This window comes from Capsicum annuum, chromosome 9 (assembly GCF_002878395.1).
Source record: "Capsicum annuum cultivar UCD-10X-F1 chromosome 9, UCD10Xv1.1, whole genome shotgun sequence".
Classification (NCBI taxonomy): Eukaryota; Viridiplantae; Streptophyta; class Magnoliopsida; order Solanales; family Solanaceae; genus Capsicum; species Capsicum annuum.
In genome coordinates this window covers 100,084,941-100,157,029 of record NC_061119.1, presented here as the reverse complement: position 1 = coordinate 100,157,029, position 72,089 = coordinate 100,084,941, and positions in this window count along the sequence as shown.

Below are 72,089 nucleotides of genomic sequence, written 5' to 3'. Positions count from 1 at the left end.
GAATAATCTGAAGAACTTTGAGAGAATCCTGCAGTTTGAATCGTGGATCAAAATTTTTCAAATGAAGCTTTGGGAGCCTATTTTAAGACATAAAGAGATTTTCGATGACGATAAACTACATTTGGTCTTAGTAGAACACACCCAGGTGGTGGTTTCATAAATACAACTTCTTCCAAGTCACCATGAAGAAAAGTATTTTTCACATCCAAGTGATGTAAAGTCCAGCCCTTAATTGAAGCCAAGGCCAATAATGTCTGTAACATTGTCATCTGAGCAACACATGCAAAAGTGTCCTCATAATCCACGCCATACTCCTATTTGTACCCTTGACAACCAATCAAGTTTTATAGTGATCAATTGTACTATATACCTTCATTTTAATGGAATACACCCACTTACTTCCAATGAGAACTCCATCCATTAGTTTATCAACAAGTCCTAAGTTGAATTTTCATTCAGTGCACAAAGCTCGTCCGACTTTGCATTTTTCCAGCAGGTTTGTGTAGAATCCTGGGATTAGGATATAGGAATTTCAATAGAATGTATTGTGGTATGCAAGGCATAGGACTTACAAAATTTCCCTAGAGAGTAGCCAAGTCATTCGGGAGCATGGCGATTTGTTCTACTAGACTGACGTGGAGGAGTAACTGCATGAGAGGATCCCTCTTCCGAAGATGAGAATGACAATATAGAGTTAATACCAAAAAGTGATAAAGGTTGGAGAGATTCTTTACGATTATTCATGGGTTGTTCAGGAGATTTAAGCGGAGGATCAGTACTTAAAGGAGATAAAGGCTGGGGATCACCATTATCATAGTCCACGGGTTATCCAAAGACTCAAACTGAGGGTCAGTAGCTACCACATCATCATCAAACTTGTACAGAAAAGAGAGAGATTCTGAAGCATATTTAGCATTGTGTTTGTAAAAAAACTGATTCCCAGAGAAAATAATATGTCTAGATATTCAAAGCTGACGACGAAATGCATCATAACAGAGATACCCCTTTTGTATGTCATTGTATCCCATAAAAATACATTGTGCTGCCTTTGTCAAAATCTTATGTCGTTCATGTGCTGGAAGATGTACAAAACAAACACAACCAAAAACCCGTAAGTGAGAATAATCAGGCTTACTATGAAATAATTTGAAATATGGTGTCTCATTTCCAATGACTAGGGAAGTTTGTCCATTGATCAAATATACAGAAGTATGTACTGCTATGGGACAAAAATTTTTTGGCATATTCGACGAACTCAATAAAGACAATGTAGTTTCTAAAACATGTCGATTCTTTTTTTCTACGACTCCATTTTGTTCCGAAGTATGAGGACAAGTGCATTGGGCACTAATTCCTTTGTTTTGTAAAAAAGCAACGAGATTAGTCTTAGTGTACTCTCCACCTAAATCAGAATGAAATACGTTTATAGTTTTATGAAATTATGCACGAACATACTCAACAAAATTCATAATAAGAGTCGGAACCTCATATTTATGTATAGTTTTATGAAATTATGCACGAACATACTCAACAAAATTTGTCTAATAAGCTTTGTGAGCAGTTCATGAATGATTTGGGCGACGATGACAATTTGAAATATGGTGGCTAGAAATTTTGTAATAAGCATAAATATTTTTCTTCTTAGGAGAATTGGTTTCGATGTGACAAAAGTCTTGGCATTTATACATTGGACACTTCTCTTAGTATTTCCTGTTGAAGCAATGGTTGTTGATTTTCCTGAAAGTAATGCAACAGAAGGTAATGGTGTAGACTCCATAGCAGAATGAGTTCCAAGTCTTGTCTCTACACAAAAGACGACTGCCAACACAATGTCAAGAGAAGGTGTGACTTCCCGGTTCAATAAACTTCCATGAATCGACTTGAATTCAGGATGGAGTTTCATTAATAATTGCACCACCCTTGTCTTCTTTCGTTCTTCCAACACCTCCTTGATCCCTGGATTAGAAATATTTTTCCCAAGAATTCGATCTTTTTCCGATCAGAGCAACTGCAAGCCAGCATAAAAGGAGCAAACAATCTTGTCCCCCTATGTGCATTCTGCAATATTGCGTTCCAATTCAAACTCTTTTACAAGGTTGATTTGTTAGTAGATTGTACAAAGGTGGGTCCAAATCTCATAATCCAAACTAAAAGGTGTAAGCCCCATAGCAATATTAGCATGTACCGAATTCAACATCCAAGCGATTACCTTCGTATTATTCAATTTTCAAAGATCCAACTCTTTTGCATCTGTTGGTGGACGAGTAGATCCATCTAACAACCCAAAAAGGCCCTTGCCTTAAACAAAGATTCCAAAGTGGAATTCCTAAAGAGCAAAATTGGAACCATCTAATTTTATAGAGAGTAAATCATGCGAAGAGGATTGTGAATCCATTGATCGATTGATTACAAAAGAGGGGGAAAATAGAGAGAACAAAAGAAACTTATGAAGGTAGCAAAGTACCTGTGCAAAGAATATAGAAAACACAGAAAAAGAAAAAAAAATTAGATTGTGGCTTTAGATACCATGACAGAGAAACAAGAGAAACCAAGATTTTTAGAATAACAACTTGTCTTATTCCATAATACATAATGAAATACTTATAGCTATACAATTATAGGTTAGAGTTCTATTCTAGGAAAGTATATATATTGTTATACCTACATAATCAGTAATAAAATCCTATTCTAGAGAAGAGAATATTCTGTCTATACAATTATACTATTACCTTACAGTACCCTCCCCCCCCCAGTCCACATGTATTATTCACTTTGGGGGCTACTATGACCTAGAATAGTTGAAACAAGAAAGGATTTTAAAAAGGTTTGGGCTGGCTACTGTTGGGTTGCCACTTCAATAGTTATTTTATCGCTGGAGCATTTAACTTACCCTACAAAGCTAAGCAAAAAGCCGGCCCAAATCCTATTTAATTTTTGGCACTATACCATCCCTTTTTCCCATTGAAATAATTTCCCCCAGTTCTATTAGGAGCATTTTATTCATTGTAAAAATTTTCTGAGACATTTACACACATCCCAATATTTTGGATCGTTACATAACAATTGATGGACAATTCTAAATTTGTACTTTTAACATGATTTGATACTGATGAACAATTCTAAATTTTCTCTAAAAGTGTCACACCATTCAAAGTATTCCTACATCTTGTATGTAACTTTATTTTTATCAACTAATGTGGAACTTTATTTGCACATCTAAAAATATCCTTTTGAATTAAGGTCCATGCATATGCTCAATCACTTGTTACCTCATGAATGTTCTGGAGGTTAACTATCTGTCACATACATTATCCAAGTATTTACAGAAACAAAAGCTAATATGATTTTTTTGGTTAGTATGCATTTCCAAACAACAAGTAAAAATAGTAAATCGATATGCATAAATGCACATACAGTAAGCTGGCCACCACACTACCATTTCACCTATTACATACTTGTATTGCCGAATAATTGAATATGATATCACTTGTCGAGCTAAACCAACCCAAAAATACTCATAACGTGATATGGTACTCTTTCCTATGATCAATTTTCACATCGTTTTCTCAAAAAATACCTCATGCTATTATGAATATCTTACACCTTACATGTACTTTTTTAACGATTAAATATCAACATGATTTATAAGCTCATCCAACTATCCTAAACCAATTTCTTTTCTTTGTTAACTTTGAAGTAACTAAGACAAATATGTAATATAAGTTTTGTCCTCAAATTTTTTTTAGCCAAAATAATAAAATTCAGATGAAAATTTTCCTTCCGGAAACAACTAGCATTTTCCCTAAATGCAAAGATTGTCACCATATCTTCATTAGAAAAATACATGTGTTTGTTATGCATATTTAGCAAAGACAAATTTTAATCATGACAAAATAATGCTAATGGTCCTACATATAATTTTTTGCACATAATATCAGTCTATTACACATAATTTATTTTTGGTATAATTTTTGCATATGAGTCTATAAATATTAAAACGACTTTACAACTAATCTCATAACATGAGTAGATTTAGTTCCCAAAGAGTTATATTAGGACACCAATTCCACATCCTAGTTCCCACAGAGACAACTTAATATACATGCATGCACACTCTTGCCAACTGAAGCATGAACAACATAACATTGGATAATCAAGAATTACAATGAGTATAAATCTGATTTATTGTGACAAATGAGCTGTTTGAATTGAATTCGGGAAGAAATTATAAGCTGAATCAATAAATGAGTTATTGTCTAATCTTTCCCAAATCTTACATAGATTAAATAACTGATCATTTCCTGATGTATTAATTTCACAAGACACCCTATTTTGATAACCTATTTAAGTAATACCCACATTTTATATGTTTTGGCACCAATACCCCTTATTAGATTACATTCAGAAAAAGTATATGCTTCTTTTTACTTCTTCCAGTTCTGCTTTCTCATATATTAACTGAAGTTTTAGTCAATTATAACTTCTATTTTAGTCATATATAACTGGGTGAAGACATACAAAAAAATTAAAACGGTGTTAAGTGAATTTGTTAAATTTTCTTGTTATTTTGAATATTTGATGATTGAGGATTGTTCCTTAGAATACATGTAACTTATATTTTAAACCTATGAAGTGTAGATTTTGGTGTAGAAATTTTAAAAGTAAAATTTTTTTTCTAAAAAAAATGATAGATTTAGATGCCTAAAATTTTAGCTAATTTTAATATTTTTTTCATTCATGTATGACTGAACATAATCATAAATGAGAAAAAATAAAAGCGTACTAAATGGATTTTTACCACAATCCAAAAGTTATGATTATAACGTGACCTCTATTAATCTATTAAAAGGTAAGCCAAACTTATCGAAAACCAAATATTTATCAATATACGGAATAAAGTAAAGAAATAGTTGAAGTAAGGTCTTAAAGTAAAGATTTCATATAATATAAGTAGAAAGACAAAAAATACTGTCTACAACCCTAAAATTAGGTGACATGAACACGATGTTTCTAGGATAATATGATAAGATCTGAAAGTACTCTAATAATTTGAAATATTAGGATATACAACAAATAAATGATAGAGAAATTCGGATGCTATGAACAACCAAGAAGTTACCTCCTGGACTTCAATAATTCTCCAAGCTCAAAGAAAGATCACCTAATGTGTCACGACCCGAGACTATCCCCTTATCCTAACACGGTGCTTAGAACAACAAGTGATCTCAAGTTAACCCATGGTACCGGTATAATGATTAAGCAACTTGTTAAAATATATATAAAAGAAAAATTACTGAGCGGAAGTATAACCATGAGATAACTTGTTTCAATAAACAGCTATTAAAAGTTTACAACACTATAATCTAAAAGAAGGGAAAACTCAAACTACATACAGTAACTAGGACTGACCATCTATGAAGCCTCTACAATACTAACTATAGGTAGTGGGACATGACCCTCAACTATCCAAAATCCATACATAAGAATAAGAAAATAAAATACAAGAACAAACTGACTTGAGTCTTCGAAATATGAGAAATCATTTCCTACTAGCTGAGTGCTATGATATGCTTGGCTATGATCTGGTAGTAAGCACCTAAATCTACATCGCATGAGAAATGTAGGTAAAAGAGGTATGCTATCAGTACTTTGGAATGTGCTGAGTATGTGAGATATTCATTAGTAATGAAAAAACTTAAAACATGATTTATGACTGGGGATGTAAGTCATTTACTAAAATATGCATTTAAAACATGTTTGTACATAAAGTTGTAAAGCATAGTGAAATATCTAAATCATGAACTAAAATATTTTTGTATACTATGAAGCAGCAGAAACATGAATATTTTATTTAATTTCAAGTTAAAGATAAATATGTTGTAAAACTATACTGAGGATCGTATATGAATTTTGGATCTGAAATTATGGGATGTGAACTGATGCAATAATCGAGTATAAACATATACTGTATAAAATTGAATTAATGAATATAAGGTCGTACATATCTGAACTGAAACTAAGATGAACTTAAACTGAGGACTGTGGGAACGAACCATAAATAACACACCCCAATCTGAGCAAATCAGGGTCCAACCTGTAACCACAGTTGGAAGGGTGCTAGTACCTTGCCAAGGGTACCAACATTAGCTAGAGTGGATCCACTAAACCAAAGTATTAAATGACTAGGGTGTCATGCCTCAATTGATGGGTGGCCCCTTATAACCTACGGAGGCAATGGAGTTTTGGAACTTTGTGACTGCCACTAACGGTCTCTGCCTAATTGATGGGGGATATATTACCCCTACATTCAATAGGTCCTAAGTACTACTCCCAACTAAATGTCACTAAAAACTGCACCATCCATTATGATTACATTATGGATATATCAACAATGGAATAATCTGAAGTGCTCAAATTATGTAAATTGATATATGCAAGAATCCCTAGGTATCGAGTGTTTATAAACCACAAGTTCTGACTAATGCAACTTAACATAATAATATTTAAAAGCAAATCATAATGAAAAAAGGAAAAAAATCATAGCACAAGTCCAAAATCCTGAATCTACCAACACACCAAGGGTTCATAATTCTAAGTCTGTGAAAATACTATATTTTAAGGAAAAACATAGTATGTCAATTCATATTGATTGAAATCGACAAAATTATAGTAAATAGTTCTTATTAGTTTTGCAAACTAATAAATCATTCATATAGCTTGATCATATGATTGAAATCATAACTAATATCATGTAAATCATACTTGAATTTGAGAATAGTGTGAATGATACAATATGGGATTAAGAAACCATGAATTATCATTAAAACATGCTTAGGAGTAAAAATTATATCATAAGGAATTGAATTTAAGCTCTGATTAACAATTTGGGTAAAGTTCTAGTTTATGAACATAAAATTTTTGAACAAAAATCATAATTTGGGCATGAGGTTGAAAGGAGATCTTCATTGAATATCAAAATACCTAATTACTTTCGGTTCTTGAATTGAAGTTCTGAGGATTCGATATTGGAGATGAAGAACCCTAATTTCTTTCTTTGAAGGAGTGGAAATAACATGTTTCTTGAGTAATTCTTGTGTTTTATTGTTAATGAGGGATTTGGAGTTGTTTTATCTTAATTTTCAGCCTTAAAATAGATTAAACAATGAAGTTTTTGGGTTAAAAGAGTGGTAAAAGATCAAACAAAACCCTTAGAAACTGCCTAGAAAACTCCTGGAAATAGTCCCCGCGACTTAGGTCACGATTCATGAGATCTAGCCACGATTCCTGACTTGAGTCGTGGTTAAGAACACAAATTCGTCCACTACATCCCTAGTAACGACTCCCTCCTAATGACCCGTTATGTACCATAATGAGTCGTTATCAGGGTCATTATCATTGGGCAGCTATGATAGTGCTTTAGTAATTTAGCAATAATATTTCACCCCGGTATTAGATTAAGGAGAAATTGGTTGAGTTAGAAATCTAATTCAATTATCTATCATTTGGTGGATTTTGAGCCCGAAAATTCCCAATAGTCAAAAAGTTATGTATATTTGAAGTAGACTATAGTTATATTCTTCAGAAGAATTTAACCGCTAAGGGATGTTTCAACTTGTCTATAAGCTAGGAGCAATTTTATGACTTAATCTATGTCTAAATCATTTATCAAACTACCAAAAAATGATTTTTGATTTTCCATGAACTTGAAGCATGATCCTAATATTATCTTTAATTTTTAGGATATTAAAATACCTCCCCTAGTGATGATTCTTCCTCGAATGAAGATTGAATTGTCTGAAAGGATAGGGAAAGAGTTGCAATCCCTAATACAGAATTCTAAGAGCTAAATATGGACATGATGAGCAGATTTTCAACTAAATCTTTGACTAGTTTGAAAATTAAAAAACTCACTAGTACTATCTGTTAGGATTCTATAATTGGATAACAAGCATGATATAGATTTTTAAATCTAGATATCTATTATAATTAGGACACGACCTGAACCAGGTTCTGACTGCATCGGGTATCTAAATTTCACCAGGACCGAAGAACACCCCCAATACCTAACCATTGACCTCTTTACACCTCATGTCGGATGAATTCCGAATATATAAACAAATAAGAGGATATTAATTTAAAGATATTATGATAAGCATATAACTAAAACCAACCATAACCAACCAATACCAATACCGATATCAATACAAATATGGATACCGATACTGCCCATGTCCACAGTAGTCTGATAAAGCCTGTAATCAAAACTAAAAAATATAAGTCAAGACATTCCCTCAACCATATCTAAACCTGAAACAAAAGGATTAGAAAAGATATAAAGAAATCCATAGCACAAAATGGTTCTTTTAAAGTATGGAATCTCACCACTTCAATCTGACTCACAAGGTGTTATCTAATCCTAGTTAATGTGCAGTAGAAATAGAAGTATGGCCAGTTCCTGCATCTCATGGGGATACAACATTTGAAAATGGTTAGTGGGGTAAATGCTAGCATATAACTCAGGGATAAGAATAAAATAAAGCCAACAATTCAAACCAAGTCAACCCAAAGCATATGTACACATCCATGTATATCCATGTATATACATATATATATAATGTTGTAATAGCGAACATGCTTAGCATGAACTTTTAAAACCTTAACATGATTTTGTGTAGCTTTACTGTCATAATTCCACCCATGGGCTATATGGTTCAAATGTTACACTCTGAATGGTTCCAGTGCATGTTAGCCATACGAATCGGAGATATAATAGAAGACCGGGCATTCCCTTGTACCTTTCACCCTTCATTATACATAAATACATATCTGAACTTAGGAGATTTGCTCGTACCCATCAAGTACGTGGTCATCAAGACCAACCCTTATGTCAATAAACATAATTCTCTAGTATAAGTCCTTTGGACTCACACATTCACGGCTAGCTAACACAATATCAATTATTGCCCAATTAAATATTTAACACATAATCCAACCACCAATTTCAGGAGTCAGTTTTTAAGGAATTATTAAGTGGTATCATCATACCAACTATAGTTTACAAGCAATGTTAGTTAGACAACACTTAGGGATTCCCTTATACCCCTCAAAATCCATTATAAAAATCACTTGGGTGATTCTCGTGTACCTCGCAAGATTTCCAAGACCATTATCATCAAATTAACTAATTTAGCCATGAATTAATGTCAAGAAATAAATCAAACTAAGTGATAATGTATATTTTAAAACCAATTATTCAAGTGGGTTGAGGTTGTTATCAATTCCCATACCAAACCAATTAATTTGGGGATTCCTTTGTACCCCCTATTTCTGTGATTTACCAGTATAGTGATTCCAGTGTACTTATGTTCCTCAACTATTCCCATTCACACCAAAGCATTTACCAACCATCTATTAAAGCAAAATAATTTCATAAATATCATAGATACAGAATTTAAACAATTTATATTAAAAACCCTCAACCCATAGTTCAAAACCCAACATCAAAACCATATAAACCTTATCCAAATCATTTCATTAAGAAAATACAAGTATAGGAAAAGGGTAACATGCCTGAAATACCAATAAATTTGGAAGAGATAGCACCCTTAGAACCCTAGATGACCATTTTCTTTGAAACCCTAGCCTTACCTTGAATAGAGAGTTTGAGACAGAATTTTAGGAGTGTTTTATTGGTAATGATGTGATAGTAAAGTCACAAGGAATTCTTTAAGTCATAGGGTCCATGGGGTTAAAGTGGGAAGTGTCCAGAGTTCCCTAAACTCAAATACTGAAAAAGTGTTGCCTTTAACTACGAGTCAACTATTGACTCATTACCACACCTTATGACTCATCACTATAAGTCATAACAAAGATAATAACTAGGACCCTATATACTGTTAACCTTATGACTTGACCAATCCACTCAGAATTAGACTCTATGACTCGTAGGTTACAGTCGTAGTCCACACAGAAAAAAATAGGGGTAAACACTGTACACCCTATGATTACACCTAACGACTGGTAATATAACCTTATTGCTCCTAGTGAGCCACTCATACTCAAAGAAAAGTCAAGCCACCAACTTATTAATTTTGTTATGACTTGTCCCAACGAGTAGTCAAGACACCTTACGACTCTGGGAGTCTAGTCTAACCATGGTAGTGAGCTCATGGCTCAAGAAATTTCCAAGGGCCAAAGATCTAAGGTTTTTCAATTCTTCCCACTTGGATCATTCGTCCTGGAATGATGGGACATGGAAATTGTTATCACGATTTGACTCCGTATTCCTCTATTATTACCTTTAACAATCTCAGAAAATAAGTATGCCTAGGAAATCACTATTTTCTCTAACAAAGTCAGAAAACCAAGATATTAGGAACAACACATACCTTAAGCATGAGTTTTTGGGATAGGGAAAAGGAATCGATACTTGTACTTCATGTCCTCTTCGGTTTCCTAAGTAGCTTCCTCAAATTTTAGGTTCTGCTATAAAACCTTTACTAAATCCACGTCCTTCATCCAAAACTAATGAACTTATCAATCCAGATCCTCATTAGGACCTCCTCATAGAATAGGGAATCCGATACACCAATCCTCTTCAATAGAACAACCTGCGAAGGATCATCTACATATTTCCATAACCTTGACACATGTAATACCATGTAAATTGAACCCATACTAAAGGGAAAATCCTATTCTTATGCAAAATTACCAACCCTCTTCAGTATCTAATATGGCCCAACAAATCGGGTACTGAGTTTCCCCTTATCGGGTAAGTGGTCGACCCAGCTACCACTAATATCAATCACACAGGCTTGGAGCATGTTTTTTAAAGTTTGAATGGTTCTTTCTTCTTTCCCATTCGATTATGGGTGAAAAGCAGTACTAGGGCTCACCTTAGTTCCCAAACCTTTCTTAAATGAATGCCAAAAGTGCGCGAGAACAGATTACCGCAATCCAAAATAATATAAATAGGCACACTACACAATTTCATATTCCCTACGAGGAACAACTTCATACAATCCTCAGTAGAATAATTAGTCTTCATCGGAAAAAAGTGTGCTGACTTGGTCATCCTATCCATAGTGACCCAGATGGAATCAAAATGGTTCTGCAATCATGGAAGACCAGTAATGAAATCCATATTTGTTACGTCCTATTTCTATATCAGCAAGTCAATTTCTTGAAACAACCTACCAAGACTCATATGCTCCACCTTCAATTGATGACACACTATACATTTAGCCACAAAGTTGGCTACATCCCTCTTTATGTTATTCCACCAATATATTTCCATAAGATCATGATATATCTTTATGGAATTGGGATGAACTATATACTATGACTCATGAGCCTCAGCCAAGATCCTACTTCACAAACCACCGTTATCGAGAACACCCAACCTCTCTTGGTACCTTAAGATGCCGTCACCCTGAATCTCAAAAGCCATCACTTTCTTCCTTTCCACGTCATTCTTGATTTGCACCAAGATAGGATCCAACACTTGCTTCTCCATTACTTTTATACCAAAAAGTGAGTGCACCACTTGTTTCACAAACACACCACCATTCTTAGAGTCTAAGAGACGAACTCCAAGGTTAGCTAAAAGTGAAATCTTTCACTAACTCCCGCTTATCCTTATCCATATGGGCTACACTTCCCATGGATAACCTGCTAAGAGCATCCGCAACCATGTTAGAATTACCTAGGTAGTAGTAGAGACTCATGTCGTAGTTCTTTAGCAACTCAAGCCACTTCTTCTACCTGAGATTCAACTCCTTCTATGTGAACTCATATTGTAGGCTCTCATAATCTGAAAAAACATCCACATGAATCCCATATAAATAAGTATGTATGATCATTACTGTAAACACCACAACTAGTGATTCAAAATCATGAGTCGAATAATTCTTCTCATGAGCATTCAATTTCCATGAACCATATTAAACCACCTTACCATGTTGTATTAAAATGCAACCCAGTCCAATTGAGGACGCATCAAATAGACCACGAAACCATCAATGCTTTTTGGCAAAGTAAAGATCGGAGTTAAGGTCAACTTATCCTTCATCGTCACAAAAATACCTTCATTAGCATCAGACCAGAGGAACTTCACCTTCTTCTGAGTCAACTTAGTAAATAGAGCACCAATAGAGGAAAATTTTTTGCACAAACCTTCTGTAATAACCGGCTAAACCCAAGAACCTCTGAATATCAGTTGGATTCATGGGTCTAGGCCACTTCTTAACCACTGTAACCTTTTGTGGATCCACCATAATCCCTTCAATAGATATAACATGATCCTGATAAATCACAACATTGAAGCTAAACTTACACGTAGAGAACTTAGTATACAACTATTGATCCTTTAAGGTCTGCAACACAAGGTGGATATGATCGGCATGATCTGCCTTACTCTTAGAGTACACAATAATATCATCAATGAAAACAATGACAAATAAATCTAGAAACTAACAAAAGACTATATCATGAGATCTATAAATTCCACCGAGGTATTAGTCAAACCAAAGATATCCAAAAAAAAATTCAAAGTGGCTATACCAGGTTGGGAAGATAGTCTTAGGGATATCCGCTTCCCTAATCTTTAATTAATGGTCCCCGAATTAAACATCTATCTTAGAAAAGAACTTAGCACCCTATAATTGATTGAAGAGTTCATTAATCCTTGAAAAGAAATATTTATTCTTCAGGGTTACCTTATTCAATTGTCGATAACCAATACATATTCGAAGGGAACCATCCTTCTTATGAACGTACAAATAGGTGCACCCCTGTCTAGAAGATCCTTTAACTGCTCTTTAAGCTTCTTTAACTCTGTTGGGGCCACTCTATATGGGGAATAGATATTGGGCAAGTATCCAGAACAAGATCAATCCAAAAATCAATCTCCCTATCAGGAGAATACACGGAAAATCATTAGGGAAAACCTTAGGGAATTCATTTACCATGAGAATGAATTTTAAGAAAGGACCTTCGGAGTTAGAATCTTTAACCCAAACCAAATGGTAAACACATCCATTGGAAATAAATTTTTGGGCTCTAAGATATGATATAAACCTTTCGTTAGGTACCACGGAACTCTCCTCCTATTCAATAATACACTTATTAGGGAATTTAAAAATGACCTTATGGGTTCGACAGTCTAAAGAAGCATAGCATGAGTGCAACCAATCCATCCCCTTTATGGCATCAAAATCAACTATTTCTAACTCTATTAGGTCTACCAGAGTTTCTCTACCACCAACGGTCCCTACTAAACCCCTATTGACTCTTTTAGAATCCACAGAGTCACCCACCGAGGTTGAAATAGAGAAGGGGTCCAAAATACACTCAAGACCAAAACAAAAATGCACAACCATAAATATGGTCACAGAAGAAAGAGTGGACCCTAGATCAACTAAATATTAACCATCTCAGTAAAAGAGTTTTAACATATTAGTAATAGTATGTGGAGATGCCTCAGACTTTTGATTGGTAGTGAGAGCAGAGAGACAGTTCCGACCAGTGTCGCAGCCAGAAGGGGAACCCTTTGGTGCAGGAGCTGATGTAAAGGAAATAGGACACTTTTTTACCTCAGAATCAACCTTAACCACGAGAAAGTTCCACACATATTCCCTAGATAACCACATTTAAAATTCCTATCCCTCCCCTCATCACAAAACCCATGATACAACCGACCATAAAGCCTTCAAAGTGGATATGATTAAGTTGACTAAGCCCCACTAGACTGAGATTGGGAAACCTCTGCCCTAGAACTATCGCCACCCGACAAACATCAATCACTAGACTGGCTGGGATAAAGAGCACTAGCTGTCGAATAAGACCCAAAACTCCCTCACTTTTTCTTAGAACACTTTTCACCATGTCTATAACTCTGTTATTTACCTATACCCTAGTCCTAATAGTTTAATTTCTTACTCTACCTCCCCTGAAATTTAACCTACTTTTTTTTCTTCGACTAGCTGCATATAAACCACCAATCGAGAAATATCCATATCCTTATTTAACAAGGCATCCTTACTCTCCAGAATTAAGTCTTGAGACAACCCAAATGCCAACTTTCTCATTCTAGCACTCACGCTAGGCACCAACTTTAAAGCATACCAAGATAACTATTGAAACTATAAGTTATATTCCTTGACTGAAAGCTTGTCCTACTTTATATTAACAAACTCTTCCACTTTCTCCTCCCTCGACTCTTGAGGAAAGAAGTGGTCTAGAAAAGCACTACAAAAATCATACTATAAAGTGGACTCAGTATCATCGCCCTAGACTAATACCATTTCTCATACCATTGCTATGCCACACCTTTCAATTGGTAAGCGGTGAACCTCATGCCCTCTATATCAGTGGCATACTTTAGATAAAAGATCTTTTCCATCTCATCAATAAAGAATTAAAGATCTTTCTCAACTTTAAAACTAGTGAAAGTAGGAGGACTCAACCTCAAAAATTGGCCAACCATTATTGCCTCAGAAAATGGAGTAATAGAAGTTACATTCTCAAACAAAGAACCTTCAAAATGGGCCAACATATGAATGGACTGACAAAATTCTGCATTCAACACATCATCCTGAGGAGCTCGAGGAGGAATAGAAGGGATTGGTGGAACTCTAAAAGAGAAATCAGGAGTTGTACCTCTAGACTGGGTTTGTACCCCATAAGGAAGGCGTGTTCCATCAATATTTTCCTTAAGTAGGACAGAGGAGTTTCTTTGAGCTTCAGATCATCTAGGAGGCATGATCTGAAAAGCAAACAAATGTGAATTAGAGAGACTCAACACGTTAGACACTATAGCTTGAAATAGAACAACCAGAAAGGGAAATATTCCTAAATGTTTCGTAGCCTCTACCTTATAAGTGTGGAACGCTACATATCCACAAAAGAGACTCTACTCGACATGGCCTTGTTAGACACATAATTGACCATAAACCAAGAGCTTTGATACTAATCTGACATGACCCAAACCAGGGCCTGATCATATCAAGTCTAATAAGTACCAAAGACACCCCAAATACCCAACCATTAACCTCCTTACACCCCATGTAGGATGAATTTTTAACATATAATAAGATAAGAGGATATAAATTTAAAGACATTATGATAAGCTTATAATAAAAACCAACCACCAATAGCCAAACAACAAACCAATACCAATATTGATACCGATACTAATACTAATACCAATAGCAATACCATCGATGTCTATAGTATTTTGACAAAAACTTAAAAAATAAAAGAATATATAGTCGGGACATGCCCCCGATCATATCAAAAACTAAAACCAAAAAGAATAGTTAAGACATAATGAAATCCATAGCATAAAATAGGGTCTTCTAAAGTATGGAAGCTCTCCACTTATGTCTGACTCACAAGTTGATCCTGAATCCTAGTCAATATGCAAGAAAAGTAGAAGTATGGAAAGTTTTTGAATCATGTGAGGATACAACATCCAAAAATGATTAGCGTGGTGAACGCCAACATGTAACTCAGGGATAAGGATAAAATAATGCCATCAATACAAACAAGTCAAACCAAAGCATATGTACATGTCTATGGATATCCATGTATATACATATATATAATTATGGGATGGGGAACGAGCTTAGTATGGACTTTTAAAACCATAACCTGAGTTTGTGTAGCTTTACTATTATAATTCCACCCATGAGCTATATGGGTCTAGTGTTACCTCCTGAACAGGCCCCAATACGTGTAAGTTGCATGAACTGTAGATCATAGATGATCGGGGATTCTCTTGTACCCTTCACCATCCATGATACATATATACGTAAATAAACTTGGGTGATTCGCTTGTACCCTACAAGTGTGTGGTCATCAAAAACAACTCTCATGTCGGTAAACATGAGCTTTCACTATTAATCCTTCGAAATCACACCTTCACAACTAGCTAACACAACTCCCATTATTTCCAAATTAAAATATTTAATGCATAATCCAACCACCAATTTTAGGAGTCAGTTATTAAGGCATTATTAAGTGGTATCATCATACCAACTATAGCTTGCAAGCAATGTCACTAAGCTAACAGTTAGGGATTTTAGTGTACCACTCAAACTACTTTATAAAAATCACTTGGGGGATTCCCGTGTACACTGCAAGGTTTTCAAGACCATTATATTCTAATTAATAAATTAAGATATGCATTAATTCCAAGTAAAAAAATGAAACCAAGTGATAATACATATTCTAAAACCAATTATGCAAGTAGGCTGAGGTTGATACCAATTCCCAACCAAACTAATTTATTTGGGGATTCGTTTGTAACCCCGATTTACATGATTTACCCGTTTAGGGATTCCATTATACCCAGCCCCTCCGCCATTCCCATGCACCCAAAGCATTTACCAACCATCAATTTAAGAAAAATAATTTCATAAATATCATAGAAAAACATTTTAATAATGTATTATCAAAACCCTCAACCCATATCTCAAGACACAACATCTAAACCATATAAGCTTATCCAAATCATGTCACTAAGAATATACAAGTAGAGGGGAAGAGTAACATGCTTGAAATACCATTATGTTTTGAAGAGTATCACCCTTAGAACCCTAGATGACCACTTTCTTCGAAACCCTATCCTTAACTTGAACAAAGATATTGACTGAGAATTTTGGGAGTATTTTATTTTGAATGATGTGATAATGAAGTCAAAGGAAGTATTTAAGTCATGGGGACTAAGGGGTTAAAGAGGGAAATGTCCAGAGTGCCCTAAACTTAAATGTTGAAAAATTGTTGACTTTGACTATGAGTCAACCATCGACTCGTTACCACAGCTTATGACTCATCACCATGAGTCATAACCAAGATAGTGAATAGGACCCTATACACTATCGAACATATGACTTGACCAACCCATTCATAATTAGACCTTACAATCATAGGGTCCAGTAATAGTCAACACAGAACCCAAATTGGGGTATACACTGGACATTCTACAATTGCACCTATTGACTCACAATATAACCATACGGATCTTAGTGAGCCACTCATACTCAAAGCAGATTTAAGCCACCAACACACTGATTTGGTTATGACTCATACCAGTGATTCCTCAAGATACCTTACAACTCTGTGTGTTTAGTCATAACCAAGGCAGTGAGCTCAAGGCTCAAGAAATTTCCAAGGGCCAAAAATCTGGGGTGTTTCAAATTAGAACTAATTTTTACTGGGGAAAATGACCTAAATAAGTTTACATATAGAATGAATGAAAATGAAGAACCGTATATAATAGTCATATTCATGAAAATTCAAATAGTAAGACTAGATGAAAAGGTCTAAAATTTAGGAGCCTATCTGTCTGATTGTTAAACTAAATTGTTGGCTATACAAACTCACTCATGCTGAAAGTTTATAACTCATTTGAAGTATCCATGGCATAAATAGATATCTAGAACTGTAAAGTGATATCTAATGACATGAAATTTCTAAGATCCACTAGAAAAAGGTATATTTGTTACCTCCAATACTCCTTGCCTGATGTTTTAATAACATTAAGAAGCAAAGAATTTTGAGCATAATTTGAGTGATATATCAAAATGAGTAATCTCAATATGGATACAACTCTATAACATAGAATATAGCCATACAAAACATACTCTAGGATTGAAGACATACATGAGATACTCTAGGTGTGTAAATCAGACTTGCCTCATTAGGGCATATTATGGCTTAATTAGATGAGGTGGTGGTATGGCGGGAAAATATGATGTTTCCAAAACTATCTCAACTCATATTCGGCATTTAATATTGTGGGACACACTAAAACCATGAATTCTCTTTTTAGGGTCTGCAAATAATCCAAGGTAGAGTTTTATAATTCCATCTCCTAACTTCTCATAGTCCCAACAATTGGGACCATATCATCATCCACAAATAAGTTAAATATCATAGGTGGAGGTGGAGGTAATGACTGCATAAACAATGGAAAAACAAAATGAATGACTAGAACCTGACTTTCTGCTAGTGATAGTACATTAATGCATAATGTACCATCTCCTTACAAAAGCCAGATAAATTTAGAGTCTGGACCTTACGCAACCATGCAGTCATCCGAGCCTCAAGTATATAAATCTGAGTGAAAGGCTCTCTATTATACTCTGCCATATCAAACCTCAACCTTTTTTTAAATTGTGCCTTAGTAAACTCTAATGTAGTCTAGACCCAAGGCCAGATTAATGCAAATAATATCGCTATCTAAGTCTCCATGTGGTAAGGCGGGAAATCTCCTTATCCTAACTCTCAACCAATCATTGTAGAAATTCATATGGCATACTAATAAAACCTATAACTATAGGAAGAGGGGAGAAGTAGATGTCCCAGCTAGCTTAGATGTAGAAGTGGGGGCTTATGAAGATATGGTCGTTATCCCCTTACCTGCAATAGAAGTCTCAAGCTTAAATACTTGCTCGGACCTTTCAATATCACTAAGAACTCTGGCCTCTCAACATGATCTACTAGAATAAAGGGCCCTTTAAGATAGGCCTAAATAATTGTAGAAGGTGGCTATGCTATTTCTACAAGGATCGAGTTTTGACACATACCTTATCAAGCTAATGTTGGATATGAGCGTCACCTAAATATGATGGTCTACCTTAAGAATATGTAGCACTTCGGCTGTATAAAAAATCTACTAAATCAAAAAAGGGAAAAAAAGGGTGATGATCTCATCGAATACTATAATATGGATCTCCAGCTAGATCAACCTTACCAAATCAATGTCATATCCAACAATCATTCTAAAAATCAAGGAGGCTATCTATCTAGACAAATCAAGTATCTTATGTCTATGCTTTACGACCCTTATAGCGCGCCTTTCTTGAACTAGCCTCATCTATTAATCAAACTCAATTATCGATGCTAGTTTCTCATATATAACACTTGACAAATATCTTCCTCAGAAAAATCCATATGTACCCCCTGACCAAATTATGGGTTAGCTGGGGCTGCTCAACTCTTATACTCTTGGTAGGGTAATATAGTAGATCGTCGAGGCATATAAAGTATAGAATTCCCAAACTAGAGTGAGCTATATGAACCTTAGTATTGAGCCATCCACCCTAACCAATAACTATCAAATGAGGCTCATAGGTCTGGTATTCCAACTTGCCTCATCAAATCAATCCTAACCTCTATTGTAATACTTTGATTTGGATGACCCTGATCTGTGATAAAGCTTTATGTCATAAAAATATGCTCCAAAACCTCCATAAACCATCTTATAGAAATCTTTGCAATAGGCCCAACCAAAAACCTTTGTGGAATCAGATATTAGCACAGTAAATATTGGAATAAGGGTCTGAGTGTCCTGTGTAATAGGCTGAGAATGTTGTGAATGCTACATCCTCCTTAGACTAGTGAGCAACATAGACAGACGCTGACTCACTAGCTGAACTGAATGCATATTCTGACCCCTCCTGAGACTGAGAGCCAGGTGCATCCTCTTCATCATCTAAAGTAGAAATTGATCCAAACTCAAACTCCTCTCAGGACCCTAACCCTAACTGTACCTCACTCTCTGAATTACCCTCTCTCTTCTTAAAATAAAAATCTCATAGTGGTGATGTCTGGGATGACTTCATCCTTGGCCTACGAATAGGTCTAAGTGGTGCAGTATAGGCCCCTACCTGTGCTGGTGTGGGTTGAGAGCCCTACTGAATAATAGCTGGTATGGGCTGGGAGCTCGTCTGTATAAAAACTGGGATAGGCAGAGTACCTAATGTGGCAATAATTGATGCATATACAGCCTATCTCTTTGATTGGACTTGAGTCTATCATAGGGAAATTGGTGTTTTCCTTAATCATAAGATACTCTTCAGTAGAGCCACTTCTCTCAGTAGACTCATCTCAGCACCTAGAATGAATTCTCTTCTTTGGTGCAGCTTTTGTTGGAATCATACTTGAAAAGGTAGGTTTTATTATCTGAAATACAAGAATGGAATAAAAGAATTTGAAAAAATTTGAAAATCTAATGCAGGCCTACCTATGACCCCACTAATGGTTATCGTAAGTAGTACTTATAGGGGTGGTTTGTACCCTCATAAGTACTATAAAAATCCCTAAAGTTTTAAGGCTTTTCGTATGACACTTATGAGGCTTCATACATCATTAAATGTACTTTCTACGAGGCCTGTAAGTATCCTTGTAACTGACCTTCATAGAGTTGGTCATTTTTTCACACAAAGTTTCTCCCACACAATGTATATTTCAATTTTTAGGCCATTTACATACGCTATAACATGTATCAATTTATTTTCACAGGTAATGCACATGTATTTGGGTTTTTTTTCTAATTACTCAATGTCTACTTTATTTATTAAACTTATCACTATTTTTCTAAATACAAATCATGAAACAAATACAATGTTACCTATTTTAGGCTCGATATTTTTCAAGGTTCAAAGAGATGTTATCAGTTTCTTGATATATCAGGCATTATTCATAAATTCCATAATTATTATTATGTTTTTACTAAGTTAGATCTAAAAAGTATTTACCTAGTTTCGAACAGTTAGAAGTAGCAGATGAACAAAGTGAAAAGAATCCTACTTTCTAATGATTATGCATACAACTGATAAGACTTTATGAGATTTTTACCTTTTATAGATTAAGAGAGAAGTTGATGAGTTTTAGTCAGAGTAGGAGTTTTAAAATTTGAAGTAGTGGGGCAAATGGATTGGATTTTTGAATTTTAAGAGAAGTGGTAGGGCCAGATTGGGTCAGGTCAATTGGGCCTAACCTAGATTAAAAAAATTTGTGACCCTTATTTTTGGTCAAATTGAGGGTCCACTCACATCCTGTAGGTATAAATTATGGCCACCGTAAATGGCATTGTAAGTGGTTCCTACAGGTTATTCAACTCTAATTTTGATGACCCTCGTAAGTAAGTTCATAAGTTGTACTTACAACCCCAGTAAGTGGGTTTGTAAGTATTACTTTAGAGACCCAAAAATCTCCTAAGACTTTTTGACACCTACGGCACCGTATAATTGTATTAGGTAGGACCTACGACCCCCGTAAGTTGGTCTGTAAGTCCACTTAACTGGACATATCTGAATTTCTCCATATTTTACCATCTTCCAGGCATTTTCCTATCCTTTAAACCTTCAAATATGAAAATAATGTGAATACTAAAATACTGGGTTGCCTCTCAATCCACGCTTAATTTAATATCGCGGCACGACGTCACTATATTTGATACTCATACTTCACCAACTAGACCATGGGCTGCCTCCCACGAAGAACTTGATTTAACATTGCTGCAAAATTTAGTTTCCTTGGCTACTTAGAATTTGCTAAGGCTTACATAAACACAAACCTTCACTTTATCAATATTTCCCATATAATGCTTAACATGTTGCCCGTTCACCTTAAAAGGGGATTTTTTGTCTCACTTTAGCTCAATTGCACCATGCGAGAATATCCTAACCATAGTGAATGGTCCATACCACCTAGACTTCAACTTTCCATGAAACAAGTAAAGTCTAAAATTATACAACAGGACCATATCACTAGGATGGAACACCCTTTACTCAATCTTTTAATCATAATATAGATTCATCCCCTCTTTGTACAAATCTGAGATCTCATATGCTCAAAGGAAAAATTTATCCAACTCATTTAACTTACTAATCCTCAGGTTTGTAACATCACTCCACTCAAAATTTCTCTTTTTCAATGCATAGTGCCTTGTGCTCAAGTTCAATCAGCAAGTTGCATGCCTTGTTGTACACAACATGATATGGAGAGGCACCTATGGGAGTTTTAAAAGTTGTTAGGTAAGATCAAAGTGTATATCTAGTTTACTTGACCAATCATTCCGGTTGGCATTTATAGTCTTTGCAAAGATGGACTTGAGCTCACGATTGGAGACCTCAACCTGCCCCTCCATCTTTGTATGGAAAGGTAAAGCCACCTTATATTTCACACCATATTTTTTTAGTAGTACTTTAAACAAACAATTATAAAATTGGGATCCACATCTCTAATAATAGCACATGGAGTACCAAACCTCGTGAATATGTTCTTTGTTAAAAGTGTTGTGACACTGCAATCCTTATTATTTGAAAGAACAACCACTTCCACCCTCTTTTAAAAATAGTCAACAACCACCTATATGTACTTTATATTATACAAACTCAAAAATGGTCCCATGAAATCAATTCGTCAGACATCAAACAACTCAAACGCAAGAATAGGTAGCATGAGAAGATCATGCATTCGCGAGATATTTCCTTGGTGTTGGCATTAGTAATAGCATGGTAGTAATGTGCATCTTTGTATAAAGTCGGACAACGGTAACACAATGCAAGATCACATAGTTTGTGCGTGCACTGCCATGGTGAACCCTAATTGTGGACGAGTGACAAGCCTCAAGAATATACATCATTTCAACTTTGGGAATACATTTCCTAATCATACCATCCAAACAAACCCAAAATAAGAATGGCTCATCCAAAAAGAACTTGCGTACCTCATGTATAAATTGCTTTCTCTAGCTCATCACCTAGTATGAGCATTGTCTTTTCTTCTAGGTTGTACAAATGGTCTACAACCTAATTCTCTGTATCCTTTTTATGCTTTACCTCAAAATTAAATTCTTGCAGGAATAGTACCCATTGAATCAACCAAGGCTTTGTATCCTTCTTCATTATAATCTACCTTAATATTTTTGTATTCATTGATAAAACTGTATTTGTATTTTAAAGTTCGTGCTTGTATTTGTATTTTGTAGTTCGTATTTATATTTGTATTTTATAGTTCATACTTGTATTTGTATTTGTTAGTTCGCACCATCATTTATATTTTATATAATTCGCACTTGTATTTTAAAGAACTATTTTGTATTTGTATTTTATAATTGATTATATATTATATTGGATTATATTTGTATTATGATTTTATTGTGTTTATATATTTAAATTATATTTATATTTATATCCTATTTTCGTTAATGTCTTTTTATTTTATAGAATCATTTTGTATTTTTAAGTTGATTGCATATTGTATTTAGCCGTGATTATGTACAATTTATCATTTGTATTTGTATGCAAAAAAGTAAATGCATTAATTGTATTTTCTTGATTCTAAAATATATAAAAATGCAACATATCATTTGATACAAATGTACTATTTTGTATTTGTATGTGAAAATTATTATTCGTGTTTGTAAATAAATAAATATCACTTGATACAAATACAATTACAAACAAATGAAACCAATGATTTTAAAAATACAAATACATATTGTATTTGTATATATTGTATTTATATAAAAAATTGAATTGTATTTATTTGTACCAATAAATATAATTTGTATAAATAAATACAAACAAGTATTCATAAAAAGAAAATCAATTGTTCCTTTTCAAAAACTAAAAAATATAAATGATAGTTCACACTTGTATCTATATGTTATAGTTCGCATTTGTATTTGTATTTTATGAAAAAGAAAAAATTAAAACATATTTCACATTTATATTTGTATTTGCTAGTTCGCACAAATGAAAATAAGGAGAAAAATAAAAATAAAAAAAGGAGAAAAAATGTGAGAAAAAAGGAGAAAAAATATAAAAAAAATAAGGAGAGTAATAGAAAATAGAGAAAAAAAAAGAAAGAAAAAAATAAAAAGAAAAAGAAAAAAAAGACAACGAAAAAGAAAAAATTGGGAAAAGAAAGAAGAAAGAGAAAACAAAAAAAAGGAAAAATAAAAAATGATGAAAAAAGAAAAAAAAGAGTAATAGAAAATAGAAAAAAAAAAGAAAAAGAAAAACAGAAAAAGGAAAAAAATACCAACGAAAAAGAAAAAAAAAAGAAAAAAGAAAAGAAAGAGAAAAGGAAAAAACTGAAAAATGAAAAAAAAGGAAAGTAATAGAAAATAGAGAAAAAGAAAAAAATACATGAGAGAGACTATGAATTGTAATTATGAAAAATTAATAGGCAAGAGTAGACTATGAATTGTAATTAATTGAAACTAGGGTAAATAAGATAATTAGGAGTCAATATTGGCTAAGTTATATAATTAACCCAATTTAATATACCAAAAATTTATAATAAGTGTGAATTATTCGGTAGTAATAACAGATAAAAATATAGATAAATCATTAGTATTGTATTTGAAAATATCAGGAATAGAACTAACCCGAGGAAATAAAATATTTATAGGAACATTTTAAAATCTATATGTATTAACAACAAAATATAAAATAACGAAAAAAATAGAATTAATAAAATACAAATATAAATTCATTTTGAACAATTTGTAAAAATAATTGATAACAATGATTATAGTTACAAAGACATAGATATAGAAAAGGATTTAGAAATAATAAATGATAGAATAAGCACAACAAAAAGAATAACTTTCGAAAAACCAGAATCATTAGGATCATCGAAAAGAACAAATTATGAAATAACATCAACAGTTAATTTAACTCAATATTATATAACGGGAACAATAAATGAAAAAGAATATTTAATACTCCTAAATACAGGACAAGAAGAAAATCATATAGCAAAATATCTAGTGAAAAATAAAGAAATAAAATCTAATAGTAATATATGCCTAGATCTACCAAGAAGTTTAATAACTATTAAAGATACAACAGAAAAGGAAATAATAATAGGAGTTAGGAAAATAAGAATAGAATTTGAAATAAAGGAAGATATGCAAAAAAACAGAGATAATATTAGGAATAAAATGGTTAGAACAAGTAAACCCTACAATATAGAACATACATAATATACCATAACCTACAATAAAGAAAGATTGTTGATAAAAAGAACATTAACATGAAAATATATGTACTTATGAAAATAATAGTAGAAAGATATTATAACAGATATTATACACCTATGGTAGATACAAGAGTAGAAGCCAACTTATTTAGATATAATTGTTTACCAGAAGACAAATGGAATAAGATAAAAACACCACTAGTAGTCAAAGGATTTAATAATAAAGGAAACTTAATTACCTATAAAGGTAGAAATATAAAAATACAAGTATGGGATAAAATATTAATAATAGAAGAGATCTATAATTATGAACTAACATCAAAAGATATGCTTTTAGGAATGTCGTTTTTAGATAAACTATACCCACATATAATAACTAAAACACATTGGTGGTTTACAACACCATGTAAACAAAAGGTAAGAGTAAAAAGAGTTATTAATAAAATAAGAAAGAAAACTGATTGGATAAAAGGAAGTGGGAAAATCACACAAAAATTAGAAAATATAAAAAATACTAAAGACACAATAGAAATAGTTATATTTTCAATAAATAAAGAAGAAATAACTATATTTTCTATAGATAAGGTAGAAATAAAAAAAATAAAAATTAAGACAACTATATAGTGAAGATTCATAAAAAGGATGGAAAAAACATAACACTATTGTAAAAATTGAGCTAATAGATAAAAATAGTATAATAACCCAAAAACCACTAACATATAACTTTGATGATTTGAAAGAACTTAAAATGCATATAGATGAATTATTAGAAAAACAATACATACAAAAAAGTAATGGCAAACACACAAGTTCAGCATTTATAGTAAATAAACACAGTGAACAAAAAAGAGGAAAAAGTAGAATGATTATTGATTATAGAAACCTAAATGCAAAAACAATGACATATAATTATCCAATACCAAATAAGATATTAAAAATAAGACAAATACAAGGATATAATTACTTTAGTAAATTTGATTGTAAATCAAGATTTTACCATTTAAAACTAGAAAAAGAATCTAAAAAATTAACTGCATTTACAGTACCACAAGGATTTTACGAATGGAATGTGTTATCATTTCGATATAAAAATGCACCAGGTAGATACCAACACTTTACGGATAGTTATTTTAAATAATTACCTAATTGTATAGTATACATAGATGATATACTACTATATAAAAAAACTAAAGAGGAATATTTAAAATTATTAGAACAATTTGCAGGTATAATAGAAAATTCAGGAATAAGCTTAAGAGAGAAGAAAGTCGAAATTATGAAAAATCAAATAGAGTTTTTAGAAATACAAATAGATAAAAGTAGAGTCAAAATGCAACAACATATAGTACAAAAAAATAGTAAATTCAAAAGAAGAATAAGATACAAAAAAGAAATTACAATCATTTTTAGGATTAGTAAACCAAGTAAGAGAATATATACCAAAATTAGTAGAAAACCTAAAGCCATTACAGAAAAAATTTTAAAAGGATGTGGAGTATAATTACAACGAAGAAGATAAAAAACAAGTTCGAAAAATAAAAATACTTTGTAAAGTGTTTCCGAAATTATAATTTCCACACGAAAATAAAAAATTTACATATATAATAGAAGAAGATGCAAGTGAATATAATTATGGAGGAGTACTTAAATATAGATATGAAGAAGAAAAATTAGAACATCATTGTAGATACTACTCAGGAACGTTTAATGAAACAAAAATAAAATGGAAAATAAATAGAAAAGAATTATGTTCATTATACAAATGTTTATTAGCATTTGAGCCATATATTTTATATAACAAATTTATTGTACGAACAGATAATACACAGGTACGATGGTGGCTAACAAGAAAAATACCAAATTCAGTTACAACGAAGGACATTCGGAGATTAGCATTGAATATATTAAATTTTATGTTTACAATTGAAGTAATAAGTACTAACAAAAATGTTATTGGAGATTACATATCAAGACAAAGCTACACAGACTGATATAATAGAAGATGATGCTTTAGAAAAGATACTCAAAACCCTAACTAAACTTTTACTGAAAGTGGACAGTTTGGGTAATGAAATAGAAAAGCTAAAGACTAATAAAGTTAAACTGAAGTCTGAAGCTATGACTCAGATAACTCAGCAGTGTGCAGAGTTATGTCGATCGAAAGATAACAAAATTCCAGAGATAAAAGGAGACGTTGGGACACTCCATAAAATCCAAAACATTTATCAATCTACAACTACAGGTACAAGCACAGGAGTTAGTGGACAAAGATATCAGAACATGAACATGAACAAGATATTTGAAAAACCATTTATACCAAAAACACAAAAGAACCCCTTGTTCATACCCCCACAAACTACCATATATCGAGAAAGTTTAAACCAAGATAAGAAAAGCCTATAACCATATAACTCGAGTATACATAGAAAATATCCACAAAATACAAACTTACCTAAACCTTAGACCCAGAGCTACAAATATCCAAGAACTAAACACAGGCTATATAACCCAAAAATTACAAAGTTACAACAAGTTAATCGAACTAACAAAAACCAACCTAAACTTAGTCAAAACTTGTTTCAGTTATGAAATATTAAATATCATATATACCCAAGAAGGAGATAAACTAGCAGTTTTACCAGAATTATACAAAACATTCTCCACTTATAACAAAATATCCAAAGGAAATCTATTTTTTATAAATTTTTAAACTGTACCAGCAGAGATATTATATGACAAAATTAAACCAGTCATATAAGTTTTAAAAATAGGATTAACCAGAGATATGATTATACCGAAAGATATTGTTCAATAGCCAGAGATACCTAAAGTTGAGATACCTAATTTTTATGCAAATAAGAGAACTATAGGAATAGCTACAATTATTCAAGAACTAGCAAAAAATTATCTTAATGAAAATCCCATATGGAGCTACTATTCGAGAGATCAATTAATGATCTATTCAAATTCAAGAGAACTACGACAGTTTGATATAGAAGATGTTAAATAATGGATTATGATGTTGCTTAATCCAAAAAAACATCCATCTACAAGGGCAATTAAAAAGGAATTTATTTCAGAAGATTTATTAACCAGATATTTCAAATTAATTGGACACAAATATCCCGACCACCTATGCTCAAAATACAATAGAGAAAATAACGTGATTCTAGAAGTCCAGCTAGAATAAAAGAAAAAATCAACAAAGAAGATAAAGGACGACAGCTAGATGACAAAAATCAATGGAGCAATGAAGAAATAAAGACTAAAGACAAAAGACAAAAGAAGACAAGATAGAAAGAAACATGTGAATAAGTCTTTTTGACATAAGAATACGTAAATTATGTAAGCATTTATTAGCATTTACTAGTCTTTTTTGACTTATCATGTAAGCTATACTGGCCTTTTTGACTTTTTTTTGGGCCAAAAAGCCATTATTAGTGTTCTTTTTTGTAGAGATATTTCTATACCTTTTGTAAGATTAGCACAAGTGTAAAGTTAGGACAATTACTAGTCTTTTACTTTTTGACAGATGTAAAATTAGGAATAGTGTAAATAGTTTACGTGTTTTCATTTTTAGGATTATAAATATGTAAGCCATACGACAATCTAAGGCAAGACTTTCATGTGTTGAGAGCTTGCCTTCATGTGTTAAAAGCAAGCCTTCTTTCTTGTACACAAAAAGTTTTGAATATTTAATAAAAATAGGTATATTTCTAAGGAAAAGCTATGGATGAGCAAAGCACAGATTTATCAAATCTACCAGAACAGGTATTTTCACTTACAACTATGAATAGCTAAATTCATAAATTCTTGACAATCATGATATAATAAAATAAGCTCATATTAGTTATTTTATAGTAGAATTATTCGAAGAATAGCATGTTAAGAAGTTTATTATCAAAGTGGAAAAGGAGAAAATTTTTCAAGAATTATGTCATCCTAAAGGTGAAACCGATAAAGCAAAGAAGCTGTGATAGGGGAGTAACCAGAGTAGAGGCACTGTTTATTGAAAAAGTATCCAGATTACCATGCTAATAGTGATCGAATAACATGTTATTTAAGAATAATCTAGTATATAGTGATCTAAGATGACCATATTTTGTTATGTATATGATTGGAGGAAATATTTTGAAAATAGCATCATACGAAGAATGAATATTTACTTATTTGATGAGATGATAGATAAATTTTAAATACTTGTTTTGTATGCACTTAAGGATATAGAAATAGTAGATATAAGAAAAATTATATACGAAAAGGTATTTCATTTTAATGAAGAGTTATTAAGTTCTATAGAAAACTTACACTTATATAATGATAGCTACTGCTCATATTTAGATAATTAATATTCAGACGGATATTATACAGATTAAAAAATGATAGAATATATTAGAAGAGTTAGAGAAAAACAGTTGGTTATATGAAGAAATTAATTACAGGAATCAGCTTAAAAGTGAAAAAAAGGCAATTAGAAGAAAGATTATTTAGAATAAAATTAACCTTAGAAAAAGCAGATACAAATGATAGTTTATATAATATTATACATAAACAACAAATTATGCAAGAAATAATCACTCCTCTAAAGATGCTCGACACCTATGTAGTTCATCAAGATTTAGATAGAATTAGAGGAATAATCCAAATCATGAATATATTTGACATGTCTTAAGTCACAAAAATGAAGATACACCTTGAGATAACACGCAGTCCCACAATGTTTTCCCTATACCAAACATCATTGAAATCAACACACATAACAAAAATTTACAATTAAGGAATTGACCAAATAAGTCACAATTAGAACCATCCACATAACATATTTTTTCATGTTATTGTCTTGTAGCAAATACTTCAAAAAATATCAAACAAACACAACAAATCAATTTGCTATGCTTCAAAATGACCTCTACTAGTTGGAATGTTAGAAGATACCATCTGCGGACAACTAGTTTAAATTTTGATGATTCAAATATCAAATGGAATTTGCTAGATACAAATTGGACTCAACTCAGGGACATAATATTGAGATGGCATGATAGGAGAGATAAAAATTAAGAAATTTGCTATATGCCTTTTATCCTCCTATAGATTTTATGTGGGCATCAATACACCAATCCACATGACCCTACTAGATATTCTTGTCTCTACCCAAGACACAAATCAAGTATCCACCTACCTAATACTACCTTAGATAGGAGAACCCTTACAGAAGCTAAATCCAATTCTTATTCCAAACTATTTTAATTAAGCTAAGCATAGTAACCATTTTCAATACATTTGATAAGTAAAAATTATGCAAGAAATAATCAAAAGTGAATCCCTAAAATTAGCCTAAATCGGTAGAAGAGCACTAGATAAGAAGTACAAATACATAAAACAATATCCATGCAAGATCGAGAGTGTAGGAGCTATTGGAGAACAATCACTACCACTGCTATAGAAACTTCAACTGATCTATAATATGGCTATATTCCAGGAAGAATATAGTAAGTGTAATATGTGTACTATAGATATCATAGGCGGACTAAGGTTAGAAATAAATAATAATAATAATACCAAATAGAAAAGAAGCCATGGCTTTAAAAAAATCAATTTAATAAAGGTAGTTCATACATGTGTTACTATTAACAGTTAGTCTCTCTATGACCTACATGTCACTTAACATTTTCATGTATCTTTGTCCTTGAAAAATCTATTCTACCTATTTTGTTACTCAATTTTATGTAACCCTATTTCGAATCTAGTTTGGACAACCTAACAGGGTTCATTATATCAATACTTGAGACTACAGGATCTAGTCGGGTTCCTTATTTATTCACTTCTTAAATAGCATAGCAACTTTAATCATGTAGTTTCAGGTAACTATACTCATGACATATTACCTTGAGACTAACTAGCACTACCCAGTCATCATACATAATTATTGGTTTTCATAAATCAGACAATCACAATGTATAAATATGAATGTACATCCAATGCATATGAGGAATTAATATATGCAACATGCACAACTTCTTTTACCCTTCTCAAATTATCACCATCACGATATACCATCATACCTAATAATACAAACTCATCATCATTAATATCATTAACGTTATGAATATCATGAGCGTAGTATTATCATCAGCATCATCTTATCATCATTAGTATCAACATCAATTTCATCACCTTCTTAAACATCATAAACTCAATATCATCAACATCAACAATATCATGAATGGATATAAATGTAGTCACAATCCCAAGTAGTTTCCAAAAGCAATTACTTGGCATTCGATAATAAATAAATGTATAAATTAGAGAGACTACCTAACCTCATAGCATGTATTAATCCCATGGTATCATGTTGCTCTTACACTTTTTGTCGATAGACTATGAATTCATTTATAATATGGATGTGTATACCATTTATGCTTATATTAACAAGTAACCCCTGTCCCCCAGTCCATATGTATTTTTAACTTTGGGGTCTATTGTCCCCCATTAAATACTAATGCCAAATCTTACTCTTAATTCTTTCTCACCCTATTTGATAATATTTCTCTCAACCTCTTTGGTAATATTTACAACTCGAACACTATCACTTGACTTACCCAATCGACACAGCTTCTACATTAAGTATACACCTCATTAATGTTCTTATGGCAACAATGGATTATTAAGATTACAAAAGAATGATCCAAATCAATCTACATTGATTACCTTTCCTTCTCTTTTTATTATTCAACCCCCACTTCACTCATACATACTTACATTTGTTCAACAAATCCTAATACCTACATGAGTCAGCTAAATATCCACATGAATATACCTTAACTGGTTATAACAAAAATTTCCTAAGACATTCAATCTTGCTCAGATTATTATTAGTTCCGTTTATCCAAACACCATGTCTGAAGGCCTAAGATATAGAATCTCTCAACATTATTATTATATATTAAATTCATCTAGACCAAGTCCACTAGAAATTTAACTATAACCTAACTTATAGATGAATAATACTGTTATTGAGAGGAGATAGTTATCGCACACGTGGTAAGCATCTTACCATGTATGGTTCTCGTTTAGTGTACCTCAAAACAATCCTCACTCATGAATATAGAAGTGAGGTTTATTTAGGATGTTTTTAGGGAAATGACCTGGAAGAGTTGAAACAAGAGAGGATTTTTAATAAAGTTTGGGCTGGCTACTGTTGGGTTGCCGCTGCAATGGTTATTTTATCACTGGAACGTTTAAATTACCCTACAACGATAAGCAACAAGCCGACCCAAATCCAATTTAATTTTTGGCCCTATAACATTGCGTCCCTTCTTTCCTTTGAAATAAATTCCCTCAGGTCTATTAGGAGCATTTTATTCATTGTAAATTTTTCTGAGACATTTTCACACATAGAAATATTTTGGATCGTTACATAACAATTGGTGGACAATTCTAAATTTGTACTTTTAACATGATTTGTTATTGATGAACAATTCTAAATTTCCTCTAAAACTGTCACACTATTCAAAGTATTCCTACATATAGTATGTAACATTGTTTTTATCAACCAATGTGGAACTTTATTCGTACATCAAAAAATATCACTTTGAATTAAGGTTGATGGATATGCTCAATCATCTGTTACCTCATAAATTTTTCGGAGGTTAACTATGTGTCACATAAATTATCCAAGTATTTATGACAACCAAAGCTCATATCCTTTTTTTTGTTATTATGCATTTCCAAACAACAAGTAAAGATAGTAAATCGATATACATACATACACATAGAGTAAGCCGGCAACCACACCACCATTTCTCCTATTTCATACTTGTATTGCTGAATAATTGAATATGATATTGCTTGTTGAGCTAAAATAACCCAAAAATACTCATAACCTGATATGGTACTATTTGCTATGATCAATTTTCACACCGTTTACTCAAAAAAGACCTCATACAATTATGAATATCTTACACCTTACATGTAGTTTTTTTCATGATTAAATATCAAGCTGATATATACGCACACCCAACGATCCTAATTTCTTTTCTTTGTTAACTTTCAAGTAACTAAGACAAATATGTAATATAAGATTTGTCCTCAAAGGTTTTTAAGCCCAAAGAATAAAATTAAGGTAAAATTTTTCTTCGAGAAATAACTTGCATTTTTCCTAAATGCAAAGATTGTCACTATATCTTCATTAGAAAAACACATGCATTTGTTATTCATATTTAGCAAAGACAAATTTTAATCGTGAGCAAATAATGCTATTGGTCCTACATATAATTTTTTGCATATAATATCAGTCTATTATAAACAATTTATTTTTTGTATAATTTTTGCATATGAGACTGTAAATTAAAACTTTACAACTTATCTCATAACAAGAATAGATTTAGTTCCCAAATAGTTATATTAGGACACCAATTCCACATCCTAGTTCCTATAGAGGTAACTTAATATACATGCATGCACACTCTTTCCAATTGAAGCATGAACAACATAGCATTGGATAATCAAGAATTATAATGAGTATGAATATGATTTAATGCGACAAATAAGTTGTTTGAATTTAATTCGCGAAGCAATTATAAGTTGAATCAATAAATGAGTTATTGTCTAAGCTTTCCCAAATCTTACATAGCTTAAATAACGGATCATTTTCTGATGGAATAATTTCTCAAGGCACCCTATTCTGATAACCTACCCTATTCTGATAACCTATTTAAGTAATACCCGCTTTATATGTTTTGGCACTAATACTCCTTATTAGATTACATTCAGCAAAAGTATATGTTTCTTTTTTCTTCTTCTGATTCTACATTCTGTTATATATGACTGAAGTTTTAGTCAATTATAACTTCAGTTTTAGTAATGTATAACTGAGTGAAGACATATAAAAAAATTAAAAAGGTGATAAATGAATTTGTTAAATTTTCTTGTTATTTTAAAATTTTCATGATTGAGGATTGTTCCTTATATTACATGAAACTTATATTTTACACTTATTATGTGTAAATTTTGGTGTAGAAATTTTAAAAGTAAAATGGTTTTTTCTAAAAGAAAAAATAGATTTAGATGCCTAAAATTTTAGCTAATTTTAAATTTTTTTTCATTCATGACTGAACATAATCATAAATGGAAAAAAAATAAAAGCTTACTAAATGGATTTTTACCATGATCCAAAAGTTATGGTTATCACGTAACCTCTCTTAATCTATTGACAGGTAAGCCAAACTTATCAAAAACCAAATATTTATCAATATACCGAATAAAGTAAAGAAATAGAAGAAGTAAGGTCTTAAAGTAATGCTTTCAAAGAATGTACGTAGAGACACAAAAAATACTTTCAACAACCCAAAAATTAGGTGACATGAACATGATGTTTCTAGGATAATATGATAAGATCTGAAAGTACTATAATTTTTTGAAATATTAGGATATACAACAAATAAAGGATAGAGAAGTTTGGATGCCATAAAAAACCAAGAAGTTACCTTCATGGACTTCAATAATTCTCCAAGCTCAAAGAAAGATCACCTACTGTGTCACGACCCGAGACTACCCCTAGTTGTAACATGGTGCTTAGAACAACAAGTGCTCTTAAGCTAACCTATGGTACTGGCACAATACTTTAGCAACTTTTTAAATCGCACATTAAAGCAAAACTGACTGAGCATAAGTATAACCATGAGATAAATTATTTCAATACACTATTGTTAAAAGTTTACAACACTATAATCTGAAATAAGGGAAAACTCAAACTACATACAATGACTATGAATGACCATCTATGATGCCTCTACTAATACTAACTATAGGTAGTTGGGATATAATCCTCAACTATCCATAATCAATACATAAGAATAAGAAAATAAAATACAAGAACTGCAACTGACTTGAATCTTTGAAATATGAGAAATTATCCCCTGCTAGCTGAGTGCTATGATCTTCTTGGTTATGATCCTGTAGTAAGCACCTGAATCTACATCGCATGAAAATGTAAGAATAAGAGGTATGTTATCAGTACTTTGGAATGTAATGAGTATGTGAGATATTCATTAGTAATCAAAAAAACATAAAACATGATTTATGACTGAGAACATACGATATTTACTGAACTATGCATTTAAAACATGTCTGTATATAAAGCTGTAAGGCATAGTAAAATTTCTAAATCATGAGCTAAAACATTTCTGTAACTATGAAGCAGTAGAAACATGAATATTATATTTAATCTAAGGTTAAAGTTGGATATGTTGTAAAACTATACTGAGAGTCATGTATGAATTCTGGATCTGAAATTGTGGGATGTGAACTGATGCAATGACCGGGTAAAAATATGTACTGAATATAATTGAATAACTAAATATAAGGTAATACATATCTAAACTGAAACATAAGATGAACATAAGCTGAGAACTGTGAGACTTAACCATAAATGACACACCCCAATCTGAACAAATTAGGGTTTACCTGTAACCGTAGTTGGAAGGGTGCTAGTACCTTGCCAAGGGTACCAACACTAACTGGTGTGGATCCACTAAACCAATGCATTAAAGGACTAAGGTGTCATGAATCAACTGACAGGTGGCTCGTTATAGCCTACGGTGCCAACAGAGTTATGGAACTTTGTGTGTGCTACTAATGGACTCTACCTAACTGATGGAGGAACCGCCATCCCTACGTTCACTAGGTAATAACTACTACCCCCAATATAATGTAACCGAAAGCTGTACTATCCATTATGATTTCATTCTTGAAATATCAGCAATTCAATAATCTGAAGTGCTCAAAATTATGTAAACTGATATATGCATGAATCCCTAGGTATCGGGTGTTTATAACCCACCAGTTCTGACTAATGCAACTTAACATGATAATAATTAAAAGAAGATCATAATGGAAAAAAAGGGAAATTTTATAGCACAAGTCCAAAATCATCAATTTACCAACATATCGAGTTTCATAATTCTAATTCTGTGAAAATACTAAATTTTATGGGAAAACATGGTATGTCAATTGCTATTGATTGAAATCCACAAAATTATAATAAAAAGTTCTTAATAGTCTTGGAAACTAATAAATCATTCACATAACTTGATCCTATGATTGAAATCTTAACTAATATCATGTAAAACATACTTGGATTTGAGAAAAGCATGAACGATACGATATGGGCTTAAGAAACCATGAATTATCATTTAAACATGCTTAGGAGTGAAAATTTTATTATGGAGAATTGAATTTATGCTCTGAGTAATAGTTTGGGTAAAGTTCTAGTTTACTAAGATCATAAAAATTATGAACAAAAATAATAATTTGCGCATGAGGATGAAAGGAGATACTCATTGAATATCCACCTGCCTGATTACTTTCGATTATTGAATTGAAGTTTTTAGATTTGAACTTGGAGATGAAGAACCCTAAGGTCATGAAATATCTAAGAGCTTCTAGAAAAAGAAATATATTTACCTTCAAAACTCCTTGTTTGAAGTTCCAATAACATTAAAGAGCAAAGAATTTTGGGCATGATCTGAGTGATATATCATAATAAGTAATCTCAACATGGCTACAACTCTATAACATAGAATATAGTCATACAAAATATAATCTAGGATAAAATTACTATGCCTTAGGTAGTGCAACTGCTAACTTTCAAGCTTAGCCATATTTCTATAATACTCTCTCAACTATATGTTTCCCCTTAAATACTACACTTCATTTGACACCATTTATAATCTTCACATAGTAATTGATAACTCCTTCTACCAAAGTCTGATTTGAACTAACTTCTCTCACCATGTTCAAGCCTAACACAAAGTCACAAGGTACTACATATAACACCATAATACTAGTTTAAACCACTCATTCAATATCCTATGTGTTTTTAGAGATCTTATCTCAAGAATAATACTCCCCATTTCAGTAATTAACTTCAACCTATTACTAGGAATTCACGCGCACACAATGTATTTATTCACTTATATACCAACATTACATTCAAGCCTAAATTTATAACCACATATAAACTTCAAGACAAACAACCCACCTATGAATCTTCCCATATTCTCGAATACCTCTATTAATAACAATATTCATGTATTATTCCCAAGAAGACCCACCTAGAATTGTCAACTAACTATGACATATACAAAAATCTTTCCCTTAAACTTCCTTCACAATTAGAGACTTAGATAAAATGAGCATACAACAATCTTTCCCTAATAAGGAACATTTACTCTCTTCTATCTAAACCATTGTTCATCAATTTTCATCACCACTATCTATACATAAGGATGGGTCATTGAAATTTTAGAACATAAGGACCTAAAGCATGAAAGAATACTATAAGTAACTTTGACACTTAAATAAGGCCTGAGAAATATAGTATCAAAGGCATGAATTTATTAAAGAGATCTTAATGGAGGACATACCTACCATAATGCAAATTTTTACTAGTCATTAAGGGTGTACCATGAGTTCTGGGAACTAAGCATATTGTAATACATGATTACATGAGTCATGAGCTATATGACTTGAGATTAGAATTCATAACTTCATTGAAAATAAGTCGTAAAACTAAGTCAACTGTCACTCTTTATATTAGGAACTGGAAGTGAACATGATTCTATATAAAGTACACAAACATGGGCTATGATCAGAGTGTTTACTTATAGGGAATGAGTAGAGTATCGTAGTGACAAAAGTACAAATTGCACTAAGATAAGAATGAGTTAGGCATCTTCCTCCCCTAGTGTAGTTCTAAAATCATTGGCATTGCTACCAGAATCTAATAACCTAACTTGATTCTTTGTTCTATAATCTCCCACTTAGATTTAAGCCATCGTTATAAGTCTGTTGACCTCTACATAATCTCTATCTATACTAAAGCATTAACACATTCTAAGTCTCCCTTAACTGGTAAATCTCTTTCAAAGTACTATTATACAATATACACAACACTTTTCTGGCCCAATGGATATATAATCTACTAAATTTAGATAAATGCTATCCCTACTTCACTACTACTATACTTCTAGGATCATTCCCTTTAACTCTAGGTCATGTTATCATAGGATTTCTTAGAAGGAATCTGAGAGCACATCTGACTTTGGCTAAATACATCATTTTCATAAATAAGAATGAACTATTTTAATATTTGGAGCTTAAAGGAACTAATGGGATACTTTCAAGCCTGTGTATAATCTCATAACATTCTGTGTGGATTTTTTTATGAAAACACTATCATTAGCAATTTAAGCTTGACTATTTATATTACCTCAAGAATAAGGTAGAGTTGGCATCAATGGAGAAATGTAAGAATTTGTATTAGTTTCTTAGAAAATATCTCTCTACACAGTCTAAGTTATGGAAGAAGGAAAATATTTCTTAAATACTCCGTGGCCTCTTGAAAAAGTGTACAACCGTCTCCGTACCATTCCACAAGACTTTACTAGACAAGGATTCATAGACACACTAGGGCACTTGAACTTTAAGCTATGAAACTAAGTTTTTCAAGACTCGTGACTTCCCCCTAGTTGTAACACAGTTCTTTGAACCACAAGTGATCCCTAGCTAACATATGGTACCAGCATAATGCTTGAGCAACTGATTAAAATATATATAAAAGAAAAACTAACTGAGAAGAAGCATAATCATGAGATAAATTATTACAATATGCTACTGTTAGAAGTTTACATCACTATAATATGAAAGTAGGCAAAACTCAAACTACATACAATGATACTGACCATCTATAAAGCCTTTACTAATACTGATTATAAGTAGTCGGGACATGAGCCCTAACTATTTCTAATTAATACATAAGAATAAGAATATAAAATACAAGAACTGCAACTGATTTGACTTATCAAAATATGAGAAATAATCCCTTATTAGTTGAATGCTATAATCTTCTTGGCTATGATTCTGTAGTAAGCACCTAAATTTATATCACATCTAAAATATAGGAAGAAGAGGTATGTTATTTGTACTTTGGAATATACTGAGTATGTGAGATATGGATTACTCATAAAAATACTTAAAACATGATTTAAGACTAAGGAGATAAGCCATTTACTAAAATATGCATTTAAAACATGTTTGTACATAAAGCTTTGAGGCATAGTGAAATTTCTATACCATGAGCTAAAATATTTTTGTAAAATTAGAAGAGGTAGAAGCATGAATACTCTATTTAATCTCAAGTTAAAGCTCAATATGCTGTAAAACAATACTAAGGGTCATGTATAAATTCTTGATCTAAAACTGAAGGATATGAACTCAGACAATGACCTAGTATAAACATGAACTCTATAAAACTGAATAACTAAATACACGGTCTCGCATATCTAAACCAAAACATAAGCTTAACATAAAATGAGAACTGTGGGAGCTAACCATATTAAACATACCCCAATCTAAAAAAATCAAGGTCTAATATGTAACCTCAGTTGGAAGGGTGCTAGAACATTGCTAAGTTGCTAACATTGGCTGGCGTTAATCCACTAAACTAATTTCTTGAAGGACGAGGGTGTCATGCCTGAACTGATTGGTGACCCCTTATAACTTATGTTAGTAACTTAGTATTGGATCTTTGGGATTACTATTAACGACCTCTACCTAACTGATGGGGGATTATTCATCCCTACGTTCACTCAGTGCTAAGTACTACACTTAGGCCATGTACCTATTGAACCCTTTTATTATTTACTAACTATGTCAATTAAGCACAATTGATGACATGTCATGGCATGTGTAATACATTCTCAACTAGGAGAGTGAGAAGTCATAATTTATTATAATTTCTTTTTTTCTGCATTAGTTGAGGGTAAAATTCTGAACATTAAAATTAAGTTTTTTGAAAAAATTAAACATCAAAAATTAATGTTGGTTAGTGAAAATTGATGATAGGGTATGTAAAAATAGAGAAAATGATTGTTTTACAGTGAAATTATAATACCCCGCAAAATCCTAAGCTCAACTTAGTCTTTTAAGCATGCTAAGGGGTCCCCAGACTTATAAAGTTCTAGCGAAGTATTCAAACTTAGTAATATTTTGGTCTTCATAAGTTGAAAACTCTATTTCACAACTCTTATGACCTTAAAGTATCGATCTTTAGATTGATTCATGATCAGGAATGTCAATAGGTGTTTTCGGACGAGTTTTAGATTTTTCGAACCTCATTTATACCATGTCCATGTGACCAAAATAGTGAGTAGACACATCGCGTCATCCATTGCATCGACAAATAATTTTTCTCTCATCTCAGTGCAAATTCTAGTAAACCAACGTAGACTCGACACGGTGCATTGGCTATCGCATCAATACCAACGACGCAGTGCGTCGATTTCCACGTCTATAGTTCAGTTTTTAGTCATTAAAAAGTTTCATCCTTATGGTTATTTGGGTCTTTTCCCACGTCCTTCAGCCCTCCAAAACATGAAATTTAGCCTTCAATTTGCAACATGAACTCATTATTTAAGAAATTGCTCCAGAACAAAAATCTTAGGTAATTGAATTTCAAATTCAAAGCTTAAGATTTCACCGTTAATCTTCAAAACTTTAGCAACCAAGGTATGTTAGGTGTTCATCCAAAGGTTCCTACCACCCTTGATGTCCAAGAAACTTTTTTAAACTTCATATAGCTGGATTTCTTGCTTTCCATGATTTGGATTCAAGTGTATTCATGATTATAATATTGATTGGATTTCTATTCCATGATTAAGTGCAAGATTTATGTCAAAAAAACTATCATGCATGTAGTATCATGTGAATTCATGTTAAACCTTGAAATTATGATGCTCAGGTGTTGATTAGTACTATGCACACATACAATTCCCCAAGTGTTTGATGAGCTGTTCTTGAGAATTAAATAATAAAATTATATCATGTGAGCATGTATTCAATTTCATGTCATGCAAGTGGTTGATATAATGTCCCAATGAATAAATGATGATCAAGTAGTTATTTATCATATTTCAAAATTGTGCCATGTCTTATAATTTATGCTATTGAGTCCTGCGGGTATTTAATACCTGATAATTTAGTAATCTAGACGATTGCCTAAAGTCTTGGTCAGTCTCAGGATGGTATCAATCATGTCACGATAAGTAATACTCTCAGTCAGTTACAGAACTTAAGAAAAACTCAGTAGACTCAGTATCAGTCCAGTCCAGTTCAGTATTTAGTTCAAGCCTCAGTAAATTCAGCCAGTTAACAAAATTTAGTAGTATTCTGTCAGTTAACAGAACTTAGACAACTCAGTCCAGTTCTGTTTGATAGTATAATCAGTAACAGTTCAGTCAAGCCTAGTATGAATAAGAAATTAGTTCAGTGTCTATTCAGTTAGGAGTAGGATTCAACACCAAGTTAACCCAGGGATGGGGGCATTCTTACCAGTAGAGGGTTTGACACTTAGTAGCAATACCTGTGTTACAAAACTATGTAGCCAGCGTGGGTTGAGTTATCTTCCCTCCAGATATTATGAGGCTTTGTACATCTCATTCAAGTTTTCCTGCCAGCGAGGGTTGATGAAAGAGCTTTTGATCAGAGAGGGTTAACTCACAGCTTATCTTTACCTATGACATGGTATTGGCACCCTTCTAACTGAAGTTATAACTTGGACCCTAATCTATTTAAAAAAAGGCATATCAGTTAGATGATTACCTCCTATAGTCACAATCTCTGTAAAAAACTCAGCTCAATTCTACAGAATCAGGACTGTCAGAAACAGTTACTCCATTCAGTACGAAACTCAGTATAATTTCACAGAATCAAGACTATCAGATACAATCATTCAGTTATCAATAATTCAGTATCAGTATACTCAGAGATTAATTAATCAGTATTCAGACTCAGTATCCATTATTATCACTCTCTCAGTTACAGTATACGTATTTATGTATGTACTCTCATTAAGTTATATTCATGTCATTCAGTCAGTATTGTTCATGCATATGAACCCATGCATTTCAGCCTATCTCACTAAGTATACAAGTACATTCAAAGTACTGATACATTGTTTTCTATTGCGTGATGATGTCTTATATGATAGGTTCATAAGAATGGGCTCCCGATCATCCCTAGAAGTTACAGATTTTTAGCAGTCAGAGTTAGTAATGAGTCCTCATAGTTTGAGGACATGATTATTATTTTAGATTTCAGTTTTATTTCAGTAGCCGGAGTTAGTTGGGGACTTGTCCCATCAACTCCACATTTCATAAAGTTTAGAGGCTTTTCATACTAGAGTATTTTAGACAAATATTTTAGTTTTGGTATTGTTATACCATATTCAGTTTTATTTTAGTATTGAACCATATGGCACATTTTGTGACCTAATTTTCATATATTACAGTATTATCATTCAGTTAATACAACAGGTGCCAGACACGGGTTGGCTTATAATCCTTCGAGATTATGAGCACCGTGTAGCATTTGGGGTACAGACTCAGAGCATTACAGAAATGCATGATGGTTTGAACTTGGTCGTGCCGGCAGCTCACCAAAAAATAAGGTGGAGGCCATTACATGAGTTTTAGTGGTGGTTTAGTGATGTTGAAGGGTGGATGGTTGTGCAGGGATGGATTTTCCAATGAAATTTTCACCAAAAAATTTAGACGGCAACACTGTAATTCTTGATGCAATTTAGACACCAATGCTGCAATTTGGACAAAAATAATGTAATTCGTGTTTCCATTATGGAGCTTAATTCCTCAAAATCAAGAGATTTTTTTATTCCTCTAATGGTTGTTGGGTATAATTTTGGTGGAAAATGAAAGAGTAATGGTGAACTGTAATGGTGAACTGTAATGGTGGAAGACTAGAGGAAGTAGAAGGCAAAAAAATGAAATTATTTTTTTAAAAATAAATTATTATTGTTGATTGTTGTTATATATGAGTGTGTGTTCTAGTGTCACTCTTTTTCTTCTTTTAACTGTTGTTGGGTATTGTTTTGGGGGAAAAATGAAGGAGTGAATGTGAGGTTTAATGGTGGAAGACAAGAGTAAGAAAGTACAAAAATAATTTTTTTTCTTCGCTTACATGTAATTTTACCGTTGGATATAATTTTCATGTCATGGCAAGTAAATTTCACACACCAAATTTAATTTGATATTGTGCAGTATATGCTTAATTGACAAAGATTGTGAATAAAAAAAGGCTTCAATAGGTACATGACCTAATTGAGGTGCCAATATGTAAAAGGTCAAAAAGTTCAGTAGTCTGTCTATGTATTTTGCCTAGTGCTTAATAGTATTGAAAACTGATAAATCATTCATATAGCTTGATCATATGCTTGAAATCTTAACTAATACTATGTAAAACATGCTTGAATTTGAGAATAGCTTGATTGATATGATATGGCCTAAGAAACCATGAATAATCATTAAAACATGATTAGGAGTAAAAATTATATAATGGGGAATTGAATTTAAGCTGGGAGTAACAATTTGGGTAAAGTCCTAATTTATGTAGATCATAAAAATTCATGAACAAAAATTATAATTCGTGCATGAGGATGAAAGGAGATCCTCATTGAATACCCACATACCTGATACCTTTGATTCTTGAATTGAAGTTTTGAGGATTTTAACTTGGAGATGAAGAATCCTAATTTCTTGATTTAAAGGAGTGTAAAATTGCATGTTTCTTAAGTAATTCGTGTGTTGTGTTGAGAATGAGGGATTTGGAGTTGTTTTGGCTTTATATTCAACCTTAGAATTACTTAAACAACGTAGTTATGGGGTTAAAAGTGTGAGAAAAGACCAAAAACTCCCTTAGAAACCACTTAAAACTTTGGCCCACATCGACAAGGCTGACACAACGATAGATTTGATACCATTTGTAATGGCCAGCCCACTAGTGATATTGTCCGCTTTGGGCATAGACCCACACAACTTTAAAATACATCATTAGAGTTATTGGCTTGTTTACTTATATACCCAACATCTATCTTGTATTTAATCGATGTGGGACTCCTTATCCTAAGTTAGGGTTTTGCATACTGCTAACACCAGTCATAAAATATACCAAAACAAAGGTGTAAAAAGTAAGAGTGAAAATATAGGAAAATATATAATTTGTAACATCATTGATTAACTCTTAAATAAAGTGATGGCGATGTCCGGTTCTACATTATTGTTATTAAAGTTTTTCCCTAATTTTTTTTATCAAATTTGAGTTTTAATTTTCTTTAAAGAGGAGTACAGTATTACCATAATAGCTTTCACTTTTCTTGAAAGGAAAATATAATTGTTTTTCATATTTAGCTAACCTTTTTCTCGAAGGAAATATGTAATACCTCTATAAATTGAGAATCCTTCTTATATCATAACAAAATAGTATCCGCGATGTTAAATTTAAGATTTTTGTTTAGAGGAATATTTTATCTTAAATATATTTTATGTTTTTTAAGATTAATTTTCAATATATAAGTCATTTGATTAAATATATCAAGTAGATGATTTTCAATATAGTTTATGTGTCATATGATTTACTGTCTATATGATTTGTAAATATTAGCTTCTGCATAACGTTCTATAGATTTTGAACCCAACTAGTGATATTAGAGCGAACTGTTCAAAGGTTCAATGGTTTGGTGAAACGAGATTAAAGATAAAATTAAAGCATTTTCAAATCAAACTGCAAATAATTCAATGATAATGAAGACTTTTGTCGAACTACATGTAGAGAAGAAGTTTCAACTATATTTTAAACATTTCTATTGTTGTATCTTTTTTAAAAAATAAAATATTAATTTTTAACCCTTTTTAACCATAATGCAAATCTTATTTTTATTAATGTCAAGTAGCAGTGATGGGGATTATCTGAAGAACTATAAGACCCCGTAAAATTTTGATCATTTTATTTTTTACCCTTCTGGGTGTGTAATGTTAATTTTTAGCCTGAATTATATTTAAGGATATTGAAATGATATTTTTGTAAAGTTTTAGAATTTTCAGAAGGGATTTGTGGTTATTTTGGGACCTCGAGGTAGTGAAGGTTTGCAATAGTGGCGTTCCATGCCACTTAGCTTCTGTGATAACATTATGGAACCCTGGCTACATTCTGCAATAGCGTTGTGCACGCTGCTATATAATTTTCATCCAGTTTTTGTCTTTTTCACTTGAGGTGAGGGGCTTTTGGTCCTTTATCCCTTAAATGACATTAAAACACTTGGATGACCTTTTTTGCTTTAGTTATCAAGATGAAACCTTACTTTTTCTCTTTAAGTCCCAACCCTAGAAAGTTTAATGGTTTTACAAAGAATTTAGCATTCACACTCTAAACTACGAATTCTCTTTAATTTCTTTGATATTTCAGGCATGTTTCTCTTTTCTTAACTTGGATTTTACATTGTTGCAGCAATTTTTTGAATATTCATGTAATTTAAATAAATGAGTTTTAAAACTAGGTTGAGGATTTCTTATTATTATTGATTGAATTACTTTTTCCATATTTTAAATGGATTATTCATGGTTTAATTGATGGTTTTGGGACTGAATTGGCGCATTGTGATTATGGGTGACATGGATTTCACCAAAGTTGATGAACTTTAACTTGGTAATGACATTAACCTCAATCCACATTGTGAACTTTTTTTTAATTTTGAATATTTGCATAACTTGACTTGTCTTTTGAACTCATTGCATTGCATTAAATGATAAATGAATAAAATTTGATTTGGAATTTCCTTGGTGGCCATGGTTTTAGATTTTAAATGGAACTTGAGAGTCTAATTGTTATATGTATTGGTTTTGCATAAATGGAATAGCTTTCAAGAATATTAGTATGACGATACCAAGTTTATAAATTCCTTAACAAATGATTCATTGGTTTATGGTTGGTTTATGAGCAAATTATTTTAATTAAGGCTTAAAGGAAATTGTGTAGCTTACCATGAAGGTGTAGTCCTGAGGGGACTAACACTGAAAACCACATTTACTGACATAGGGGAGAGGGGTCTATATAACCTTGTGTCGGGATACACATTATGTTTTGGATGGTTATCACCTTGGTATCTTTAGCCTGGTAATTGGATAGTCTAATCCTTGTGGGTTTTCTTTTATTTTATTTAGACTTATATATTCTGAATAATTACTAATTAAAGATTCTTAATTTTTTTTCGTTGATTTCTAAATTTTTTGTATTTGTTAATATTTCTGTATATGTTTCACTATCTTCTGAATCATAATTATCTGTCTCTTCAACATCTATATTATTTATTTCCAATTCATTATTTTTTATTTCTAATTTTTCTTTAAATTGATTTATCTCGTTTAGTAATTTTTGTTCTTTATCTTTTTCTTCCTTTTCCTTTTGTCTTTCTTCATATAAATCTTTTAACATTTGTAGTTCTTTTTCTAATTCAGCAATCCTACTATTTTTAGTTTCTTCTATTTTTCGTATTTCTTCTGTAGTTTCTTGTTTTATTTTTTCTATTTCCTTTTTCCTATCTATTTCTTCATTTTCTCTTTCTATTCTTACCATAGCTGTCAATTTATCTTCTAATTTTAATTCTTCTTTTTCTAACATTAAATGTAAATGTTCACCTATTTTCTTATATCTTCTTCCTAGATTAGAAAATACTATTTTTATTCTTAATCCTTCGTGATTTTCATATATTTTTTCATCTATTATAAATTCTTCTTTGTTCATTTTATTGTGAATAGTTCATGTTGATATATATATTCTAAACTATCTATTTGTGATTCTAATTTTGATATTTCATATTTTTGGGTATTTATTGAGTTTTCACTAACTCCGGCAAATATATTATAATGTAGTCTTTTTATTCTTATTTTTAATTCTTTACGTTTTTCTGAAATAGTTTCTTTTAGTTCTTTGTATTACCGTTATCCCTATCCCAACTTCTTACAAATGTATGTATAAATGTGTGCATGTAGTTTTTGATTGGATTTTGGTTAATGCACTATTTTATCCTTATTCCTTGAGTTATATGCTAGTAGTTTCCCCATTGACCTTCCTCGGACGCTGCATTAGTTCATGATATAGGTTCGGAGGACTTTTCTACTGCTCTTGTGCAGCGTTAGGCAGTTTGGTTCTTCTATCGATCAGCTGTGAAGTGATGAGCCTTCATCATTTGGAAGACCCTGTCATTTCATTGTTCCTTCATTATTGCCGTAGTGCTCTTGGATTTTTTGGTCATGGTCAAGAAAATGTCCCAACTTAGTTGGTATTTTGGGTTTAGAGGCTTTTGTGGATAGAATTGGTATGTTATGGTTGTTTGTTTTGACTCTCAGATTTCCTCTTGATTTATCTATCTCTCATACTGATTTGGTTGGCTTCCGCTGTTTACTTTTTTTGTGCTCCTAAGGTAAGGCTAAGGGGGTGGTCTCCGGCCCATGATGGGTTTGAGATGTCTGCCACAACCAAGCCTAGGGTTGGATCGTGATAAGAACGATGATGAATGATGTGATAAGATGAATCGATTTTGCAAATAAAATCAAGCCAAAAGGGGGAGATTTGTTAGGATTTTTTCTTGATTTGCTTAGCAAGTTTAAATTTTTACTTTCTTGAAAGGGAAGTAACAATATTACCACAATTGCTTTTACTTTCTCTAAAAGAAAAATATAATTCTCTTCCATATTTGGCTAATCTTTTTTTTGGAGAAAGATTTTGTGCCTCTATAAATTGAAGATTATGCTGATTTATAATACAATAGCATCGACAGTGTAAATAATTAAGAGTCTTGTCTAGAGGGATATTTTCCCTCAAAATGTTTTTATGTTTTTTTTTTTATGTTAGTTTTCAATATGTAGGACACTTAACAAAACATCAGTAATATAATTTTTTATAGTATATGTATGTTTTACTAGATATACCGTTTCTACCATTTGCAACTATTAGATTTCACATGACACCCTACCGATTTTAAACCCAACAATTATTTCTAACACTTAATCACAAATATTAGGATAATACTAGGGGTGAAGGCTTGGCTTACCAATCGAAGAGGTAGGTAGGTGCTATCATGACTTTGGATTTTTGATCGTAACACCTATAATTAAGTATGCTTGTTTTTTCTTCTTTAAAATTAAAGGCATATGTATTTTTTTCTTCTAAAATACCAGTTTATATGTGTTAGTTCAATTTTTAGATATTTTAAAACAAATTTCATATGCCTGCGATTGAGTATGTTTAGGTTTTCTTTTGATATCTTAGGCATATGCATATGAGGACATTGTTTAAGCTTTGATTTTGGTAAAATCTCATACGTCTGCGACTGAATAGGCTTGTTTTTTATTTTGAAATCTCAAGTGTATATGTATGAGTCCAATTTTTGTATGATTTTGTTTATTTTTTGATTCTGTAAAATCACATATTCATTTTAAATATTTTATTTCTTCTACTTTTTTTTTTTTAAAATGTCGCACATTCTTTTGATTCAGTATATTGATTTTTTCTTTTGGAATCTTAGGCTCATGTATATAAAGATAGTTTTATATATTTTTTTAAGTTTACCGTTTTGTAAAATCTCTTACACCGACTACGTAGTGAGAGGTGTTTTCCTTTAGGAATCTCATACACTTACGTATGAGTTCAGTTATTCTAATTTTTTAAAAGAAAAGTACATTTAAGTTTGAGTTGGTTGTTATTGGGATTAGTTTTAATATCAAGAAAATTCTCAGACATTTTAATAAAGTTCATAGTGTTGTTTTCAAATTTATGATTAAGTGTAGTTATTAATTGTTATACTTTTTTGGTTTAAAATATTATTCTAATATGGGAAAAGTGATTATGTTGAAACATATAATGCCATAAATAGTCAATATAGTTATGGAACAGAGTCCCACCTCTGGAACCTACAAAATAGGTCAAATATATATTGAGAAGAGATATTTGTTTATAGCAAATAGACAGTGAAAATCAGATTGCAATTTGAAATATCTTACTAGAAATATCTTGTGTATTAGAAAAATGAATAGGTAGAAGGATGATTCATTTGAAGACATTGTTAAGATGCCAATGAAGATTAATATGAATTTTGTTCATTCTTTCATATTGTGTCATGACCCAAATAATCGGGAGTGATATCCTATCACAACCCAATTTACGTGTCATGATTGAACCTACTAAATTCCATCGAAAGGTAAGTCGAATCATAGTCCGTAGATATTTACAATGGGCTAAGTTGATGGAAAATGCCCCAAAAGGGCGAAATAGATAATAGTATTCATAAATAAGGAAGACAATAGAAATAATCTAAAAGGTAACCATAATATGGAAAGCCATCCAACGACCTGGTAGAGTCAGTACAAGAGCTACTACAACACCCCATGGGTTTTAGAATAGTCAATACACTCAATCTAAGAACAAAGGACTAGACATAGATAAATAGAAGGAAATGGGACAACTCCGACTCTAAGAGCTCACCCTATCCTCGTAATCCACCATAGTGCGATGCTCGAATCAACGTCGGCAACTAGTACTCAGATCTGCACCAAAAAGCACATGAGTATAGTATGAGTACCAATACCATGGGTATTCAGTAGACATCATCGTCCAACTGAGATAAATCATGATATAAATATGATAAAATGTCAAATAACATAACTAAGTCAAGACGAACTGGAAAACCTGAGAATGACTCCTACACTGCTATACACGATTAAGTAGATAAACTGGAATAAGAATATAAATAACATGAAATTATACTACAAATTTACCCCCATAATCCAATAAGTGTTGAAAATTAAACCAACTCCCAGATCCTCTTAAGCTTGAAGGGTACATTTAAGTAAAATATAACCCGAACCACTATCATTACAAACTTTTATGACCCAACTAGAATTTATTCATGTCATGCCACACTATAATATTTTTCCCATTATTGGACATGAAACGGGATCTATATTACCAATATGATACTCCCTTGCTGGACTTAAATTGGTAAATGTATCACCATAGTTATAATCAATATTCAGACTCCAACCGATAATTATATAATCAACATCATATTCAGTACCCGGACATGAATCGATAAATATATCATCAATATTGTAATCAATGGCCTGACTCTAATCAGTAATCATGTACACACAATCAACATCATAAATCATAACTGTACTCGCACCATTAAATATATCATCAACATTATAATCACTAGCCGGATTCGAACAGAAATATATATATATATATATATATATATATATATATATATATATATATATATATATATATCATTGTCATAATACCAATAAGCATCAACTCCCAATATCAACTCATCATAACCATCAAGTGTCAAATCTCTTCAATATTACATTAGTAAGCATTTTAAATATGTATAACAAACATATAAAAGGTTGTACGGATCAACATGAATCTTAGATTGAGGTATGTCAAAGAGTCCACTCCTAAATTTCAGAAATTCATTACAAGACAAATTCTACTTCATACTAGACTAAGGTATCTAAATTTACTCTTAGATGTTAACTAAGCAGTAATCAATTCCAAGATAGAGATTTTACCTCATGCATGAGCAACTAAGCGAATTATGCCTAATTTATATTTTTTGAATAGCCTAAATGATCCTTCTAACCCAAACATTGCCAATCACATCACCAATACCTAAAACGTATCCCAAATCTAACACAATATCGAAAACATACTATGAATTAGCTCAATCAACGAGGAGGGAAAACCTTGCCTACCTGAACACCGAAGAAAGGTCGAATAAACTACTAAATCACTGATTTTCCCCTTAGAGAAGCTTCCGCAAGGTGTCGCACTATTAAAACCACAATCTATTTCTCAAAATAAGAATAATGATACAAATATTGCACTATTGTTCTTCGAATTCAAAATCATAAAAAATTTCATATGACTCCCGTTTACGGTAATTGTGTTTCCAAAACCAACTCAACATTCCCATATGCTCAAGAAATATTTATCCTAAAAAATGGGTGAATTTTAGGATATATTAGTGCTAAAATCAAGTTAAAAAGGTTTAGAAGTTTCAGATATGAAAAGGGAAAATCAACCATGAAAATAGAGGAATATTACCTCAAATTTGAAGGAAAAATATGTGTCGATCTTTACCCAAGCTCCCAAAAGCACCCATAATGTTATTACCAAGTTATTCCCCTCCTTAGGGTTTAACTCTCTTAGGAATAGATGAGAAATGGGAAAAAATGACCTGAATTAGGGGTATTTATACCCTTTCCAAGTATCTGGGTATCACATTAGCGACCCCTCGATTGCAATCCCATTGCCTGGTAAGAAGGAAAAAATTGCTTACGCGACACACCGATCGCATTCGCGATATTGGACAAGATGGCCAGAGAGTTGCTTTAACGACTGAGGAATTTCATGTTTGCAACACTTTGCAGGTGTCTGCGAGTTTGCTATTGCTATCTGTGACTCACGATCGACGGTGCACCAACTCCAGCTGAAACTTGGAAATTCCTAACTTTTTGTCAATCCATCAGGATTCATTCAGAATCACATATATGCAAACAAACTATGCTACCCTGTAAAATTTGGTGTTCCTTACTTAATGACCTAGTTAAAATTTTCATTCGAGAATGTTTTGATAAAAAGTGGGTCCCACACCTAACTTGTCATTTTCTTAATTTTCAACAAATAGATCAAAAAGAGCTTGAGTGCCTCTGGAGATGACCAAAGGTCCAACTTACTTAAAATTGACATTCTAGCGCTGTTGGAACTATCAGATTTAGCATACGAGATTGTTTTATTAAAGTTTTCTCCCGGTGGCTATTTTGAACCAGCGAAGACTTCAAAACACTAATTTGGCCTTAGAACCCAAACAAACTGGCCGATAACCAAATTGTTAGTTCCATAAATATATAAATGACTTAGGGTTGCTATAGAAAATCTCTAGTGGTGAAAAAAGCAGAAATATAGAAAATTGTCTTAAGGATCATTATAATATCCGCTACTAAAAGGACTTTTGTCTACGAGAGTAATGGATTGGGATGTACCTGAAGTATCGAATAGGTTAGGATATTAGGTTCGCATCTTAATCTCAATCTCCCAAGTAGCATCCTCCACTGGGTGGTGTCACTATTGAACCTTAACTAAAAGAATCTTTCCAGTGTGCAACCACCTAACATCACTAGCCAAAATAAGCACAGACTCCTCCACGGAGGTCAACCACTCATCTAACTAAATTAAATCCTGTCAAAGCATATGATATGGATAAAAAATATAATGCCGCCACATAGAAATATGGAAAATCAGATGGACAACAACAAAATCTATGAGTAAGGCTAACCTATAATACACCTCACCCATTGTGCGAAGAATCTCAAAAGGTCCAATGTATCTGGGGCTGAACTTGCCATTCCTCCCAAACTTCATCACAACCTTCATAGGCGAATCACGGAGGATATTCGTTCACCAACTCCAAATCTCAAGGCAGGAAGTCTGCATTCTTTATAAGCTACTTGCTACTCCGAGCTACCCTCAACCTATTTTGAATCAAACTAACTCTATTGAATGACTCCTAATTCAAGTTAATACCACAAGTTCTAACCTCGGAAGTCTCAAACTATCTAATGAAGGAACGACATCGCCTTTCTTATAAAGACTTAAAAGGTGCCATCTTAATACGTGATATATAACTATTATTATAACAAACTCTACTAAGGCTAAGTGCTGCTCCTATTGACCTCCAAAATCCATAACACAGGCTCGGAGCATAACCTCGAGAAACTAAATAGTCCACTTTGACTGACCATTGGTCTGCAGATAGAAGGCTGTACTAAGGTAAACCTGAGTACCTAAATCCTCCTGAAAGTCTCTCCAAAAGATAGAAGTGAACACGAAACCCCTGTCTAAAATGACGACTATAGGCATCCTATGCAAACAAACTATCTAACACACATAGATACGGGTTAACCTCTTGGTACTGATGGACATTAGAATAGGAATAAAATGTATCGACTTTGTATATCGATCCATAATGACCCAAATAGCATTAGAACCATGGGAAGTTCTAGGCAGACCATTAATAAGTCCATGGTGATCCATTCCTATTTCCACTCAGGAATGGGAAACCTCTAAATAAATCTACTAGGTCGTTGATCCTCTGCCTTAACCTGTAGACAACACAAATAATAAGCTGTAAAGTCTGCCACATCTCTTTTCATACTAATCCACCAATAATGTTGTCTTAAATCTCTTTACATCTTAGTTGTTCCTAGATAAATAAAATATCTAGAGCTATGAGTCTCATCAAAAATCAATTGAATCAAGTCATTAGTCGGCAAAATATAAATATGGCTATCAAATATCAGGACACCCTCAGAATATACGGTAGCCTTATTAGACTCACCACTCAATACTAGTAAAAATTTTGCTAGGGTCTAAAATGTCAAGTCGCACCATCAAGTTGGATAAGGACTAAACAACCCATGCCAACAACCTCTAATAAACTGAAATATAAGACAAGCTACCCATACTCACTGCCTTTCGATTCAAGGCATCTTCTACTATATTTGCCTTGACCAGATGATATAAGATGGAAATATCATAATCCATAAGAAACTCCATCCACCTATGCTTCCTAGCATAAAGCTCCTTCTTGATCATAAGATGTTGAAGACTGCGATGATCTTTGAAAATCTCATAATGCACCCGATAAAGATAATGCCTCCATATGTTAAGCACGAAAACTACTGCAACCAACTCCAAATCATGAGTGAGATAGTTACGGTCATACACCTTAAGCTGCCTTGAAGAGTAAGCAATAACACAACCCTACTGCATCAACACAAAATCCAAACCAACAAAGGAATCATTACAATACACGGTGAATCCCCCTTCCTCATGATGAGTGGTGTATTTACCACTCATTTACATAAAAAATTCATACACACTACTATGATTTAAAGGTATGAATGAGAAAATCTTGTTAGTTAATTGTGCTAATTTTGATATTTTGCAAATATACATGTGATAAGAAATAAAGATGTGGATTTGAGATAAAAATAATCAAAAGGAGAAGAAAAGTGCTCAGCTGAAGACCTTGCATTATTAAGGCTTATTTACCGAGATCGCAATCTGAGGAGTGGGATCGCTGCTAGTTAAGATTGGTCATTTTTTATGACAGCGAAGATATGAATTCGAACGCAGTAACTAGTTCGCAGCTAGGCAGGTTAATGCCCAGGGGAAATTCTTTTATTTTTCCCAGCCGACACCAAATCCTTTATAATGCTAAAACCCTTTCCCATTTGGTATCTTACACTTTGAACAATTAAATTTTGGAGAATTTGTAACCCTACTAATGGAGTAAACTTTCATATTTGAATTTTCTAAGTCCGAGTTGGTGAAATTGAAATTAAATTGAAGAATCTTTAAATTTTCCATTGCCATGGATTCTTTGAAAGAACCTTTTGGTATATTTCTTCTCCTTAACTCCATGAGTAGATAAACTTTCTTGCCTTGGGATTATGTTGAACTAACACACTATTTGGATGGTGGTTTTTCATTGTATGGTATGGTATGGTTATTAGGAGAACCATGTTTGTTTGGATTGTTTCTTAAAATGTATGGTATGGTGTGGTTTAATTTCATGTTTTGGTAACCATGAAAATCCTCATTTTATGTAACCACCGATTTGGTGGTATCCTATGGTTTCCTTACTTTTTTTTCCAAATATACCCTTACTTAATATTATAAAATATTATTTATCCTTTACCCTATATTATTTAATTTCATCTGCTACCCCGATCCCACCCCACATTTCCAACGCCAGACTCCCGTCCACCCCCCAACCCCAAAAATTTATATTTTTTGAAAATTTTAAAATTTATTCTTATCCTACTGCCTACCCCCACCCCATTACCCTCAACCCATTTTTTTAAAAATTTATTATTTAAAAAAAATTTAAAATTTTTTCTTACCCCAACCTCACCTACCCCAAACCCTAATCCACTACCTACAAGCACCATTTTTTTATATTTTAAATTTATTTTTTGAAAAACTTTTGAAAAAAATTTCTTACTACATCCATGCTCCCTATCAGCCCTCCTTCTCTCCCTCATAATTTTTTTAATGTATTTTTAAAAGAATTTTAAATTTTTTTCCTTACCCACTCAGTATGCCACCTCTCTCCCTCTCCAACTCCACTACCCCCAACCCGAAAATATTTTTTATAAAATTATTCATAATTTTTTCCTACCCCACCCTCAAAATATTTTTTAAAAATTAAGTCATGATTTTTTCTTATCCCTCCCTCTTATTCTATTCATTCTCATTGTTTTTGGTTTAAATATATACAAATGATTTTAAAAAATATTTTTTATTTGTGTAATGAGCACAAGAAAATAAGTACGAAATAATTTGTTTTCTTAAATTTTTTTAGGACTTCAAATCAAAAACACCGTAGCATACATAAAATATGCATACATATTTTGTACTTACCGTTGATGGTCACATCTCAAAATATTAAAAGAAAATGAAATTTGTTACTATGATAAATAAATCCAATAAAATTTAGTTTGATCAACTCTTTTATTGATTTTGGTAGAGTTTACATGAATTGTAACAACTTTATATATTTAATGGCATAATTTATCACAAATTATCAATAAGAAAAATATTTATTAATAATTATTAATAAATTTAACATTTATAATAATTAAGGGTATTTTAGTAAACTTACCATTTACGATACACTACCATAGCATCAAACCAAACAATAAAACTATTGTTAAACAATAGTGAATGATACAATCCATCAAAATATTGTATTATACTATATGGTACAGTACAATACCATACGATACATTACTGTAGATTTTGAATCCATGGCAAACCATGATCCAAACAAGCACTAAGGTACAATTATGTGTGAATTGTAATGTATTTTTGTAGATTCTAGTTTTTTGATGATGTGTTTCACTATTGTTTGTTTGAATTAGTTAGGGTTTATGTGTAAAAACCACAAATACCCAAGATCGATTTATGGGTGAAAACCCCAAGATCTTTAAAGCTCACATCATCCTTGAAAGAGGGATTTAGGTGAACTTTTGGAACCCATATCATACTTGAAAGAGGCATACACCTGACAAAGCAATAGTGGATAATAATAGGTGTTGTTTTCTACCTTTTTACTATCTTAGAAATAAGAACGAGTAGAGAGTTGGCTATGTCTTTGGTATCTTTCTAGAAATAGGGATGCCCAATTGAGGTATTAGGTGATTTTAATTGACATACTTGTTAGGTACTCGAAACATTTAATGGGTGATATTCTTGAAGTTATGTTGACAAACTAACCTGAAGGACCTTCAATCTATCCTACCGTATCATTAATAACTAGAATTTTCACAAATCATCATGCAATCATGCATAACTTACCCTTAGGTAGACATAATCCCAAGATCGTTCTCACCTTGTATTTACAATCATATTTGTGGCCTTTCATTTCTTAATTCTAATATACATTGATCAATCCTTATTCCAAATCAATACCTTATTTTATATCATGTATTTTACTCTGCTTACATTACCAGTATCTTGATAATAACTATTAACACCCATAGGACTAGAAATCTAACTTTGATCGTCATGGATTTGACCTAAAAATAAGTTAAGTTATTGAAAACGATCGTCTTATACCCATTTAAATGGTATAGGTGAACGTGATCAAAATGCCACCACTATCCGGGAGTAAAATTTAGCTTTAACTTATATGGTGTTGATTTTTCTTAGGGTATGGATATAATGGTGTGTATTTATTTTAGTTGTTGTTTTAGTTTTCCTTTAGGTGATCTCCATAGTATACATAGAACCATGAGTGACAATACAAGTCATGTTTTGTGGTTTTATGGCTCTCTTGATGACAAGGAGCAACTCCATAACATTGGGAGTTCAAGTACCATCTGTATCATGCCTACTCATGGGAACAGAGACTTTCACATCACAAGTGCCATGTTGCATATGCTACAAATAAAGGAAATTTTTGTAGGAAAGATTATGTGGATTAAAAATTGCATTTAAAGAATTTTATAGAGGTGTGTGCGTTTTTTGAAATTGCACACATAACCTAAGAGTCCATCTAGTAGTGTCTCTTCCATCTTCTTTAAAATATTAGGTGGTATTGTGTCTTTTCTCTCTTCCAGCTAGATCAATTACTTCATTAGTTGAACTTAAGAGATGGATGAAACGGTATTATGGCTTTGCTCTCTTCCAATAGAATCAATTACTGTATGGTATGAACTTACGGTGGCCTTCCTTAATAAGTATTTCCCACTATCCAATATTCTATAATTGCGTGATGAAATAATTAACTCTCGACAATTGAATGGTGAACCCTTGTATGAGGTGTGGGAAAAATTCAACAAAAAACTCATGCAGCGTTCGAACCACGAGGACCCAGGGAAGATGCTTCTCCAAATCTTCTTTTAGGCTCTTGATGCACGTAAGAAAAAACTATGGTAGATAACACAGATGGGAGGGGGGGGTTCTCTTTTGTAGTTAACTTATCGGCTAAAAAGTTTCTTGAGGATGTTAGCAAGAGAAACTTGGTTTGGCACACCCGTGAAGCCGAGGTACCAAAAGGATCCCTTACTACCTCTTTTATTGAAAAAGAGCAAAGAAAGAGAGATGAAAAGAGAGAAGAAAACATGGATAAAATGATGACATAATTCAAGGTTTTAATGAAACATGAGATTGGTGCACCCATAAAAGTAGTGAATGTCATGACATCCAAGGCTATGATGATGAAGAAGCCAATAGGCTTGATAAGGAAATTCTGTATTTGGCTAACTATTAGAGGGGATCCCGCTCCACATATCAAAGGCTAGGTGGGAATCAAGGTCTGATAGGTCATTATCATGATTGTGATATGAGGGATAAATACTAAGAGTATGGTCATTATGTGACCCCTCACAACTGGGTAAAGATCAAATAACAAAACCCCATCGTCCTCAACAAATACAAAACCAAAGATATCTTGGCGAGAATTTTGATGAAAGTGGAGGGAATGGACAAAATGGTCTATGAATTAAAAGGCAATTTTCTTCAAATCAACCAAATAGTTATGTCCCAATCTGTTTTTACTAAGCAATTGGAAATGGAAATAGGTCAAATCTCCTCTCAACTAAATGCTAGACGGATGAGTGGTAAACTTATCACCCATTTACACTAAATATTCATGCACATTACCATGATTTAAATGTAGAAGTGAGACAAAGTTGTAATTAAATGCACTAATTTTAATATTTTGCAGGCATATAGGTCATGAGATGGAAAGATGTAAACTTGAGTTAAAAAGGATCAAAAGAGAGAAAAAAAGTTCAGCTGGAAGACCTAGAGCAGAAACAAATCTCAATTATCGTGATCGCGGTCAGTCAATCAGGTCAAAAAGCTACTATCATTGCAGCTGTGATAGCGGACATGCTCCCGTGATCGCGTTCTAGTGGGAATACAACCCAAGGTGCAGATTTGTAAATTCTCACATTCATCCCCAATTCCCTTAAGAAGTTCAAACCCTATCTCATCAGTCAGATCCCCATTTTTAGACTATTATCCATGTTTTAGTTTCCAATTTTGAGAGAATAATTCTTGTACTAATTTTGGGGTGAATAATACATTAGAGTGACTTCCAAGTGAAGGATTAGCTATTGCAATTAAAGATTTGTTACACCTTAAAGCTTGCAATTTGCATTCTTTTAATCTTTCAATAAATGAAATTGATGGAGATTGTGGGTATATCTTTGCTTATGAATCTTATGTGTAGCTAGTTATTCCTCTTTAGATTATGTTTGAATGAGATGAAAGAGTGTGTTGGTTGTGATTGTTAGCTTCAAATTACTAGTTCATATTGTTGGATTTTACAAATTCTTGATTGAAAAATGGAATTTGTTAGTGAAAACCTCAAATCTCCTAGATCCTCATATCATCCAAGAAATAGAGATGTGGGTAATCTAGATCTAGCATTATCCTTGAAAGGGGAATGTAGGTGACATGGGCATTTATGAACAATAGAATAGATAATAGTTATTCTCTTTTTGTTGTCTTAGAAATAAGAATAAATTATGGAATTGCTATATCTTGGGCATCATCTTAGAAATAGGGATGTAAGATTTAGGTTTGGTTGCAAATAGTTGACCACACGCACTTAGTATTCAAAAGAATCCGTGAGTGGTAGTCTGATACTTTGTCAAAAGGCTAGTATCAAAATCCTAAATCTAACCTACCCACACATGCTTTAACTAAGATTTGAAGTTGCTTGTCAAGTTACCACATACTAGTTTCCCTTAGTAAAACATACCTCAAGGTCCATTTCTAATTGATTATGCTTTATAGTATTTGTTTCCCCAAGTTAGTATTTAAAAACCAATCACTTGTTATATCTGTGATACGTTTAAAACCACAATATATACTTGTACCTTAGGTTTGAACTTAACAAGTAACTTTAATTTCAAACTTGTTTTATCACCACTTACATTGTTCCTTATGGATTCAACCCAGAATCATAATTGGGTAATTATATTGACAACGACCGCCTTGCACTTAAATTATGTGTAAGTTGATCATTATAAAAAATGACGCTGTTGTCAAGGAAAAAATTTGCGTATTGAGTTTGAAATTTTAGCCTACTTGCTTGGATTCATTTTTGTCAACATTTGTGTGTGATTTTCTTTTCTTTCATGTGTTAGGTAGATTTTTATTTTTGTTTACTTGTCACTATGGCATCTCAGGACAGATATGATTTTGGTAGTTGGATATCCTATCTTGATGATCCTTGTCCATATTGTGACAGACTTTACTTTTGGTAAGATTATAGGCATGCTCCATAGAGAGAGATGGAGACACCATCTCAAATCTATTGGGAGTATGATTATTCTTTACGTGGTGATCGTGATGGACATTGGAGTGATTGTCCAAATGTTCCCTTCCCTAGTTATGCTAACAAAAATTCTAGTTGTTCTAATGAGTTTGATAGGTTGCATGATGTGGAAAAGGAAGAACAACATGCCGGATACAATGGTGTTGAAGCAATTCTTCAAACTCTTTTAGGTCGGGTAGCTTCAATAGAAGAGGATGTGCAGCATATGCATCAATCCAATAAGGCATTTGAAAAGGAGATTATCAAGATAGAGAAAATGGGGAAGGAAAATTACCCTTGAAATATAATTACCTTTCCCACTTTACAATATGAGGATGATCAAGAAGAAATACCAAGCTATGTGACAAATAATGAGCTTGGTGACGAAGAGTCTTCAGTAGTTTCCCAACCAGGCGAACGTAACGTAGTTGAAGATGCCAAAATTGAGGAAATGGTGCTACAGTCAAAAGAAGAACCCAAACTAATATCTTATGAAGAATCTGGCCCAATTTGGGTTAAGGATGCTCATAGGGATGCAACTTTGGAATTAAGGGATAGATCTTAGTTGAACTATTTTTCAAAATTTTGCCTAGTGGGTGTGATGAGAATCCACCTACCCAAGCAAATGAGGGATTTTGGGAATAAGGAACACCATCCCTACATTTTGGAGTTTGACATTCCAAAAGGCAAAAGGGCACATGATAACCCCGCATTTAAATTTGGGTTTATGCATAATCCATGAAATTGTAGTGCTATGAGGAATGTTGATTGAAATTGAAAAAAAGAAAGTGTGAAATTATTGCATTTTAGACTGAGCAGAGGAGTGTAGAGGACCTAAAAATTGGTCTCAGGTATCACAATCATGGATCATGTCACCGTAATTATGGTAGCCGAGTGTTTGCGATCATAGAAATCGAACTAAATTGCTGCTAATGTAGTTTAAAAGTTCACTCAACTACCATTTCTCCCCCACACCCTTTTTCAAATTCTCTTAAATTACACTAAAATTTAATCGTGTGTTGATTGTCCAAGTTATGCATTTCACCTTATTTACATCTTGTAATTCGATAAGTGGTTCCAACTCCCTCATTTTTATGTTTTTTTGGGCTGCAAACTTGTGTATTATGAGTTGGCCTGAAATAGTGTCTCTAATGCTAAATCTATGCCTGTATGTGGTTATTTTATCTGGTTAGCTATTGTAGTTGGTGTACACACCGATGAGGAAATCTTGAGTACTTAGAATTTGGCCCAAATAGGATACAATTAGTTTGTACACCACATGTTTAGTTATATGCTATGACGAACTCCTTGCAAAATTCTTCACATTTAAAGAGCATAATCAGGCACTTAGGGTTTAAGTTTAATGAGCATGGAAATTATATGATTAGTTGGAACATAATTTTGGGTTGAAAGTCTGTATTTGGCACTATTGTAAATTGGTGCAAAATTGTCCTCAGATACCACAATTGCGATCATCATAGCTGCAATTATGGTACCACAATTGTAGTTAAGGGTCCATGATCGCCACATCTGAGAGCAATTTCCAGCATACACCAAAAATCCTGCATGCCCATTTCTCACCCCCAAACCTACTATGACACTGTCCCAGGAGTTTATTTGATAAACCTAGCATGGTTTTTATGTAGAAATTCTAATGATGGTCAGTGTTGTGTTGCTCACAGGTACTCAACCACTAAATAAAGGAGTATGACCATATCCACTTCATGGATCCAAAATGTCATAACCTCTACTACAGTGACTTCCAAAGTACAATGCTACTCCTAGAGAGGGGTATTTTCATAAACAATATGCCATAGAAATTAACAGAATTTTTCAATAAACTTGCTGCTACCGAGTGGGTATGTTTTTCCTCGGACTTTTGGATTGCAAATGAGCACTAGGTATGAGATTTCTATGAAAATCTTATCATAGTCTCCCTCTCAAACTAAGTAATAAGAATTAGGGAAAGGAGGTAAACTTTAGAGAAGAGCAGATCAATGACTTCTATGTGCTCCCAGATGCAGATATAACTGAGTTCCAAGCTAAGGGGTATGATCCATGGACCTGGATGGCAAGCACACTGTGCTCTGGCAATGAGGTTCCCTAGGATGCTACCAAGAGAGGGATCACCCTTAATGATTTCACAGAAGAGGCTAATATTTGGTTGAATATCATCTGCAACTAAGTTTTGCCATGCACACATATGAATTCTGTCAAAAATATGCAAGCTCAGATAGTGTCCTATATCTTATTTGGCATTGTTCTGAACGTGGGCAAGATTGTGATTTCAGAATAGAGGTATTTCAAAAGTTACGGTGGTACAATTCTTCTCTTTCCTTCTCTTATTATTGTGTTGTGCAGAAGGGCAAAAGTAAAGAAGTATCCAACAGATACCTAGGTGAAACCAAACCCACATATATTTTCACTCAAAATTTAGGTTGAGGATGTATTTTGTCATAGAAAAAAGAGAAAGATTGACATGGGAAGGTCGACAGTTGAGGAGTCAGAATCATGCAAACCATCCACTGGAAGGCCTCTAGAGTATATTTGTGTAGATATCAATGTCATCAAGGAGCTGGTATCAGGATTGACTCAAGGGCCGAGAGATCCTTCCACCAGGTATCAATCTTATATGTCCCATTTAGATTATAAGAGATATCAAGAGGAGTAGCAGACACTAGGAGCCACTATTTCTAGGTTTGAGTGGGCATACTCAGCACTGGCGAAGTCTCATAAAATTCTTCAGGAATCTCATAAGAAGATAAAGAAAAGAGAGAAGAAGAGAGACAAGTTCTTCAGTAAAATATGGAAGGGGTAAAAGGCCTTTGGAAGGTTCTCAAACCCCATGACAAATTACCTTATTCAAGGATAGAGAGTAATGATGAGACACCTATTGAGTGGTATGATGCCGATGCTGGTGGTGATGATGTAAAGTTTGTAAGGGGGAGCAGCTCTTGATGTAGTTTCAAGGAGCACCTTTATCTCTTTATTGTGTTATATTGTTTATGGAGTAAGGACACTGCTAAATCTTTAGTTAAGGGGTGCCTGTCTGTATATTTACATTAGTTAGTTAGTTCTGGAGGTCTTGATATTGTTTGTTATGATGTTTTGGATGATTTTTATTTTTCTGAAACATTTGGTCACTCTGGTGGTTCCTACATATCATAGATTAGTTATTTGGTTTGTTTTTAGATTTTCCATTTTACTTTATCTTTATTTTGGTTGGCGTGATATTGGATGTGCTTTTTGATATGATAGATTGAGTGATGAAAATCTTAAGGGAAAAGTGTCATCATTGGGTTTTGAGCCATGGATGCAGGGAAAGTCTGAGTACCTATAGCATCGAGGTCATAAATGCAAGGGAAATCTGAGTACCCATGGTTCACACTTATACCTATGGCAAAGTCTGATAATCTATAATGTTTTCCCCTAGGAAAGCCAAAATGTGAGATAAAGAGTTGGGTTAGTGCTATAGTTAGAAAATTGTACGTGGTGCAAATGCAATGCAAACCCCCTCTCCATCCAAAATTCTTCACAAATCAAGGGCATGGACATGAGAGACATTGTAACAATTTTTTTTCTCTTTTTATGACTCCAAATATTTTAGCTTATGAAAATTGGTAGATACTCCATTTTTACCTCTAACTGGATGGGAAATTGAGCCTCATTGGCAAATTTACAGGCCATGTCTAGTGAGCTCATTTGTCTAAATCACATGTGTACTTGTACCATCTAGAAATTTTCCCATTAGTCTCTCAAAGATAATTTTTATTGTACTTGGTTGGTGACATGATCTTAGGTCATCTTTGTAACATTGGAAGTCCACTTTAGCGTAAAAAGCCTACCCTTTTATAGATGTTATCCTTAGTCACCCACTTTGAACCTTTGGATTCTTTTCTTTGGTAAACACATTGCAAGCCGTGAGCCTTTCAATTTTTCTCATTCTTTTGAACCCTAACCTCCTTGAACTTAAAATTGCAACTTGAGGCTAAAAACCTAAGTTGGGGGTGGTGTTGATTGGAATAGTTAACTATGGGCCACGAAGTTATAAGTGAGTGCCTATGGGATTAAGCATTGATAACAATTGAATAAGAAAAATAAAGTATCCAACAAAGTAAAGAGAATCACAAAGGGTGCAAGAAAATAAAATAAAAAGAAAATTAGTGGACAAAGGAAATAAAAGTTGGCACATGTGTACAAAAGTGAAAACAAAAAGAATTGGCCGATGATCAAAAGTTTGATAAATTAGTGTGATGTATATGTTTAAGGAGGGTATACCCATGTTGTTCCTAAATAATATCCTACCCTACCCCAAACCTACGTTACAAGCTCAATAAGCCCTTCATGATTTCTAACCAAGTATTTTCATTATAGTGGCGATTGAAAATAGGGCCAAGATTATGACATGGTACTTGATAGCATTGAGAGTTCTTGAGAGAGGGAGAGAGAGTTTTGCACTTAAATTGCTTTTTGCGTATTTGGTAACTTGAAGTGTAGAATTTTTTTTCTTATGAAGAGGCATGTGAAGAAGTTGAGGTGGGTGATTTTGTCATCTCCCGAAACATGAGGAAAAATAGAGTATAGTGTAGTTGAGGTCAAATGTGATTCATTTTTAGAGTGTTAGTGGTTGTTGCATTGTTTCTCTTTGGAGTCTTTTGCATATTTAAAAATTGCACTTTATGTGGAGGGGTGTCGATAAAATTGTTTGCCCATGCTTGAAGAGCTATTTGTGGTAGTACTCAAGTTGAAGTCATTGTGATCTTTGGAGAAAAGAATTTGGGCATACATGTGCATTGTCTCATGGTAAGAAGTAGTGTTGCTTGAGTACAAGCAAAGCTTTAAGTTGGGGGTATTGATAAGTGGTGAACTTACCACTCATTTGCACTAAATATTCGTACAGATTTCCATGATTTGAATGTATAAGTGATACAAAGTTCTAATTAAATACACTAATTTCCATATTTTGTAGGCATACAGGTCATGAGATGGAAATATGTATACTTGAGCTAAAAAGGATCAAAAGAGAGAAAAGAAGTTCAACTTGAAGACTTTGAGTACAAATGAGACAGAGTTACCATGATCGCAGTCAGTATATCAAGTAAAAAAGTTTCAATCATGGTGTCCTTACCATGGTTACGGTATCTACAATTGTGAAAAATCTCCTGCGATCACCGCGTAGAGGGAATACAACATAGGGAAAGATATGTAAATTCACACATTCATCCTCAATTCCCTTAAGAAGTTTAAACCCTATCTCATAAACCATATCCCTAATTTTTTGGACTATCATCCTTATTTTTATTTCCAATTTTGAGAGAATAATTACAGTACTTATTTTGGGGTGAACAATACATTAGAGTGGTTTCTAAGTGAAGGATTAGCTATTGCCGATGATTTGTTGAAGCCTAAAGCTTTCAAATTGCATTCATTTTATCTTTCATTAAATCAAATTGATAAAGATTGTGGCTATATATCTTTGCTTATCAATCTTATGTTTAGCTAGTTCTTCCTCTTAGGGTTTTGTTTGAATGGGGGTGAAAGAGTGTGTTGGTTGTGATTGTTAGCTTCAAATTATTAGTTCATGTTATTGGGTTTACAAATTCTTGATTGTAAAATTGAATTTGTTTGTGAAAACCTCAAATCTCCTAGATCTTGTAACGCCTCGAATCTGGTACCCATGACCCCAAAGGACCATAAGATAACCAATGACTGATATTTGTACCTAATCATCGCATAATATACTATATAAATATAGAGACATGTATTGAAAGACCATAAGGTTCAAAATGTATAAACATCTGATGAAACAATGTTTGAAAACGGTATAACAATACCAAAGTAAATCTGAAATAACTGTCTAAAATGCTATAGTATGAAAGCCTCTAAACTGAACTGAATAAGGAGTTGATGGGACATGTCCCCAACTAACTCCATCTACTGAAATAAACTGAAAACCTAAATAGTAATGTAATCATAATTACCTCGAAAGATGAGGACTCACATCTGATTCTGATTGCTGAAATGGGATGTTACTGATGCTCTAGAGATCGTGCTTCTAAACCTATGGTATAAGTCACTATAGCGCAAATGGGTCAATACTTTGAATGTATTAGTATGCAAGTAAGGTAGGCTGAATGCAATAGGTTCATATGCATAATAATACTAACTGATTGACTAACATGAATGTGAGAATACATGCATGCGTATGTAACTGTAACTGACATCGTGATAGGACTGAATGCTAAGTTCTGACTACTGAGTTTACTAATAAGATGAAATTACTGATATTTGAGGGACTGATACAATGTTACTGATACATGAATAACTATTTTTGACTGTTCTGATTTTGAAAAACTGGTTTGGTTGATTATGTCTAACAATCCTAAAGATGAATATTGATAACATGAGTTTTGATAACTGATATAACTAATAACATGAGTGACTATATCTGACAGTCTTTAATCTGATGAAACTAGCTAAGTTCCATACTGTATCTGAGTAACTGAATCTGAGATCAGTCCTATCTGGTGGGTGATCTCTAAATCTGATGATACTGTTACTGATTGACCATAATTGAGATTAGTCCTGTTAATGGGTGGTCCTTGAGTCTATTTATAATGATAAAGACTGACTGTATCTGACAGTCCTAAATCTATACTACTGAGCTGAATTGACTGTATATGATAGTCCTGTTTTTGTAACATAAACTATGAGATGTATTCATCTAATCGACATGCCCCATACTAAGCTAACTGGGGTCTAACCTATAACCCCAGCTGGAAGGGTGTTAGTAACGCACCACTGGTAAAGACAACTGCTGTGGAGTCAGTCCTACTCTAGTGGGTGACCTCGGGGATCAGTCCTATACATTTAAATATGCTAACGGGTGATCCCTGAGTATGTCAGTCCTATCTATCAGGTGACATCTTGTACCTATGCTGGCTACGTAGTTCTGGAACTTAGGGATTTCTTCTAGGGATCTCAATCCTATCTAGCGGGTTAGTCCCCATCCCTAGACTCGCTTGATGCTAAATTCTACTCCTATCTGAAAGACACTGAACTGATTAATTGAGCTGAACTGATTAACTGAACTGAACTGATACTAGTGGTATTGTTTACCGGAGCTAAAGTAAATTTACTAAGTTTCGTTGACTGATGGAATGTACTGAGTTCTAACGACTAACTGAGAATACTGAAGTTACTGAGATGGACTGGGAATACTGAGGTTACTAAGATTACTGAGTACTAAGATCACTGAGATTACTGAACTTCTGAGATTTCCTGAGTCACATGACTTACTGAGTTCTATGGATCATAGCTTGATTGAGGAGATCGTGAAAACATGACATGGCTTTAGGCACACAACTAAATGTTTGGGTACAAGAACTTCCAGGGCTCGATGAGAAGAAACTGACATAGAATGGCTTACTTAAACACATGACCAACAACACAATTCATAATTCATATATTGAAGCACTTCACCAAATATGTGATATGCATAAGCTTGTACATAAATGTGGATTGCATGATATCATACTAGTTGGGCAATGTTCCTTCATCTAGGAATTTAATCAAACTCATGGTAGGCATAGCACATGTAGACAACATTATAAAAAAATTAATCATCATGATTTATCTCTAATTTCATTATCCTTGGGTTTATTTAGAGGTTCACACGAATATAAATCTATACAAATCAATTTCACAGAAAATTGATCACCCAACATGAATTTGAATTTAATTGATCATTCTCAACATATCAAAACAAACCCAATATGAAATTCATAAATAAATACATAGACTTAAACTTATAAAAGAGATTCTTGGGCTTCATGGATGAAAGGAGTCCATGAATGAACATTATGCATATCTTATCTTGTTATTCTACGAAGATTGACAGAGAGATTCTTGAAATTTGATGGTGAATTCCCTTGGAATTAAACCTTCTATTAAAACCTTAGGGCTTGTTTTTGAGAGTTCTTGAGAGTAATTCACTATAAGTTGCTGAATTATGGCCAAATCTCGTGTTATAAGGCTTATATAGGGTGGAAAATTGACCTTTTTAACCCTAGGACACATATTTAATTTCTGAGAAAATTTTCTGATTTTCATCCTTGGCGTGATGCGCCACTATCGTGCTAAGTCACTGGAAAGTGACAAATGGGAAATTACACGGTGGCGAGATGCGGAAATATCGCATTTCCACCTTGTATATGACTTAAAAGTTTGGCACGACACCCCACTATCGTGGAGAAATACTTGAAATTGATAATTTCCATTTGAGCTATCTCCACGATGTGCTGAAGGCTCAAGTGATACACTGTATCACTAAAAAGGCTCTAACTCTTTGCCCGAGTATCGGATTTGGGAGAATTTGGTATTGAAAGAAAGCTTATTGAATTTCCCACATGACAAAAAGTGAAAATAATAAAAATACCACATGTACAAAAGTGGATTCATCTTTAAAAAAAATCTTCTAACATTCTTGGGAAAAAGTTTCAAGCTAGGAAAAGTAAGGGTATTACAATATCTCCCCCTTGAGAATGTTCGTCCTCGAATGAGACTGAGAGTGAGGGGGAGAACATAAAATGATGTACATACTGAACATGAATAACTAAAACATGATCTCATGACTGGAATGACTGAGAATCTAAATATAACATACTGAACATGCATTTCTGATGCATGACTAATAAGTTGAATTCATGCATACCTGATGCATGATTGAGAATTGACTCATGAATACATGAATGAATATTCTGTTGAACTGAATTTCCCGCACTGAGAATGCATATCTGATGCATAATTACATGACTAAACTGATATATGAATGCTTGACTAAATATGCAAGGGTACTTAGTACTAAGTTTGTAATAAGGATCTGAGCATGAACTGATCACCAAGTTTGTAATGGTAATTTGAACAAAACTGAGTAAGTTTAAGAAAACTATTACGTGACTTATAAGCACTGATGACCCCATGATTATGCTGAAGTATACGTGAACTAGAACCTGAGAACATGACTGAGGCTAAAACATGATACATAAACTGAATTTCATGAACTAAACTAAGCCTCCGAATACTTGGCCCATAGCTGAGGTTGGGACTTTGGGGGTCAACTTATGATTAAGCTCTATTCTAAACTAGATTCCTTATGCAAAGTCAAACTTAATTTAATACATGAGAGCATTGGGGAATAATGGGGTATCTCCCCCTTAGGACACTATCTCCCTCTAAGAACGCACACCATACTAAGATACTGGGGTGATGCACAGGGCATCCACGGACTGATTCATGACTGAATAACTCATGCTGAAAATATCAAGCTAAAATGAGAGAAAGAGGTCAACAATTCATATCATGAGTATGAAGGACCTATAACGTACCTGAGTCTATGACGAGGGAATTTCCTTGATCAAGGCGAGTCTGAAGAGCGTAAAACCTATTCTGACACTGACCACTAGTGGTACTGGAAGTGACGCCCTGCTGGCATAAATCTTTTCCCTTCTGAGCCCTTACTTTACATTCCCGCAGCCTGTGGCCTAACTTACCATATCCATAACATACCTCACTGCCTTTCCTACATACACCTAGGTAATTCTTACTACACTTTTTCCAAAGCGGATAGGTAAGACTCCTGTTCTCACTACCCTGGGCCTCGAAGCCTGGCGTCCCATCACGACAGTCATTCCCGAACTTAGGTACTGGTGCTCTAGTTAAAGATAGAGCTGTTAATGAAAGCTTATGACTATATAGAGTATGGATACCAACTCTTGACTTAGGCTAAACAAAGTTGAAACTACCAGTCCTTGCCTTTTTATTCCGATTTTCCTTTATCTTAATCTTTTGATCTTTTATCTGTTGAGCATGGGTCATAAGTCTGGCTAAAGTCATGTGACTATTCAGCATGGTGGATCTATACTCATTAACTACGTTATCATTTGCCCCTAACACAAACTTACTCATCTTGGCCCTACTGTCTGCAACCACATGAGAAGCATATCTTGTGATATGCATAAGCTTGTACATACATGGGGATTCCATGATATCATACTAGTTGGGCATTGTTCCTTCATCTAGGAATTTAATCAAACACATGGTAGGCATAGCACATGTAGACAACATTATACAATAATTAATCACCATGATTCATCTCTAATTTCATCATTCTAGGGTTTATTCATAGGTTCACATGAATATACATCTATAAAAATCAATTCCACATAAAATTGATCACGCAGCATGGATTTGGATTCAATTGATCATTCTCAACATAAACAAAATAAACCCAACATGAAATTCATAAAGAAATTCATATACTTAAACATAGAAAATAGATTCTTACGCTTCATGGACGAAAAGAGTCCATGAATGAACACTATGCATACCTTAGCTTGTGATTGTACGAAGATTGATGGAGAGATTCTTGAAATTTGATGGTGAATTCTCTTGGAATTGAACCTTCTATAAAACCCTAGGTGCTTGTTCTTGAGAGTTTTTGAGAGTAATTGAGTATAAGTTGCTGAATTATGGCCAAATCTCGTGTTATAAGGCTTATATAGGGTAGGAAATTGACCCTTTTAACCCTAGGACACATATATAATTTCTGAGAAAATTTCTCGATTTTCATCCTTGGCGCGACACGCCACTATCGCGATAAGTCACTGGAAAGTGACAAATGGGAAATTACATGGTGGCGCGATGCGGAGCTATCGCGTTGTCACCTTTTCTATGACCTGGAAGATTGGCGCGACGCGCCACTACCGCGGAGCAACACTGAAAATTGACAATTGCCATTTAAGCTATCTGCGCAATGCGCTAAAGGATCAGTGATACACTATATCACTAAAACGGATTTAACTCTTCGCCCGGGTGTCGGATTTGGGCGAATTTGGTAGCTTCAAAGAAAGATTCTAACATTCTTGGGAAAATTTTTTAAGCTAGGAAAAGTATTGGTATTATAGATCCCCACATCATCCTAGAAATAGGTATGTGGGTAATCGAGATCCTACATTATCCTTGAAAGGGGAATGTAGGCGACGCGAGCATTTGTGAATAATAGAATAGATAATGGTTATTCCTTTTTGTTGTCTTAGAAATAAAGATAAATTGTGGAATTGCTATATCTTGGGCATCATCCTAGAAATAGGGATGCCAAATTGAGGTTTGGTTGCAAGTAGTTGACCATATCAACTTGGTATTCAAAAGAATCGGTGGGTGCTAGTTTGGTACCTTGTCAAAAGACTAGAATCGAAATATCTAACTGAACCTACCTATACATGCTTTAAATAAGATTTTAACTTGCTTGTCAAGTTACCACATACTAGTTGCACTTAGTAAAACATAACCCCAAGGTTTGTTTCTAATTGATTACACTCTATAGTATTTGTGACCCCAAGTTAGTATTTAGTAACCAATCACTAGTTATATCCGTGAAACGTTTAAAACCCTCCATAAGTACTTGTACCTTAGGTTCGAAATTAACATGTAACTTTAATTCTGAACTTGTTTAATCGCCACTCACATTATTCCTCAGGGATTCGACCCTGAATCAAAGTTGGGTCATTATACTAACGATGACCAACTTAAGTTGATATGTTAGTTGAGCGTTATCATAGACCAAAGGGGGTCCTTCCTAGTGACACTATTGTGAACCCAAAAATGATGCTAAAGATTTAGAAATAGTCACTAGGAGTGGTAAAAATATCAGGGATCATTTAAGGGAATTTGAAGGAGAAAGTGGGGGTGAAAAAGAGAAGATCGGTAAGGAAATCCATGTTGATCACCTCCCATTTCTACTTGGGAAAATCAATTTCTTAATACTACTCCCTAGGTCTCATGTGCTCAACCTTAACTTGTTGACACACTATGCATTTGGCTACAAAATCACCTCCCTTTCTATACTATTCCACCAATATATCTCTTTGAGATCATGATACATCTTAATTGAACTGGCATGAACAACATAGCATGATTCATGCTCCTCAGCCAAGATCTATCATCGTAACCCATCAATGTCTGGACACATAACCTCTCTTGGTAACATAAAGTACCATCGCTACTAATCTCTAATACCATTACCTTTTGCCTACCTACATCACTCTTGATTTTCATCAAGATAGGATCTAGCAATTGCTTCTCCTTAATCTCTACTCCGAGAGATGATCAAACCGCTTCCTGTACAAACACACCACCATCCCCATAATCCAAGAGATGAACTCCAATATTAGCCAAGCGGTGAATATCCTTTACTGATTCCTACTTCTCCGTATCCATATGAGCTAAAATCCCCATGGATAACCTGCTAAGAGCATCAAAAACAAAATTAATCTTAGCTAGATGATAGTGAAGACTCATGTCATAGTCCTTGAGAACCTCCAACCATCTCCTCTACCTGAGATTTAGCTCCTTCTGAGTGAACACATACTGCAGACTCATAAGATTATATTAAATGTCTACGTGCACTCCATACAAATAATGCCAACATATTTTCAAA